Below are 72,089 nucleotides of genomic sequence, written 5' to 3' on the forward strand. Positions count from 1 at the left end.
TCTCTCTCTCCACAGCTTTATCTTAGTAGCAAATGACAAGTATTTTTTTTTTGTGGCCTCATTTTCCATCTCTCTGTTCCTTTTGCTGCAGATAGGACATGCTCACTCAGCTGGTATTAATTCAATCCCTAGATCATTTTGTTCTCTCTATTTTCATTCAGGCTACCATCTAGATGGTAGCTCCTATTGTGTCTCCCATCAGAAACAAAGAGAGCATTAATCTGTCCACTATTTCACTGACTCACTGACTAGAAGGTATTATGTTCACCAAATCCAAAGCAGAGATGTGACTGCACATGGCTCAAAGACAAGGTATGCTGAGGGCCATTCACTTGTCAAGATAAGCACACTTCAGGTGTAACTTCCTTGGTCTCTTTACTTGAGTTGCTGGTATGAGTAATGGCAAGGAGAAGTTTGTTTCCTAATACAGATAAGTTTCAAACCAAAAACTTAATTTTCTGAAAGCCATGCCTTACCGGTTTATGTCCTCTTGAGATGCAACTCTCTAAGGGTGCAAAGTCAAAAAAGGGGAACCACATCCAATGTTCTGGAAGGCTATGCCTAATGGATAGGCAGAGAGTAAGCAGAACCTCAATAACATCAATGATAATGTGAGGCGTGAGACACAGAACAGAAGAAAGCACATGCAAAAGCTCCATTTCAGTTCCTATCTGAGCAGAAATCACTGCTTTGTTTGTTACTTATTTTTCAGGTGGGTTTGCAAGGGGTTTGTTTCCTGTCAAACACAGCCTCTGCATTTTGAAGAGACCCCTTAAATCAGATCTGTGATAAAGTAGGATATTATGCTGAACTGTCCAAATGCAGTTTTTTAAAAATCAGGTCAGAGAAATCCTGTCTATGAAGAGGGTCAAACAGCAAAAAGGAGAGGGAAAAAATAAAAGAGAGAGAGAGAGAGAGAGAGAGAGAATGAATGTCTTTCCTGTTCCCATTCAGCCTGAATAAGAAGGGGAAAAGGGAAGACAGAACTAGAACAAAACTATTTCAGGCTCCTTTATGACAGACAATCTTTGTTATTTACATATAAAACCAGACTGGACAAAGCACTAAAAATACATTGAATCTCATTGGGAACAATCCTATATCAGCAGGGAAATGTAGCAGTTGACATAAGTGGCCTTTTTCTATCATTAGCCTCTATGATTCCATACCCATTTCATCCACAGCATGTATGTTTCTTGCAAGTCTTTCTGTAATAATAGTACCAGAAATACAATCCACTGCAGCGCTCGTCCTCTTCACTACTGAGGAATGGTCTCTTTTTAATGCTCGTCATATTGGTATGGACATTGATGACAGACACCCTGATGCTCCTCTCTATTCCAAGTTTTATATCAGCATAATTCAATTGGAAAAAAAAAAAAAAAAAAAAAAAAAAAAAGTACAAGCAGAAAATCTCATGCAGGTTTTGGGGTGATTTCTACAGACAAGAATAGATGACACGTCATGCTACAAAACTCCTGAGGAAGACAAGCACTGTTATCTGCCATTGACATACTCACAACTTACTTATCAGACATTAAAAAACTGCCATGACTTTTCCACTTTCTTCTAGTTCTCCAGGTCTGGAATTATCTGTCCTGATTATACTAAAGGTATCCTGTCAGTGTTGCAGCAAAAAATATTTTTACAGGACAAATTCCCCTTGCCCTGATGATAATAGGGATCTTAATTACCAAAAGTGTAAGTCCTAAGAACAGTCTCAGTTAACACCAGATTATTCCCTAATGTGTTCTCATGGAAGGCAGAAGGCCATACAGGGTGTCCACACATGTTTTACACCCTTCCAGCACTTACATAGCTTATGCTGTTTTCTGTTTGAGGTTACCACTTAGGTGAAGACTCCAGCTTGTTCAAGTATGTGAATACTCTAACTGAAGCCAAAGTACTCAGGAAATTTGTTCAATCATTTTTTTTGTTGTTTCAAGTGCTTCCCACTGAGTTTATATGAAGATCACCTGTGATGAGGCTTTCTGGTTTCTCTGTATTATTGAAGAGCTGACCTGGCGTGGCGTGCAGGTCTATCCAGGCAAGTATTGTCTAGGTAGACGTTCCTCTCCGCACTTTTAGCTTCTCTTGGCAGGCCAGTGGATTTGTTTCTTTCTCTCTGGGTTTGGTGTGGACAGTGCTAAGGGGAAGGGGAACCTCTGTCTGGCAGACATTTCTTATTACAGATTCTCTGAAGCGCATTGTGCCATCTGAAGGTCAATCCAAATAAAAATGACTGTCTCAGAAACATTTTTAATTCCGAGCCAGCATAAGTACAACTCAAAGCAGAGAGGTGTTCTATGCACAGATTGACCAAGAGTTCACTTAGCCCCTTCCCTCAGCTGGAAAAAGATGACAGAGTTACAGTCGATTGCCTTTAACACATTAATCATGAACTCACTTTGGTTGTTTCTGACCCAGTTGTATCGGTTTAATGACAGAATAAAGACTACTCCTCATGAAAGCATACACTTCCTACTCAAGCTGTCTAGTCTGTGATGTTGAGCATTCAATTTGACGGATGATTATTGCAGTGCTACGTGCACGGACGGGTGTATCAAATGCCTGCCACTTCCTCCACTTAGGTTTCAGATTCTGGGCACCCATCATGCCACAGCTCCACAGCAGGAGTAGCAGCCAAGGCAGCTAGTGAAAAAATCCTGAAATGCCGTGTTTTACAAGCTGAAATACAGAGTGATAACTTCAGGAAGTTTGTTCATGCTTTGGAGGGAGGAAGCAAGTGCATGTTCATGCTTTTTGGATTGAGGGAGGAAGCAAGTGCATGTGTACAGAGCAAGTGGATTGTTTAAGCCAACAGTCCAGAAATGCAAAGCAGGGATACAAGGTCTCTTGGAAGAAGCTGAAGTAGGCTGTACTCCTTCATAATCAACATGAACAATGTGGGTGTTCAGAATATCGCCAAGTCCTAGATTTTGACACAAGATTTTAGGCCAGCACAAAAAAAACATCTGTTCAAATTCATCTTCACCAGCAATTCTGTAGTGTAGCAACTTGCCAGTTGCATAATAAAATGAAACTGGGCATGTTGCCTTATGTTTGGCACTTTGGTTTATTTACATTTTGCGTAGGTGCCCAAACATAATCGGGCAATGATTGATGAGAAATTCACACTATTATTGCACGTTCTTAATTTATTAGGGGTTCTTGGACAACTGAGACATTGTCACACAAAAACTGAGAAAGACAGAAGGCTTTTTTAAGCCTTCTTCTCTAAGCTAATGAGATTTGTGCATTCCCGCTGTATGTGTATTTTTAATTATGTAGAAACAGGAGTACCTGGCAATACTTTTTGATCCTGTTCACCAATTCGCAAGAAAAAAAAAAAAAAAAAAGAAAAAAAAAAAGGAAGAAGGAAGAAGGGAAGAGATGTCAAATATACAACTTTCAGCCAAATTTATAAAAACAGACAGAGATCAAGCTAATTAAAATCTGCATTAGAGAAAAGAAAGGGCAAGAGGGAGAGAAAGAATGAAAAACAAAATGTCTAGCTGTCTAGCTATGGAAAAGACTTCAACTACAGTTCGTATCTTTGTAAAATCAAGTGGATCTAACTCAAAAACTACAATAAATTATGGTTTCCTTTATTCCAAGTGCTTGGGGAGTTACTTGGGATTTTGGTTTCTTTATGCAATGACATTTTCCAGAAAAATACTCCTTACACATACTACTCAGCTATGTATAAAGGGGCATTAAAAATGGGAGTCTGGAATATTTAAAGGGAAAATTAATGAGCGAGAAAGGGATTCTGCTGCACCAGTTGAACTTCACCATCTCCCTTTCTTTGGTATCTAGAGAAAGTCCCATTATAAAAACAAGAAAGCATGACACAGTAAACCACTTTTTTCTTTTCCTATTGAATGTCCTCAGACATACAAATGAGTTCTTGCCAGATAGCAAGTGAGATTGTATCAGTTCCAAACAACTGACTAAATAAAGTAATGAAAAAACAAGCAAATAAAAAAAATGTAGGCACCTTGAGAGTTCTCTCAGCTTCAAAACTGTGGAGATTGTTTTGCAGAAGCAAGCTTTGCTCTTGGGTTACAAATGTTTATGCCAAACTTCAGCTCAAAATGCTTTTGTCTTTGTGTGAGTATGTGTAAAATTATTAATCTTTGAAAACTGGGATTTGTAATAATGGAATTATTGACATTTTCTTGGCTATAACTTTGCAGATGTGATGCTAAGGACAAGAAACATTCCCACTGTTTGATGAAAGGGGTTTCCAGGAAACACTAACAGTGATCATTCTTTAAGCAGAAAATGTTTTCCATCATCTGGCTCTAGATGACTATAAATACAGAACTCAATCTCATTTTTATACAGTATTTCTACAGTGTAAGAGATGTAATGATATATTGCACAGGTTGCAATGGAATGCATATACACAGTGAGGAGATTATAAACAAAGTTCATATGCACCACAATTATGTGCGTTTTAAGCAGTGGTGTGAAGGAGAGGTCCACAACTGCACTTGTTGCCTTGGTTAATGCAGAAGGCTCCGATTCTTGTGCTGTAGCTAAATTGTTTTAGAGACAAACATCAATATGCAGGCAAAGGATGGAATCAGTATTTGTTTGCTAGCATAAAAGAATGGTTACTAAAAGCAGACAAAAGAAATGCTACTATTTCTTTCTTTCCTCAACAATGTCAGTAAGTGTTGTTCTCACCACACCACCACCACCCCATCCCCCTTCCTCTCATCTCCAAGTCTGGAATATATCAAACGAAACATTGACCTTTCCCTTGTAGAACAGGGGTGGTAAGGAGCCCTGACAGGGTACTGCCCTGTTTGTGCTCACAGCCAGACTCTGCTCTCCTGTTCCTCTGAGACAGCAATGAGCTGTGAGCCCACCAGGAAGGGTTCAGAAGAGGTAACCAGTAAAACCTTCATTGTTAGGGGAAACAAATACCTTAGAAATGTCTTTACTCTGCAGGAAAGTGTGATTCAACAGGCACTGAGCTAGCACTGGTGTAGGTCAGACAGCCCAGCACCCTCTTCAATGGGGATAACAGCTCAGGCAAGGCACCAGACTCTCACCAACAGGATTGCACTTTAGCAGCTATGCAGCTTCCCACACGGAGGCAGCAGGACTGCCAGCACCTCTGCAATGAGCTCCAAGCAGTGAGTGCCTCTGGCATGCTCGTGGTCTCTGTGCAGCAAGGGTATTCTGCACACTCCAGAAACATGGGTCAACAACATCCTCTAATATGAGGATCACAGAATATCCCAAGTTGGAAGGGACCCACAAAGATCACTGAGTCTAACTCCAGGCTCCACACAGGACCACCCACAAAACAGACCCTATGTCTGAGAGCCTAGTTCAAGTGCTTCTTGAACTCCAGCACCTTGGTGCTTTGACCACGTCCCTGGGGAGCCTGTCCCAGTGCCCGAGCACCCTCTGGGTGCAGACCCTTTCCCTAACCCCCAGCCTGACCCTCCCCTGTCCCAGCTCCATGCCGTTCCCTCAGGTCCTGTCACTGTCCCCAGAGAGCAGAGCTCAGCGCCTGCCCCTCCACTCCCCTCCTGAGGGAGCTGCAGGCCGCCATGAGGCCTCCCCTCAGCCTGCTCTGCTCGGGGCTGAACACACCAAGGGAGGTCAGCCGCTCCTCATATGTCTTGACCTCCAGACCCTTCACCATATTCGTAGCCTTCCTTTGGACATTCTAATAGTTTTATATCCTTCCTTGTATTATGATGCCCCAAACTGCACACAGTACTCGAGGTGAGGCTGCACCGGCATAGAGCAGAGCAGGACAATCACTTCCCTTGACCAGCTAGCAATGCCATGCCTGATGCACCCCAGGACACAGCTGGTCTTTTTGGCTGCCCATGCACCCTGTTAACACATATTCAACTTGCCATCAACCAGAGTCCTTGGATCCTTTTCCATGAGGTTGCCCTCCAGCCTCTCATCCCCCAGTCTGTACTTATAGCCAGATCCGTCTTCCCTTCCCGTTTAGGTCTGACCATTTCATAACAACTTGGGAAGCAAATGGTCAGAATAAACCAGATAAACCCCCGAGTTGCTGGACAGACAAAGAAGGCACCAATTAAACAGACTCAATTTGAAAGTTTGTTTTTCCACTTTCTTTGTATTCAAGAAATAACTTTGGCCTGAATCAGAATGCACTTGCCCATTACCATCTCTGAGTACCCAGGAAAGTGCTTTCCTCCATCCTTGTCCCATCTTGCTGCAGGATTACAGTCATTCAGTCATGTGGAAGCCATTGCCTGCCTGGGTGCAGCATGAGACAAGGCAACACCAGGAAAAGAGTGAAAAATAAAAACTGAGAAAGTTAATAATATATAATAATAATACCTATATTTGTATTACCAAATCTGTAATGAGAGTAAACCTTCATAGCAATAGCCCAGCACTGGAAAATTATGCACCTTTGAAAAACAGATTTCACCCTCTGGCTATTCCCCACTGATGATCTGCATTGCAGATTTGCAGCAATTTTTACATAAACAGAGACTTTCACAGCATCATAGCAGTGTCTGTCTGTAAGCAAATGACCACACTGGGAAGCAGGAGTTGTGAGGCTATCTAATGATTATATCAGCATAGATGTGTCATTGCTGTTTTCACAAGGCATCATAGAGCTTTGCACAAAGTCATGTGAGAGTGAGTGAGAAATCAGCTGAATCTAATAAGAAAATGGGATAATTAATATGAACTCTGTGAGGAACTGTTTGTAAAGCAATACTCAGGGTTCTCTGTTCAGCAGCTCATTATTCAACCAAGCCCTAGTAAAGCTTCCCTGTCTCCATGGAGCACAACGCAAATAAAAAACAGCTTCATTTTCCTCATCCTGTCCCTGGAGTACACTATTTAAGGTGATCATACTTTTCCTTTTTTTCACAGAACTTTTCCTCAATGTGCTTATGGGCACCTAAGCTGTTATTAAACGTGCTAGCTGAAGAAGTGGAGGCAAGCTAGCCAGAGCCGCTTGGAGAGGGCAGCCACACTGCCCTCTGGCTTCTCCTGAGTCTGCTCAAAGAATGAGGAAGCACACGGATAACAGATTTCTTGTGAGACATGGAAAGTGTAGGTGAAGCAAGTTCTACAAAGAATTTCAAGCTCACACGGGGAGGTTTTCTTGGAAAGAAGCTTTTTCTTTGAGTGATAATCAGATAATCCCAGCATTGGCAGGAGATGTAGAATCTCACCCACCCCTTGACACCGCATTGTTTGCAAAGGGAAATTTCAGTGAGGAGAGAGGAGGGAGGAAGAAGAAGCATCAAGCTGGCTGCTGCTGCTCCAACTTGACATGATGCACTGCTGCTGCCACAAGTCAGCCAGTATTGATTCTGCCCCACTGTCTACCCCAGAGCATGGTAAATGTTCTTCCTTTCCCTACTGCCAAGGACTTGTTTGCTAATGGACTGCTGACAGATGGATGAGAACATTTGTTTTATTTTTCTCCTTTTCTTCTCTGCATTTTTAAAAAAATCCCCATGTGAAGAAACAAATGCCATCCGTTCATCCATTCCTCTGTGATCTAATGAAATGTGGGCATCTCCCTGTTGATTCAAATAGCCCTTTTCAAAGTGAAAAATTAATAATAATGATAATAATAGTAATAATAAAAACAGCTATGATCTGTTTTGTGAAATGGAACAACATGACATTAGGCTTTCTTGTATTTGGTGCATTTGGTGCAAGAAATCCAGTCATGTAATGATCTTGGGCACATCAGAGCTGTGCTCCATGTCTGCTGATAACCAACAGCAAACAAGAGACTACTGCATCAGTAAGGCAAGGACATGTAATCATTGTGTCCAAGGCTTTAGCATAATGTCTAGGTAGGAAACCAAGGCCAATACATGAGCAAAGACATAATTTAGCTGCAGGGTTACACAGTGATCTTCCATCTTTATTTCTCTCCTTTTTTTTTTTTTTTTTTTTTTTGTGTTCATAATCACATTGTCTTTTCTTCTTCTACAGGTCATTCAGAGACGTTCTGAATGCAATGCATGTGCCCATGCAGGGTGCTGAATGTTCAGAGGCTTGTACCCATCTTCAGTGTGGTGGAACTGCTATGCACAGGCAGAACATCTGCCTAGGATCCAGACTTTCCAGCCATATCTTCTTTCTCTGCCCAGAAACTCTGTCCAGACATGATCTGAAAAATACATGTCCATTTGGCCTGGATTTGTAGATATTCAGCAGTCCAGAAGGAGTGATATTTCCAGTCAGAAAATGAGACAAGATCAACAAAACCCAGACACATGACAGCTGTATCTCTTCCAACACAGATGGACTGGATGCGTACTCCCTTGGAAGACACTTTCATCTCTATACCTCAGTTCCAACAACTTTTATTATAAACTAGAGCCCATTGTGTCAATTCGCACTTGTTTCAGCAAATTTCAGCTCAGCCTTGCTTCTAGGCTTCCATTCGTGAGCCCTGACAGTCATCCAAGGAAATTAATCTGTGTTGCCTGACTGCAGGGTCTAAAAAAATTAAAGAAACCCCAAAAGCTAAGTAGTGGTCCACATGCAAATGTGATGCCTAAAAAACATGTAAGGGATGTCCATGTAAGGAAAGAGAATTAGTGACCAACCTTAAATCCATTGCTGATGATGACTCAAAAATGAAGGAACAGGAACACAGATCAAGTAGATAGTGGTTCCTAAAATGTTCTCTGGAACAGCAAACCACACTGAGGAATCCAAGCACTGCAAATGAGGCAATAAGCTGCAGTTTGACTAAGCTGTCCTGATTTGCAGCAGAAGAGATGCTTTCCAGGAGCATGTAGCTGTCACTCTACTCCATCAGAAAGGCAGTCATAATGATAAGGCAGCAACCTCGCTCCCTACATACCCCAAATAACAGTTCAAAACAAAAATGGAGTAGCTGGATGGTTTTTTTTTTTTCATTTTTTTTTTCCTCTCAGTAGCCACATAAGATATATTAGTAGGATTTTGTTTGTTTGTTTTTCATTCGTGTCTCAGTGACATGCAAAATTAAGGATATAATTCCAGTCAGGCAAATGGCAGTTGCCAGTGCCAGGAGGAGAGAAGTTCTTACAAGCTAGTGATTTCATAGATCCTTACAGTTGCGTTTTGTTTATGGGCTTGTTGTTGTATGGTACATAGAAGATACTGGTAATAATCCCCCCAAATTATGTTTTTATGATTTGGAGTACTCCATGTGTTATTTATGTCAGAATCAATAGAACAGTTTATATGACAAAAATAAATAAATAATAAAATGTTGCAACAGTTAATTCAAATACAGAAATTTGTATGCAAGTGGAACTGATCAATCCAATAAAAGTGATTGCCAAGATTCCTGAGTCTTACAGAAATACTTTCAATAAATACATTTTTAATAATAATAATAAAAAAAAGGAAATTAAATATATAACAGCTTAGGATTCAAATGGAAAGCAAACCTTTTCTGAACAAGTGAGGAAAAAAATCTACACTTCAATTAAAGCCTGCTTTTATAAATTTATTGAACCAGTATGGATATTTTCATAAAGAATAGCATTTATTTTTTAATTCCAGATTGTTCACTCAGATCCCTTTTATCTATGCAGTTGTTTGAGGGAGAAGTATCTAACTTCATGGTAGTTTCTTCCTAGACTTAGGCAAATAAGGCACGTCTTTAAGCTTGTACTGATGGATCTTCACAACAAGATCTTACTGCTTTCACTTGCAAATTAAAAAACCCCAGGCCCTAGCTAAGGTAGCATTTGTAGAAAGTAGTAGTCTCTCCAGCTAGAAACCCTTGCTCACCTTTTCTGACATTCTAGGAATATTTGTTCAGAGAAGGGACACATGGGAATAGTGTTTCCTTTCCCTCAGCACTCCTTTAACTCATCAATGTGCAGTCAAATTCAACCTAATGCAGGTGAGTCTGTAAGAAATCTTGTCTTGTGTCAGAACAGCTCTGAAATGCCAGTCTAAGAAGAAGACTATATATAAAAAAAATAATAATAAAAAATAAAAAATTTTAAAAAAGAGGCTATAGCAACAACTGTCTGCACTCAAGAGAGTCATCCATCACTGGAAAGCAAAGCACATAGTTAGCTGGTGCTCACTTGTGTCAGTATTAGTATAAAAGAAACCGAGCTTCCACAGAAGGACAGGACAAATTCCACAGAAGGAGAGGACAACTTCAGATTTGGGTGATAAAACTCTTTCTTCCTCCTGACTATGGCAGGGACAATTTGATACCAGGACTGCTCTGTTCTAGTCATTTTTAAATCACAGTTGGTTTCATTCTAACTTCAGAGGTTAGGTTATGGCATAACTGGGTACATGGTGGAACAGTAATTGTCACCTGCAATGTGCCATGGCCTTTCTGTGAAGCACAGAGGCACTTGCCTTACTGCAACTGTATCTGTAGCTGATCAGAGGCAATAACACTGATGTTCATTATGCACATGATATCTGTTGTCTTGCTGTACTCAAACTTGTGTTTTAATGGCCTGCTTACACATCATCTCTGGGTAGATGGGGAACACTTGCCAGAGGGTGCTCACATCATGAGATAAAATGGTCATTCTAATGCTCAGGCACAGTTTTTTTTTTTTTTTGGTTGTTTTTTTTTTTGTTGTTGTTGTTGTTTTTCTTATGCTATAGATAGATTCAAATGACTGTCTGCTGGCTTGCCAGATAGAAATAAATTTCATACATTAATAATTGCTCATAGAGAAAGAAGTCCTCACTTAAGTTTCTTAAACAAATATATTGGCTTCATAAATAGTTCCCAAGCTATGATCTGGCTGGAGGTATTCAGTATATATGGGATCAGTTTTTGAAATTATAATTTCAGAATATGGGCTCACCTTTTGCCTGAAATGTATAAACCTGTCTGTGAACCCAGATAAAGCATCCTCCAGTTCACTCACCTCAGCTCCATTGCTTGTTGGTGAGAAAGGCAAAATAGCCTGGTTACAGATCTGATTGTTGTGGAAACCATTTCATATAACCATAGAATCATTAAGGTTGAAAAAGACGTCCAAGGTCATCTAGTCCGGTAGTCCACCTACCACCAATATTACCTCCTAAACCATGTCACTAAGTGCCACAGCTACCCTTCCCTTAAACACCTCCAGGGACAATGACTCCACTGCTTCCCTGGGCAACCTGTTCCAATGCCTAACCATTCTTTCTGAGAAGAGGTTTTTCCTAATATCCAATCTGATTTCTCTCATCTACAGCAATTCCCACATCTCTAGAGAATTATGACTATTGACTGTGCAATAATTACACTGACATGAACAAAATCATGGATCTGAGACCTCCCCACCACAATCACAAACCCATGATGATGGAGACAAAACAAGAAATGTTGCTACTAGTCACCATCAGACAGACCTAGGCTTGCGTATTTGTGGTGTATATGAAATGAATGACCTTTGGTGTGACACATGCTTAGTCATTAATGCACAAAACCCAGTCATCTACTTCTCCTACATTACCAAACTGTTTTCGTATTCCAGAAAAATAAGTATTCCTATGAAGTCATTCTTCCCAGGCTGCTCTCTCTTTCTAGATTTTATTACTTTCAACCTGGTACCAAAACTTTGAACAGCAACATACGAAAAGCAATCATTAGAGACATATTTAATTAACCCCTAACATTTAGACTCACAGGTACAAAAGTAATCATTCCTGACGTCAAGGTTGCCAGTGACATATGGCAGCATAATGTAGGTCTGTGTAGAACAGAAAGAAATGAATGTCTGAAATGAGTAATCAAGCTCACAGTGAGAAATAGGTGCAGTAGTTTGGAAGATGAGATTAACCAGTTATCTTTTGACATAACAGTATCATTTTTGTGGGCTATTTCTCTATCAGGGAGAGCCAGAACAAATTCAACAGCCTGACGTTGACCATAACCAGAGAGGAATATGCCCTTGCTAAAAGTATTTATTTCCTCCTCTGAAGCTTAGTGATGTGCTCCATGAGATTCAGATCCAATAGAGCATCAAGGGGGTTGTATCTGACGTCAGTTTCACAAGAGCAGCTTGGAGAAACACTTTGATTTTATCTTCCAAAAGAAAAAGATGTTATTACAAGACCTCAAACTCCACTTCCACTCATGTGTGCAGTAACTCATGTCAAAGTGTTACCAATACACATTTGATTTTTTTTTTTTTTATAATTCTAACCATGTTTAAATTTCCCAGATTTTCTGATAGTAGGATGTTAGTTACATATTTTTCCATGGATTTTTTCCATCAGAAAATTGTGCCTCTAAAAAGCTCAAGGTTCTATTTTTGTGGAATTTTAAAGAGGAAAAAAGTACTAAAATCTTCATTTCAAGAAGATTAGTTTCCTCATTTTGACCTGCAGGTATATTGCAGATTACTGTTTTCATGCTGCTAATAAATTTAAACATTAAAAAAAATAAGTAAAATAAATAAAAAAAGCCGCAACTTTATTGAAACTGATACCTGGTATTTCTGACATAACCTAAAAAGGTTTTGTGCCAATGATTTAAAATTGTGAAGTTTTATTGTGCTTTGGAACAAGAAGACTCATTGGCACAGTACCATAACATTCCCTAAGGGAATCATCCACATTAACCACAAACACAGATAAAAATTTCTCAAGAGCAATCTCTATATGTTTTGCTGACCACAGAACACATGGAGGTAAAATGTCATGCATTAACCCATTTAATAAATGGTTTCAAATTATTGAAAATACCAAAATTAAAACTCTAGATTCAAAACCCTGGAGCTTGGGGAGCTGCAGATGGAGAGCTGAGACCCAGCAGCTACTTGGTGTTCCACAGACAGCGCTGACGTTACGATGCAATCATCTGATGTGACAGGGATCATATGCATTCCCAAAAGCAGCTCCTCGGGCTTACAGTCCTTGAGCAGTCATAAAAATAAAATGTCTCTTGAGACATTTCAAAGATAAGGTTGGAGAGAAAAGGGCCATGTGGTTTGCAACGCTCTTAGATAAATCCAAAGTAACCCTCTCCTCCCTTGACGCACCAAGATCATCCATAAGGCATCCAGTTCTCTTCATGGCAATGGACAGCCATGCTGCTCCATGGGAGAAAAATAGAAAGTATTTGAGGCCTTGCCACTTTTGCAGGAAAATGGATGTTTTCATGAAATATGCACCTTCACCCCTACGTCAGCAGCTTCTACCCCACAGGAGGATGGCCTCCTGTCAACATCCTGTTTCTGTTAGAAGGATCACAGACACTTTATGGAAGATTTACACAGCTTTGTCAGTTTGTGCCTTGAGGGCATCTGGTGTTTAGTCACACAATCCTGTGAAGGAGGCCTATTAGGCCCCCATTCTGCCAAGTTTGCTGCAATTAGTAGCGATGCTCCCGGGATCACGCTCTGAGATGGCGTTTTCTGTTCCTCTGCCTTCCCATTCCCACTTGGACATCCTCCTCCTGCCCTCAGCAGTACCAAGCGCCATGGCAGGGGCCATCAGGAGAAGGGAGCCCCGTGCTGCCCCACCAGAGCTGGTGGTGCTGGTGGGGCCGTGCCATGCGGGTGCCCCCGGCATCAGCCTAGCGGCGCTGCTGGTTGCAGGAGCAGGGTGCGGCAGGCAGGGCTGAGGCGTTTGATCTGAGATCAGAGGTGGGGAAGGAAGCGAGGCCTCACTTCAGTTCCCTTGCCAGGTGGGGTGGTTCATCCCTGCTCGCACCCGCAGCAATGAAAATCAGCATTTACATAACACTGGCGGTTCACCTTGGAAGCACTCTGACGGCATGAGCGAGGCCTGTCCTGGATGAGGTGGGGGGGACACTTTGTCTGCCAGAGGGGAGCTCCTGTCTTTTTTTCTGGGGGGATGGCAGCTCAACCCACTGTGAGGAGCTGAGGATAACACAGCACTGGGGGTAGCACCCACTTGCCTTGGTCATTGCTACAAGCAAAGAATCCCCTAGCCACTTAGGACTGGAAAAGCTGATTTAAAGTGGTCCCAAAGCAAACCTGTCATTTGCCCCCTCCCACATCGCACATAAAGAAAACCTTGAAATGTTGTTCCTTTTGCTTTTCTTTTCCGTTTTCTTTCTTTTTTTTTTTTTTTTTTCTTTTTTAAATTTTATTTTTCCATAATCCAAATATTAAGTCCTGGCTTCCTTACTTCTGCTATAGGGATCTTCAGAGGGCTGGGAAATGTGGGGAGCTGTGGCACTGCAAGCATCAAGTAGCAGAATCCTGAGCAATGGGAATATATTTCATGTGAAATGCTGCTTGTGTTAACATCTCTTCAGCACAAATGCCTGTAAAAACACTCAAGGGACGAACTCTCTTTGTGGAAATTTCAATATCACTGCCTCTTTCTCAGAAGGCAAGAAAGGATTCCTTTCCATAATGGGAAGGAAAAAGAGTGCAACATTCTGGATATTTCTGAAGGAGAAAAATAAACTTACACTATTTCAATAGAAGTCTTTAAAATATCAACATTATTTGGAATGTGGTCTGTATGATAAATTTGTATATACACATAGATTTATCTACATATATATAGAGAGATATGCCTCTATGCTGTGTGTAGATGTGTCTATATTGACAGATGGAGATATTCAGAGTATAAAAAGGAAGCACATAGTACAAGTGTTAGGGGACAGCGTGAAATATCATAGGACACTGGACTAGAAATCACAAAACCTGGAGTTAAAGCTTGGCTATTCCACTGAGTTTTGGTATCATCTTGCAGAAAGCGCTTTATTTTCCTGTGTCTCTTTTTCACCGCTCTTCTTCATCTGCTTACACTGTATCTCTGAGGACTCTCAATTGCCTTGTGTTTGTACAGAGCTTTTCACCATGGAGATCTCTAGGTGCTGCTACCATAATCCTCAGAGGTTCAATCCAGTTCTCTTTTAGAGGTCTGTCGGTAAATCTGGGAATGCAAAAGAGGTAAGTACATTCCCCATAGACCTAACAGCTTCCAGATTGCAAGTCTAACAGTTTCAGTTCCCTCTAATTTACAAATGACTGTACTTTGAAATGTCAAATTTCAGAAACATTCAAGCAAAAAAATATATGTCTAGGTAAGATTTAGAAACAAGCAGCAAGTGCTCGTGCCCTTATTGATCGCAGACTTTCCCATTCTGCACCTCCGAACTAAATCAGTAAAAACTTTTTTTAACAAGACCAAAATGAGAAGGTTCCTACGTCAAAACAGAACTATCAAGACAAGTGGGTTTTGCAGCACAGTCCCGGCCAGCAGGCTGATTTAATTGAGGCTGGTTTAAAGAACTGATAGTGGGTAGGATTTTTCATCATGACACAAGTCTTTTTGCTGGTATATCTCAGGAAGATGATTCAGTAGGATTCAGCACCAGCTATTAGCTAGCTAGTATGCTTACTTAATTATCATTAAAAAGGAGAGAGAAAGTAGGAGTGTAAATGTGCAGCAAGCTCTTGCTAAGTGAGCATCAGGAACCCACCAGAGTCACCCACCTCCTGTTCTGGGCAGGCAGGTAAGCTCCAGCCTAGTTTTTTGGTGGAAGTGGTAACTTCCACCAGCCTTGACTGGGTGTGGATGGAGACAGTGATCTCTGAGTTCTTCCAATGCCCATCCTCAGAAGAAAGCGTCAGAGAAGTAGTCCTTCACCAACTGAGCCAGTTACCTAAGCAAGAGCAAGCAAGCAGTAAGGGAAAGAGAGAAGAGAATGGTTCGCTTATATAAGTATTTAATCCCCAGTAACGATGTGCACATTGAAAGAATTTTCTATTAGATAGGATATAGAAGAAACGGGGGATTTTATTTTTTCTTTAATGTATTCTTTCTCAATGCAAGGAAAGCAAAGATAATGGAGCATTTACCCAACTGCATTCTGCCCAGCTATTTTCCATCTCTTAAAGGCTAAGATATTTGAAACCTAGTGGTCTGACTATGACTATGGATTTCATATTATAACTACTTTAAAAATCCCTTCAGGTATTTAAAATTTAAGCTGTCAAAGACAGTGAAGGTAGAGTGAAATTTGTTTGTTTTTATGTGTATGTGTTTTCGATAGGGGAATCAGATGTTCATTGTGATTCAGGCATGATGCTTATTAGAGCACACTGGAGTAAGAAAATGTACTATCTGCAGATAAGCAGTTCAGATCTAACAACAGACAATTCATTCTTTGTATTGATTGCTCCTCTGAACATTTTCTGTGAGGAATGCATTTTCTCCATAAAATAAAGAATAAAAAACTAACAATATGTATCTTCAAAACAGTGATTGTACATCACTGAGTGGGGAACGGCATAGATCAGTTTTTCCAAGATACACAGAGGGAGACAAATCATTGCTCCTACTGGAGAGCTCTGCTTGAAGTGTCATCTGCATTTGCTTTGTGGTTTGATTGAAATATCTTAATTTCTCTTGGAGTACCTCCTAAATTATTTTTATTCAGAGTAACTGTAATATCACCAAATGATATAGGCAAAAAAGGAGCTAGCATATGCCCGTATCTTTGTGTGTATATAGATGAATATGTATGTTCTGAATAGCAATATATAGTGCCTTAATGCAAGAGGGGATTAGAGGTTAAGATAACACACATCAGGGGGAAGAATACTACCTAATTTACTGATACAAAATGTATTCATTCTCTAAGGCCAGATACGGTGATGAAAAAAAAATACAAGGAAAAAAAAAAAAAAAAGAAAAAAAAAGAAAAAAAAAGCATACATACCCTGTATCTTACCCTACCTTATGGTAGCTTCTATGATGAAGACCAAAAAGAAACCATCCAAAATTCCACCCAAGTCTCAGACTAATTCAGAACAGTATGCACGCGCTTATCAGGTTAAATACATTTAAAGTGTTGGCAGTAGCCCTCTGCAGAGCTCAAACTGGCTCCCTCATCTGTCTAGCTTCTACCTCCAAGCCCACTTTCAGCCATGCTGCTGGAGCCCTTCTCTTGACGAGCTTCTCTGGAGCCCCCAGGCAGTTCCTGCACCTGCTCTGTGAGGCACTGCTCGGAGCAGCTCATCAGACAGCAGCCCTGACCAGCACAGTATTAAGTAGCTTGCTGCTTGAAATGAGTTTAAACACCCAAGGAGTACACTCAGGGAAGTGTCCATACCCCTGCCTTGTGAGCCAGACAGGGAGCAGAGGAGTATGGCATCAGGGTGTCACCCTGGACACCTGAGTAGCTTTCATTCCAGCTCATGAGGGTGCCCAGCCTGAGGCCAGGACGTCCTCTCCTTTGCCAAAGGCAGGAGGAGCTTCTTGGCAGCTGAGGAAAGAGGGAAAGAGCCAAATACCAGCATGGGAGAAAGAAAGCAAACCTGTGGTAGCTTCCAAGAAAGTTTTGGAAGGTGTCGACAAACTTTGGTGAAGAATTCAAACTTTTTGCCAGAAGCAGAACCTCCCCTGTTCATGGCTGGGTGCTCTTTCCAGGCTAGCTTCCTGGTCTGCAGGCCAGCACACACACAGTCATCCTCTCCTCTGCTGGAGCTCTTCTCAAAGGCAGCCATGAGAGCGAGGCCTTTGCAGACACTTTACGTGTGCCAGCTTTTTGTGATGGGTCTGTGTTGCACAGAAGGTTGGGCAGTAGGGGTTGGTCGCTTGGTCACTAAAGCGAGATAAGACATTTTCACTGTAACCATCCAAATCAAACACCGGACTCTGTTCAGATAATCTCCCTGTTACTGTCTCTCTTGATTAACAGCACAGAGGAGCTTGAACTGAAAGAAAACAAGACAGCATGAGAGAGAGAAGTCCTCCCTTTGCTTTTAATCTGCCTTTTTAATAACTTTGTTTCTCCACCATCAGCAGCACCATATTCCAGGCAGACACAGATCCCCTGGTCTATCCCCCACTGGCTAACTGCCCAAGTGCACTAAAGCCTGGGGCAGGGAGAAAGAGCTCCCACAGTCCTCTGAAAGAGAAGGGACTGCCCAGCACCAGAAGCCAGCACCTGCCTTGAGACTCGGGTGATCTCACCCAAAAAGAAAGCTAAGCAACATGCTGAGGAAAGAACCTACCTATGAAGAGTAGGGTATACAAAAATAAATAAATAATAAATAAACAATAAAATAACAAACTGTCTTTCAGATTAACTTTTCTAGCTTGTGACAGGGCTCCTAACAAGCACATCTCACAGAAAGACTCCAGGAGACCTGGGGAATGCATCTGTGATAAACGCTCTGTCTGAAGGTCAGAAAAGACCAATCTGCCACCAGGACAGGTTCTATTATAGAAATAAATGTGAAAAGAAATGGCAAAGTAGCTGGGAATAATTGGTTTTGAGGGGAAAAGTTTTGCTACAGCAAGGTTTTTCTTACACTTTTATACCTGAATGCAAAAGTTTTTAAGCAGTTTTTGAGAGGGTCCTCAACTCTTAATGTTGTTACCAGCCAAGCTCAGCTTAGTAGGATTTGGTGAATACAAGGTCAGGGGTGTCCCAACAGTGATATCCAATCCCTCAAACTGATGCTGACATACATAACACCTGAACATCCCCTGGCCAAATATGTGATGAATATGTGTGGAGCATGGAAGACCTTCTGACATCAAATTTTTACGAGTACTCTAAGGAAGTTTCACTTCCAATATTTTCTGTGTCCACAATAAGGAAAATTTAAAAAATCCTCCTTCTTACTCTTAACCTTCTCCCATTTTTTTGAGTTTGGGCAAATGGATAACTAGACAAGAGATGCAGGGCACAGTGGAGTACCTGCCAAGAGTGCTAGCAAGCATAGTTAGAGGGTGAGTCTCCCACAGATGAACAGCTGGTTTTAAGCCAGCTCTTTCAACATTAGTACCACACAGAGCAAAAAATACAGTATTAAAGTCCTTTCTCAGCGACATAACAGAAGTTATTTTCAGTGTTTTCAGCTCTGTCCCTGAGCTCCCCCTGCAACTTTTCCACTGACCCTCTAGCATGACCTTTGTAAACCACTTCACCATTCTGTTCATCTGCTTCTCTCCCCACAGTCTGTGTTTGGACTGCAAGCCCTGCCCGGTAGTGAGGGTGCACCTAGTAGCCCCTTATATTCTGGGGAGATTCTAGAGACCCCAAGGGACTGGTTTGGTGGACACGATTTAGTCTAACTTGTGTTCTGAGTGAACACAATCATAGAATCATTAAGGTTGGAAAAGACCTCCAAGATCTTCTGGTCCAACTATGCCCCTACCACCAATGTCACCCACTAAACCATGTACCTAAGCACCACGTCCAACCTTTCCTTGAACATCCCCAGGGACGGTGACTCCACCACTTCCCTGGGCAACCCATTCCAATGCCTGACTACTCTATCTGAGAAGAAATTTCTCCTAATTTCCAACCTGAAATTAAAAGCACTCATATGTTTTAGGCTTTTATAAGCTTAAAATGGCCAAAGTTGAGTTTCTACAAAACTGAGCAACTAGTTGCCTGTGCAAGTAGATGAACCAAGGCAACTACAGGCCTTACATCCATCCCTGGTAAGGTGATGGAGCATCTAATCCTGGAAGCCATTTCCAGGCACATGAAGGAAAAGGAAATCAATAGGAGCAGTCAGCATGGATTTACTAAGGGAATGCCTGACCAACCTGAAAGACGTCCATAATTAAGTAACTGGCTTGGTAGACTGGGGAGCAGTGGATAATATCTACCTTAACTTCAATTAGACTTCTGATACCATGTCCCACAATATTATCATAGAGAGTGTATGGGTTGGATGAGTAGACACTCAGGGGAACTGAGAACTGTCTTTTTCAGATAGGTCCATGGGGTGGTGATCAAAGTCTAGTTAGAGGTCAGTAACCTGCAGTATTCCCAAGCTGTCAGTAATGAGTCTGATCCTGTTCAACATCTTTATTAATGATTTGAATGGTGGAGGAGACTACTCTCACCAAGCTGGTTGGTGACACAAAACTGGGAGGTGTGACCGACCTCCACCACAGAGAGGTGCTGCTGTCCAGAGAGACCTCGACAGGCTGGAGAAATGTGCTGTCAGAAACCTCCTGAAATTCAGCAAGGGGAACTGTAAAGTCCTGTGCCTGGGGAGGAACAAGCCCAGGCACCAACACCTGCTTGGGGCCACCCAGCTGGAAAACAGCTAGGCAGAAGAGGACCTAGTGGACATCAAATTGAACATAAGCCGTCAACCTGCCCAGTGGCAAATAAAACTAATGGTATCCTGAGCTGTGTCAAAAGAAGTGTTGCCAGCAGGTCAAGGGAGGTGATTTAAGCTGTGGGCCAGGAGCTTCTGAAGTCTCCTTCTCTTTATTTTGAAGGCTACAGTATCTGGTGTGTTCAAACAACGCACAACGTTTTTACCACCAGCTTCCAGATGGGGGTGCTGACGTGACACATCGTTTGCTGTAAACTGTGCAACCGACAAAAATGTTGCCATGTTATGTCATGTCTTGAGTTGCTCAGCTCTTTCCTTTGTGGTTTGGTATTATAGCTAAGCTGATCTATTGACTAACTGGTGCTGAGAAGATAAGTTCTGCCTAGAAAACTGGAGACAGGTTGTATGATTCAGCCATGTTTAGCCATAAGATCCTTGTGAATGACCCAGCTCTGACTAATCATCTTCTTTTCTTGAATACCAAGGCACACCTCAGTCTTCAGTGTGTTTTGTGGCTAAGTCTCTCCCTGACCTCAGAGAAAGTAGAGGAGGAGGAATAAATATTGGAAGGGAGGAAGGCAATACATCAGGGCTCTTCCTAAATGCTACCGACTTGTGACACCAAAAAACAGATGTGCCTGGTATTGAAATGGGGAAATTTGGCATTATCCTATTCCTCTCTTACAGAAGCACCACTATGATTAACATAAACTTTTCATTATCAGGCAGAGAAACATCCTGAATCTATACCTCAATGAGGCGAATGGGTCACTTCACATGTCTTGGAGTTATGGTCCCAGGCTCTCTGCAGATCCATCTGTCTTGCTTACCTTCATTTCCTGTTTATAAGGTTTTCTTTCCCAGTCACAGCACTGGAACCCTGTCTGTGTTGTTAAAAGACAACAGAGATGCCAGAGATAAGCTAGTAGCTGAGGAGAAAGACACAGCTACAGTAAATTGGCATGTATAAGCTATTACCAAAGTTGCTTCCAGTAATTTGCAGCCATTATCACAGCACCTTAGTTCAGTCTGGGAAGTACCATTACTAATGCTAGTCCTTGGAAAAAGATAACAAAAGAGATGAGCAATTCGCCAGCTCATATCTCCTTCATCCCAAATCCACCTGTTTAAATTCATCAGAGCACTGGCAAGCAGCTTTGTGCATTCAAGCCTTTCTACTGAAGTTCAGAAGAAATTGATATAAGACTTAAAATATAGGACTGGTATTTTAACTCTGCAGTCATTATTTTGACTGATGTTTTCTGTTTGTGTCCCCTGTTGAGGAAGACTCCTCTTAAGCTTCTGCATCATCTGTAGAAAAGAGATTATGCTGTTATTTACTGAAAGAGGTTATAAAGATGCATATAGGAAGAATTTATACTGAGCCTCTGAATATCCTCCATTTAGGGACACTGGTGCTGGAAGAGATCATTGTTCCTCACCCACAAACCAGCTGCTTATCACCACTTCCAGCCAAAGGCTCCAACCTCCCTTGGTCTGCTAGCATGTGAGCCCTCTCCAGCCTTCCTTGTTCATAAAAACCTGGTGTGGTGGTGTCATACTGGTAGATAGGTCAGCTCTACCACGCCACTTTCTCACTCCCCCTCTGCAAGAGAACAGAGGGAGAAAATATGATGAAAAAATATTTCATCATATTTCATCAGGTTTGAGATAAAGAAAGGGAGATCATTCACAAATTGCTGTCATGGGCAAAACAGACTCAACATAGGGAAATTAAAATAATTCATTGCCTATCACTAGCAGACTAGAGCCATGAGAAACTGAAAGCAAATCAAAACACCTTCCCCCTATGCACCCTCTTCCAACTCCTCCCTCCAAGCATCACAGAGGAACAGGGAATGGGGTCTGCGGTCAGTCCATAGCATTTTGTCTCTGCTGCTCCCTCAGGGTCCCTCCCTGCCCTTGCTCCCCGTGGGATCCCTCCCACGGGATGCCGTCCTTCCCTAACTGAGCCTGGGGGGCTGCCCACAGGCAGCAGCTCTTCAAGCACTGCTCCCACACGGCTCCGTCCCACGGGGTCCATCCATCCATCCCCCAGGAGCAAACTGCTCCAGCACGGGTCCCCCATGGGTGGGCGGCAGCTCCCCCCACACCCCCTGCTCCTGCGTGGGCCCCTCTCCATGGGCTGCAGCTCCGGCCCGGGGCCTGCTCCTGCGGGGGCTCTCCATGGGCCGCAGCCTCCTCCAGGCCACAGCCACCTGCTCCACGGGGGCTCCTCCATGGGCTTCAAGCGCCTTGCCATGTAAACCCTATATACGTGACTGTTCTTAAACTATTTTGTTTTATAACTTCAGGTTGTTTTGACCGAAGCAGGCAAAAGAAACATCTCTCCTGGCAGAGGGGGTAGTGAAAAGCAGCTGGAGGAGACTCATGATGAGTCACTTCTGAATGCAAACAGAGCTGTTGGCTTATCCTGTATCAGGTTTGAATCTATCACCATTCAGAGGAGTCATCAGTTTCAAGAGGCATCTAAACTGTGGTGAATGAGATTGAAAAAATGGTTTGTCACAATCCCAGCAACAACTAGTGGGCTAGGGCTCACATCTGAGCTGCACTTCTAGAGTATTATGGGCCTTACACCCAGAAAACTGTAACCATGATCTTAAGCCAAATACTGATATCTAGTAAATTCTTTCCAACTGCTGTCTTCCAGACCCACTTCTGCTATCAACAATAAACAATATAGAACTACAACCTAGCAATAAATGAACAAAGCAGAACACCATTCTCCTCTCCCGTCACAGAACCACGAGACTCCCAAGGCAAGATGGCACCTCTGGAGTCATCAAGTTCAAGCCCTTGCTCAAAGCAGGATAAACTACAGAAAGTTGTTCCAGTACATGTCCAGTCAAGTTTTAAACATCTGCAAGGATGAAGATTCCACAGCCTGCTTGCATAAGCTGTTCCAGGGCTCAATCACAAAATTACTTTTTTTCAGTAAAAAAAAAAAAAAAAAAAAAAGTATTTTTTCTTATATTTAAATGATTTTTTTTGTATTTCAATTTGTGCTCATTACCCGTTGTCCTTTCACTAGGAACCAGTGAAAGTAGCCTGGCTCCTTTCTCTTTGCACCCTCCTTTCAAGTATTTATAGACATTGATAAGATCCCCTTGGGCCTTGTCTTCTTGGCCTTTCCTCATAGGAGAAATGTTACAGTCCCATCATCACTCTAGTGGCCCTTCCCTGGAGTCTCTCCAGTATGTCCATGTCTTTCTGGTACTGGTGAGCCCAATACAGTATCTAGTACTCTGGATGTGTCTCACCAGTGCTGAGTAGAGGAGAAAGATCACCTCCCTTTACCTTCTCGTGATGCTCTCTGACTAATGTAGCCCAGGAGGTTGTTGGCTTTCTTTATCACAATGACACATTGTTGGCTTATGTCCAACTTGGTATTCATAGAGACTTCCAAGTGCTTTTCTGTAAATCTGTATTCTAGCCAGTTGGCCCCAGCATGTACTGGTGCATGAGGTTATTTCTTCCAAGGAACAAGGTTTGGCTTTTCCCTTTATTAAACTCCATGAGGGTCCTGTCATCACATTTCTCTCTCCTTGGAGATCTTCAAAAGCCACCTGCATATGGTCCTGGGCAACCTGCTGTGGGCACCCTTGCATGAGTGGGTAGGGGATTGGGCGAGATAACCTCCAGAGGTCCCTTCCAAAATCAACCATTCTGTGATTCTGTGATTCTCCAACCTATTGACACTGAATGACAGCACACAAATATCTGGTGTGTCAACCACTCCTCCCAGCTTTGTGTCACTGGCAAATAATCTGAAGATTCCCTCTGTTCCCAACATTCAGGTCATTAATGAAAATGTTAAACAGTACCGGTGCCAGTATCAACTCCTGGGGTACCCCATTAGTTACTTTCATCCAGTTGGACTTTGTGATGTTGATCGTACTCCCTCAAGCTGTTCAATTGAGCCAGTTTTCAGTCTACCACACTGATCATTTATCTATTCTGTACTTCATCAGTTTGTCAATGAGGAGGATATTATGGGGAACAGTGTGATAAGCATTACCAAAGCCAAGACAAACAACATCCATAGCTCTAATCTCATCCATCATGACAGTCATCTCATTATAGGTGGCTATCTGGTTAGTTAAAAGTGAGTTCTTAGTAAACCTATGATGGGTATTCCTAGTCATCTGCTTGTCCTTCACATGTCTGGAAATTATTTCCAAGAGTATTTGTTCCATCACTTTCCCAGGGAAAGTTGTGGTAAGGCTGACCAGCCTATAGTTCCTGGATCCTCCTTCATACCCTTCTTATAGATAAGAGTGACGTTTGCTTTCTTCCTGGTCTCAAGAACCTGATCCTATAGCCATGATCTTTCAATAAGAATTGAGAGAGGCCTTACAATAACATGGGACAGATTCTTCAGCTTTCTTTGCCCTGTTAGCGATGGAATACTGGGTACACAGACCTGTACAGTCTTTTGTCGGATCAGATAAAGGTGAGTTTAATGCTGATGTAGAGTGTGCCATTGCCCCTTCTGCTTTCTCAATCTTTCTCACAGTCTCCTCCCTGTTAATCTGCCTGATTGAGAGCAAATCTGTACTCCTCATCTTGAGCACCTACTGATACTTATGTCAGAATCTGAAAATAGGATTGCAGCCATTTTTCATATACTTTAACCAGGGCAACCTAGATAGCTTTGATACAGATGATGTTGCAGTCATCAAAGTGCAAAGCACGATGTCTGCCAAACCTACCTAAGTAGTTCTCTTAGATAGTAGTTCTCTCAACTGTTTTATCAGGTGCAGAGCTGCATAATTGTTTACTAATTGTGATGGACCTTGCAGAATAAAGAGGCTAGTGATAGATGATGTAGAAAGAGATAGGCTTCAGTTGGGCATTTACAGTGTGTTAATGATGGAGAACAAAAAGGAAATACTACCTTTGCTTTTTGTCACATTGATAACTGAATCCCAGATAGATGGCCTGACTTGTTTAAGGCCCTGCCATAGGACTGTGGCAGAGCTAGAACTGTGTTCAAATTTCCTAAATGCCATTCAAATGTTATAGTCAAAGCACAGTGACAAATTGTCATCAATTTTCAAAAATATTAATGATTTCCAACACCAGATTCCTGGGAGTCCAGCATAAGGCATGTTGAAGATACCTGGTTTTCAGAACAAGAGTTCTCAGCTGGGGCATAGGAAAACTTAGCCATACAAAATTAATAGTTACATTTAAAATTCTTGGACAAAGTCCTCTTTTTTTTTTTTTTTTTTTTTTTTTTTTTTTCTTTTTCTATAGCTGCAGAACCTGTAATTCCACTGTATTAATATTGTTCTGTTGTTTTTATGTTTGTTTATGGTCTGGGGCTGACTTAAGAAAGATAAATGAGAAAAGCACTTGGCTTCACATGCCTAGAGTGCTCTTGCCATTAGTCTGTTATGCATACTTGAATACTAAAACAATTGACCACGTTTATCACTAAGTAGAACCTGAAGGCCATGATAAAAACAAGGAACTACAGTATTCCTGGCTGTAATTTTTAGTTGCCATGGTGATATATTTGGACAGTGACTATACTTGTTGGTCTCTCTTCCCTGCAGTGTGGCACACAGAGAGAACCACGCAATCTTTATTTGGGGGATCATTCAGCACATTTGGTGACTGCTTTGCTTGAGAAGAAACAGAGGGTTGGACCACACATGATGCTTCAGAAAGTATTTATAAGATGACTTCCTTGAGTTGTAGTCAGGGATCTGGGACTGATTCAGTTCCACTGCCTTCCCATGCCCAGTTCATGTGCCACATCAGCTGGACAAGCTGCATCCCTCCACGTCCCTGTCTGCAGGATGGTGATAATGCTGCTGCTCTCTCTTACCAGTGTTGCCTGTTTATTGAAGAGTGCACTGTCTCCTATTTTCTATTTACATGTGAACATTCATTCTTTTTTGGGTTCTAGCATCTATGTTGTAAGGGTGTATTAATATAAGGGCATAAGTATTATAGAGCTATACTAAAATAGCAATAAATGACATTTCTGCACAAGAATCTACAAAGAATTGAAGAAAAGTGAGCAGAGGGTACAAGAAATTCTTCATTTGCTTTGACCTATGGTAGCTGAGAGTGGACACATACTTTGGTGTCTTCTCTTGTATATACTCAGAGGAAGCACAACCAAAATGACAGTGGAGCTGGTATGGCTATGGGCTTAAGATAGGCCAGCAGGGATTCAGCTATTTATTTTCTAATGGTTGTTCTGTAGCTTGTGTTTGAGCTAAGACTCTCACAGGAGTCTTCAGTCTGTTGCCAGTGGGGCAGATTTCCAATTCTTTGCAGCCATCACACAAGAAAAGAAAAAAAAAAAAAAAGGTAGAAAAACAGAATCAGAAACCAGTTCTGGCTCCTTAGGATGCATTGATGGCAGCTGATCTGAGAGGTACGGCTAGGACTCTCTGCATGGGCTTCTTCTACAAAGGCTCACAGATGGCCTTACCCTGAGCTCACCCTCCAGCCATGGACAAGCATCCACCCATCAGCAGTTCTGTCTGAGAAAGCTCCAGCCCATCAGGTCTTGATGATGGCCACCTTCTCTCCTCAGCAGGCAGGATCACGTGTACTCCCTCCTCCAGTCCCTGTGCAGCATGGGGACAAGCTTTGGCCATGGGCAGATGTCCCCACATGGAAAGCGGTGGCAGCAGCCGCTTCTCTGCCAGTTGTACCTCTCCTTCAGACCAGCCAGCTGCAGGCCCCCTTCAGTCACACTGAGTTTGTTTAAACGATATTCCAGAGGTTTGTTGTTTGTAGTAAGGAGGGCAGCAAAAGCAGGGTGCTGGCTGTAACTTCAACATTTGTCCCAGCTGGCTGCAGAGCATGCAACTGCAGCTGAAAATACCCAGAGAAAGTGTTTTGCCCAGCAATGTCTGCCACCAGCGTAGCCATTTGTTCCTTGAAGGCCTCTGCAAGCTGCCTTGTGCTCCCCCAAAATGTCCCAATTAAAACCCATGGCCCTGCCTGCCATCTAACACGACTCACCTTGAGTGAAATCAGGGAGTGATTTAGTGATAGGTGATGCAGGCTGGGGCAGATCCTCCTGTCCTTATTCACTGTGAATTGCGCCGTAGGCGGTTATAGTACCAGGGAAATCAATGGGATAATGAATACTAATTAGCAGCAAGTCACAGTGGGATAATCTGGGAAAACATCTGTCCTTGCCCCAGGAGTAGGAGTTCCTCGAGTCCCTGCCATTGTCACGCAGTTTGGGGGCCCTCATGATCCTGGGGAAAGCAAGATTTTGAATATTTACAAGCAGCATAGGAATTGGCCCCAAAAATCACTTTCTCATCAGTTTCACTAAGCTCTAATTATAATGTAAATTGAAAAATTGGAAGGAATTCAGAGACGAGCAACAAATACGATTAAGGGGACTGGAGGATTGATTTATGAGGGAAGATTAAAAGACCTAAGAATTATGCAGTTTGACTAAACGATGACCATGGGCCTGATCTTGCAAACTTTTCCCAGACATGGCTTTCTACATTAAAGAGGAAGCATGATTTAAAAATATCTACCCTGTTCTCCAGTGAGAAATTTTGCAGATCAGTATTCCAAGCTAGGGTAGAGGGAAGTGTTAGTTTTCATCTTGCAGCAGTGAAAGCTAAAATTTCCAGTGTCAAAGATCAAGGGGTGCTTGCAATTTTTTGTTCGGGTTTATACAGGAAAAGGAAGCAGAATTTATTCACATCAGATAGAAACATGGGGGAACATGGAGATGTGAGATCTGTCAGTGACCAGCATAAGAGAAGTGATAGAAAAATGATGCTTTTCACTTGGAAGACTATTCAATGCCATTTTAAATTTGTAGATGTGAAACATAAATCATTACATACATACACAAGAAGTCAAAAGTCTGAAACTCATGAATCGCACCCTTGCATGGATAATACACAGCATTTGGATGCTTCTGAGGGTGCATTTAAACTAAGGAAAACATTATTGAGATACATAAATATCATAGCACCAACCATACAAAGTGACTGATGAAGGCAATGGGAAAACGGGAGATGTGGCACCACAATGGGAAAATGGAAGATTTTCCATTTTGGAAGATTTTCCAAATGGAAGATTTTCCATTTCCAAGCATGTAACTGTCCTCTCTCTCTGTGGCTTGGCTGCCTCCAAGCTATAGGGCTCTGCTGCAGCAAAGCCAGCCTCCAAGCATCATGCTCCTTGGAGGGATGGTCCTGCTCATGGTCCTATTCCCTTACTGGCATTGGTGCCTGGCTGGGCTTCCAGGTAAAGCAGATTTAAGAGAGTAAACTGGCAGAAAACCTTCACTCTGGTGGAACTGCATGTGTGCTAGTTTCCCTCCAGCTCATCGCTAGCTTGCCAAGCTTTGGTGCTGGCAGAGGAGGAATGATGGTGGGGCTGGAGAGTCAACCTGGGGAAGGCATGGGCTGGCAGCACGGGTCTACTAGAAGCAGCCGGCTAATAAGATTTCAGGGCAGGCAATGTGCTGTGCTCTCCATATGTGCTTCTTCATTGCTTGCTCAGATGTGGTGTGGACTAAACAGCTCTGGGAGGGTTCTTTTTGGATTTGTTTTCTGGGAAGCGAGGGGCAACACAGCACATTTGGGTGATGCAAAGAATTCTCTTTCATAGTCCCAGCACTGATGGAAGCAAATGTGAATGAAATCTGACCTCCCCTGTACAGTGAACAGCCATAGTACATGTGTGGAGGGATGCAGGGTGGACATGAATTCAGCACAGGAGCAGGAAAACAGTGAAAAAATAACAGAGGCTTTAATGGTCTGTATCTGCCAAACTAGGGCTAAATCAGCATCACTTAGTCCCTGCTGCTTCCCATTCATGTTGTGCATCTATAGTTCATGCTAAAACCTACTGTTCCAGACATGTTTCTTACAATTCTGGGGTCATTCTGCCTCAGATCTTGAATAGCTGAAGAAAAAAATAAGTGTTGAGGGAACAGTTAACATGCTGAAGTATCAAATAAAATCCAGGATGAGGGGAAACAGATCCATTAGATCATCACTAACACAAGAATATTCCTGCAGAAAATAAAAACTCACTTGCTTTCTTTCCACCAACCCAGGGTAAATAGAGCTGAGTAATGCTAGCAATGAAATAAATAATTTCATGGAAAAAAAAATTAATTATGAAAGATTAAACTCCTTGAGAATTTGTCATAATTGGCCATTAGTTTTTCCTAGAGAAAAAAAAAAAAAAAAAAAGTAATATTTTCTTTAGTGTCAGATTGAAATGTTTTACTTGCTGAAAAAAAAAATCCAACCTTCTTTTTGTTATACTCTAGAAACAGCAAAACTTTCTTATTTTTTTCCCCAAAACAAAATCAAACGAATATTGTTTAAAGTAAAAAGTGTCAGATGAATCAGAATCAAAAGCAATACTGAATCAAAGAGTAGTCAAATCAGAATCAACACCAATATTTGGATTGATCAAAATGTAGTATAATGGCTTATTCAGTAATAAAAAAAAAAAAGGCACTTTTTTTTTTTTTTTCCCTATCCGTCCATCTCTAAAATCCATCACTCATTAAGCTCCTGCCTTGGGGCACTAACCTCCCTGCTGTGCCAGAGCCTGGCTTGGACACAGGCTCAGTGCATGACATGGATGTCATGACAGCTCTGCAAAGTAGGATTCAAGTAAGTCAGGTCTCTGATCTAGGTCCAGTAACTGAAAAAACTCATAGTACGAGTACCCAAACCGAACCTGGCCCAGAAATATCTGTCTGTGTGAGCCTAAGTTGCAGTGGGAGGTGATGATAGAGCAGGATGCTGACATGAATGCAGCATTCTCGGAGGCATCAGTGTGCTGCCCTAAGCAGCCACACCACCGTGCCCACACAACACAGTGGAGAGAGACTGCATATGAGAGACGCAGACACCAGCAAAATAACAGAGCTGACCACCTTGATCACCTCCTGTACCAGCTCCGGGGGAGGCAGTTCCCAGCATTTCCAGGAATGACCTTGCTGGTTCAGCAGATTCAGGTTTAGACCAGCACACAGTGCAGAAACAAATGCCCTGCCTTTTTCAACGGGCCTGGAGCAAAAAAAAAAAAAAAAAAAAAAAAAAAAAAAACACCTCACTATCTTTCCAAAAAACTCACGGCTGCTTATCTGAAACAGTTCATGACAGCAAAAGAGCTGGATGGCTATGTCATGCAATGCTGCATTGTGATTTTTTTGGAAGGCAGGCATGATTTCACCGAGGCAAGCAAGGGAAGGGTGAGTCAGCAGAAGATTTCATAAGATCCCACGGCAGCTGGCTCCAACGTGGTGGCTACGAGGGAAGCACACGAGGTGAGCTGGCTGGGGGCAGCCATGGCCCCAACCTCATGTAAGGCACAGACAAGTCTGCAATGGCAACATGGAGAGAAACAACAGCTGAGGAAAACTGCTGAGGGAGAGAAGGCTCTTGGAAATGAATGAACACCTCAGGACAAAGACCCTAAAAGCCTCTGCAAGCCAGGAGATGTCCCCGATGGTCTCCCTGCTCTGTCCCATGGCTGCTCCCTCTTGCATCTCTCTGACTTCCACAAAACCTCCCCTCGAGGAGGAGGAGAAGGAAGAGAGGCAGAAAGGCTCTGGCAGGCCTGGGGGTTGCCGTATTCCTTCTCAGCCCCACTTTCACAAAAACCGGGGTGGAGGGGGGGCCCACCTATAACCCACAAAACAGGGGAGGCTGCCTACCCATGCCAGCGTTACTCCACTCACCACAGTGCCCGGGTTGGGGCCAGCTGCTCCATAGCTGCATGAGAGCAACTCCACAGCAGCCACATCCAAGCCCCAGTGTTGCTGCGATGGCCTCTCCGCAGCCACACGTAGGATTTCCAATCAGGAGCCTGGTGGAGCTGCAGGGAGTGGTGCTGCAGCATGTGAAATATCAGAAATGAAATGCAAAGGGCTCACGTGGTGGGGCCAGCAAGGAGTGGGTTAGCTCTTCAGCACCCAAACGAGGAGCAGGTCGATGTCCTTCCTCCCCATCAGGGTCATAAGGGCTTCCTCCCTTCCTCTGCAGCCACACTGTATGTGGCCTCTAAAGAGTAAGGAAAAAAGTCAGGGAGAAACCGACAGGGACTTTTGTTATAGGCACTGGAACAGCACCCTCAGTTGTATGTAAGGAGCTGATGAGTCAGCTGTGGAAGGAGGAACAGAGAGGCACAGCCTTTATACACTATTACCACTGGCATAAATATTGGACCAAAATGTGCTCTATCCCACACCCGAACCAAACCTGAGCAATTCTTAAGCACAACTCTAAATACTCAGTAAATGGGGGATGTGAAAGCACCCGCTGGGGCAGTGAAGGAAGTATTGAATAAGAGAGTAGGGACAATGAGCAAGGAAAAAAAAATAATGAAATAGAATTTGAGAAAACAATTTTTTGCAACTTTTTATCAACAATTATTTTTATTGCAATTGATGCTTTCAAATCTCTTTTGCCATGTGAACTCCTGTAGGCTCTGATGTTTCAGCCTGATATTGCTGTTATGCTTGATATTTGCTTTCATTATTCCTGCAAAGGTTCACACACTCCACTAAAGTGTAGGTCTCTCTCCCCCCCCCCCTTTTTTTTTTCTTTTTTCTTTTTCTTTATTTTTTTTGTTTTCAAATTCCTTGCAAGAAATTCACAATCGGCTTCCCTGAAAAACTCTGTAGTTCAAGAGTGCCATCTTGAGGTTTGCTATATTTAAGGACTAGCTTGTTGATTGAACTTCTAGTATTTGGGGAATTATTAGTGAGCTCAAGCACCTAATATTTAATGTATAGTTTTTAAAAGGCATGAACATACGTACAGAGATGCAGCTCATCTCTGCTCTGTATTGCTTGGAGTTAAGGGATCTAGCTAACAGAAATGCCAACCCTGTCAAGATTTTCAGAAGAAAGTAAAAATAGTGAGTGCTCTGTTTTGGGATACTCTACTCAAAATGGAGATACCTGGTGTTCAAACTGCATCCAATTCCATCCATCTGAATATTAGATATAAACTAACTTCCAAAATATTTTAAACCAGGCAACCAAAATGACTATTTTTGATTTATTTTTTTTTTTTATTATTTTTTTTTGACTGTAAGAAGATTTACTTGAATTCTTAATTTGACTTAAAAGTAAAGTTGGAGGCAGAATAAAACTCTGGTTTTCAAAAATACTTAATTTTTATTTTAGATACTCTCATGTTTTAAAATAATGAAGACACTTTCATGTTTTGGAGTACAAGTTTAGGGGGTATTGTGAAATCATCCTTCTACAGCATTGTCCAGGCACAAGTTATTTATCACTTCAGGAAAGTAAATGAGTAGATCATTAAGACAAATCACACTTAGGTTTTGAAGTTACACTGAATGGGGGATGTTGCTTTTCATTCTTCCTGCTGCAACTGCCAGGTGGCTTTTGGTTTGGGAAAAGGATGTGTGCCAACATGTTCACAATAAAGTGCATTAAAGGATGAGGTGCTGCAGGAAACCAGAGACCCTCAAAAATATGCATTGTTAGCACCACAATTAACCTGTGTTTCCTTGTGATAGTTCTCACTTTAAAGCCCAGGAAAAAAAAAAAAATCTCAAACCATTGCCTATGATATCTAACCCCCAGTTATGTCCACTTCCCAAACTGCACAAGTATGTATTTATGTATTTTTTTTTAATGATTAGTTTCAGTTCTATTAGATGGGAAGCCCTAAAATTATAAATTTTAATGAAGTCTAGATGAAGAGCAGTCTACCTCCACATACATAATGCGATCTAAAGGAAGAAGCTCAGTTTGTTTCCCAGTGCAGAGGCAGACTGCAGCAGAAGGTATTTTTATCCTAAGCATATTAGTACAGCAATGACAGAGCTCCCCCCAGAAAAACAAAATGAACCCTTACTGTCTTTAAAGTATAAGGGGCTGAGCCATATTCCTGTCTGGAAGGAGGAGTGGGTAGGAAACAAGTTTCCCTTTCACAGAAAAGTTTCACAAAACATGAATTTGATTTTTTTTTTCTCTCTCTCTCTCTCTTTTTTTATTTTTATTTTTATTTTTATTTTTATTTTTGTCTCTGAGGTCTCCAAAATACCTTGCCAATAAATTGTGTCTGTACGGCAGATCTTCTGAAGGGGGTGGAAGCAGCCCACCACAGCCTACGGACTGGACTTCACGCACAGACCTTCATCCTGCCTGCAGACCACAGCAGCACCAGGGTGGCTCAGCCCCAGAGAAGGTTATCACACGGTCAAGGAGGTTGGAGTAAATGAGGACTTCCTCCTCAATTAAAGGCCCTTTCAAAGGTCTACAGCATGCTACGCCTATTCACAGAGAATAGCACTTTTTATTCTGGAAGCATCCTGTGTTATTTCTTGAGAAGCAAGGTGCTACCATGCATGAACAAGGTGGCAGGGAGGTGTTGTTTTCTTATTTTTTTATTTTTATTTTATTTTGCCTGTGTAAGCGGTTGCCGAGGCTGAGCTGTGAGCTGGTTCACCTGGAAACTATTGCCTGGGTGCAAGCCAGGTGTCTATTTTGGGTCCCTCTGCAGGCAGGAGTGGCATGGAGTCAAGTCTATCCACTTGTCTCGGGCAGCCAAAACCTTGCCCTGTCCTCTGGAAGGGCAAAGAGCAGGAACAGCACAACAACTAAAAGGAAAAATGATCTGAAAATTTATTTTTCCCCTCATATACTTTCAAGCTTCAGTTCTGGTTATCAATTCCCACTGATGACTTGGAAGGCAATCAAAAGGTTGGAGAAGATTTATGCAAAAATTCACCCCACAGTCTGACCAACTGATGGAAGATGCTAAATGTGGGGGTTTCAAAGGTGATATATTCAACTCTTACGTTTACAATCACCAAAGGAAAATTTACATTCTGTACTTTGACATGTGTTAATATCTTTTTGAATGCGAAGCATTGTATTACTAAGTTGTATTTGAAGCTTTTTGCATTAGAACAGTGGAGTATGATAACATGCCTTACGTGGATGGTAAAAGAATGACATTGTATCCTATTGTGCCTTTACATTGTATTCTAAACAAAGATATTTTCCTGTGTGAGCATAAAATCTGAATATTTTGGAAAACTATATATTTTTAGGCTTAAAATTGTTAAATTTTAAGACTTCTTGGTAGACTTCTTCTACCAGGTCTCTTGCTCCTTTTGTCTTCTTTTGTACTTTTATAAGATATCTCCAGTACTTGACATTTATACTTAACGCCTTTTTGCAAACTTGATTTATTATTATAACTGAAAGATAATTGATGCTACCTCATAAAATAGACCCTATATTTAAATTTTAAGACCTTTTTTTTTTTTTCTGCCAATGTAAATAAAATATATTTAGTGAAGATACAAATGAATAACACTGAAATAAATATATTTATATTACAACTCTCTCCAAAACAACAAAAACTGAGGAATAAGGTCTTTCACAAAATACAAAATAACTGATGAGGACAACAAAAATAAATAAATAAATAAATAAATAAATAAATAAATAAATAAAAGTTACTGTGAGGAATGCAGTAGTGACCTTTGAGAGTTGCGTATTCAAGAGAAATCCAAAACCATGTGGCAAAGCTGCTGATCCAAAATTGAAAAAATTAGGGTTTTAAGGCATCTGTGAGGGACAGCAGCCCCATGATACCACAGGCACGAGTCCTTCTACTGATGAGCCCATGGGCCTTGCAGGATGTCCCCTTCCTCATGGAGGGGTCTTCACCAGCTTGGTGGCCCCCAGCTGGGGTGAGAGCTCTCCTCAGCTGTGAGATGGAGGCAGCATCTCAGCACCTGGTCCTTTGTGGCATCTGCTGAGACCCAAAGCAGCAAATGCATGGACCAGCCACTGGCCAAGGACTAACTTATGGCAGCGAGCAGGGTGGTTTTCACAGTTTGCATTAAAAAATGAGACAGAACCAACTATGTCAGGAGAAAGTCATTTCACTGGAAGGAGGAAATGAGCTCACGCATCTTCAGTTAAGCCATCACTGTAGTGATGGGATGTTCCCTGGATCCAGTTCTGAGGTAAGAAAAGCATTGGCATTTCCATGGGATATTTCTTCAAGGGACACACAAATAATTTTGTAATTCCTAAAAAATAATTCTAGGAGAATTTATATAGCAACTCTTGCTTGAGATCTAAGTGTTGGAGCTCATGCATTAAAAACAGAATTCAGAAGTTAGCAAGTAACAGAAAAGGAAGCTACTGTTCAAAAACAAGCTGTGTGTTGAGAAGTACACTCTCAATGTACCAATGCCATGGGTAAGCACTAACTGCATACTCTGAATTGCTGTGAGTAACTCTGTGTGAAGGTCATGCATACAGTTTTTTACATTAAGCAAAGAAACGTTAGAGTAGGAGCTAAAACAAGCTACTAAATAAAAGAGAACAATTGTTTTTGAATGGACTATGAATAATAAAAAAAAAAAAGCCATGTGGAACCTGTGTGTAATCTTCCTACCTTTAAGCACATTTTGTTCCAACTGCAAAGCAAGATGCCAAGGTCACCTGCCAACAAGAGGAAGGTCTAGAGCTAGAGCTGAATGAGAGGAGTCCTAGCCAACCTCATGAGCAAACGAGTGTACAAGTCATTACAAAAAGATCATGTGTGTGCATGTGTGCAAAAATTTTGCTGAGTGAAAGGCGGTGGTATATATAAATATTTATACACTACACGCAGCTGGCACATTGGTTGTTCTACAGTCAGTCCCCAAAGTATGTATACAAATGTGAACTTGCAAGTTTGTGCGGGACATGAATTCTTCATGGTATGAGAAGACAGGATGAGAGTTGTGTTCACCTGCACCAGTCACCCACCAAGCCAGCACTACCCACAAAATCAAGCCAGCAATATCAGTTCAACCCAGATTAAACTAAAAGGCCTAATTGTAAAGCTGCCAATGTAAACAGAAAGCCCCAAACAGTTTAATATTAAATGCCTGGTTCTGTGTGCAAAATCATCTGCCTTGAGGGGATCCAGGATTTCTATGTAAAAACAACAGTGCTAAAGCTATCTAACCACATCTCTCACAGCAAGGCTGATGCCTTCACAAGTGGGGCGCTTTGCACCAAAAAATATTGCAGCTGCTAACAGGGTTGATTTTCCCTGGACTGTGGGGCAGAAGGGGAAAACTATACAGAGAGCTGTGCAAACCATTTTCCTTGGCTTGTTCTTGATCTCACTGCACATCAAGTTGTTAAGGTTACCTGTTACAAAGTTGAAGATCCAGATGGGAGCAATGCTATAAAGACAATGTCTGTGGCTGATGGTATTCCTCAGGAAGAGCTATTTAGACTTGTTCAGAAATGCTTCTGACAGTGTTAAAATGATGGGAGATAGAAAAAGTTCACTAAACTCCTCTCCCATCATTGTTGCCATCAGTGGGGCTGATAGTAATTGTAGGAAATTAGTTCCAGAAAGCAGCTGCAAACATGGGCACAGCCTCAAGCTATCAGACTTAATTCTGAGCATTATTTTTCTCTGGAGAGGAATGCCCAGTCTCCCAGGAAACCAAGTTTGGATACATCCTCCTCTTGCCTTTCATATATCGTGTCAATACTTATTTATAATTGTACTTTCTTCATGTAGGGTCAGAATACACATTAACTCCTGTCTGCAGCTTTTTTTTTTTTTACAGTCACTGGAAACACAAGTTTCAATTTTCCCTGGTTTTGATTTATGATTAAGATATTTCTCCTCTGCAAGGCTCATGTATTGTCACTTTCTAACAGGAGAGCACTAGGGAACTTCCAACTTTGAAATTAATTACAGGAATAAAGCCTTCTTTGCATATTTTCTAATTATCCCTTTCTTTGTTAATGCCAAATAATGCCTTTAGCATCTTCCTGGAAAAAGTCTCATTGACCCTGCTTTGTGATTATGATGCTTTAATCTCCCATCTGTGCTGTGAAAGCCACGGGTTTTCCACTTAAAATGCAAAAACTTCCAGAATTAAAACCATTAGCAGAAATAATAAAAAGATTAAAAAGCTGCACAGGTACATGATGTGAGCCATATGCAAGGCAGCTTTATCCAGTCGCGGGTGAAGGAGCAAAGACCAGAGGTGACATGCCTTTCATTCTGATATGATCACAGCTGACAGCTTTAAATTTTGCAGATACTGAGAAAATTTGCAAGCAGCGTTCAGGGTCCATTGGCAAGAGAGCTTGACAGGAGACGGGTAACAACCTTGGACCAGAACCATCAGGACTGCAGGGTCAGTCGGAGGCACCCTTGGGTGCCAGCCCCGATGGGGTGCCAGGGATGAATGCAGCTCAGCTCTTGCACCCACCTCACCTACAGAGTTTCCCTAAGTCCTGCCCAGAGAATGTGATCCTGCATTTACATGTAATTCAGCCACCAACCAGCCATCAGATGCCTCGTGGGAGAGGCCAGCCAGAGCAGGGTCACTGTGCCAACATTACGAAACTCACAGAAAAGTGCGGGCTTGTGGTTTTTGCCGCAAGGACCGCATGTCAGACCCTGCACTTTTTTTTTTTTTTTTTTTTTCAGTTTTGGCTCCAAAGTATGCTGTTCTTAAAGTTTGTTCTCGTGATCCCTTGAGTCATGCTATGGTGCTATGAGCTGTTTGCAGAGGAGTTGGCAAATAGCTCCCGCTTGCACTCCCTGTGTGATTTAACCATTACAAGTCATTGAGGGGCATGACATTCACCTGGGTTAGTAACTGGGAGGCCAAGAAGCACTGGTGCAAGCCTGGAGGGTGATGAACTGTATTGTAAAAAGAATCAAAAAGGTACACTGGAAGTTGAACTAAAAACGCTTGAGCATGCAGTGGCTCTCTCAGCCCTCCCTTAAAATGGACAAATCGGCTTTCCATTGCTTCCTTGATATTTTTTCCCCTTGCAACACAAGCTAAGGATTCCTATGAAAAAGGAGAAGAAAAACAAAACAAAACAAAACAAAAAACTATTTTTTTTGGCAATTTCTTGAGGGTCTTGATGTCTCTTGGGATTTCTTCAAAGAAGATCAACAGAAACCAGTCAGAAAATGAGCACATTCCTTATAATGCCTAAAATGAACAACAGTGAGGCCCCAGTCCAGGCCTGATCCACTTCTTTAAAATTAGGTTGGCCTGCACTCTTCATTTATTTACTCCCTCAGCAGCCCAAGGGAATATACTTAGCGTGTGAAGTGAAGCACGTGCCCTTGCAAGAGAATATTTTGTGTCATTAAAGGGAAAAATGTAATATTGCAAATGAAGAAACAACTCATTAGAATTGCATTTCTCTCTCCACAAATGCCAGCCAAAAGGTGTTTTTTTTTTTTGTTTGTTTTGTTTTGTTTGTTTTTGTTGTTTGTTTTTCTTCAAATATATACCTATATTTTTGGCTTCTAAATATATGCTGCTACCAAAAAAGAGCCCACAAGTGACCTGTGAGAAAATCCATTGTCTTAGGGTGCATTTGCAGCTTGTTAAAGAGATATCTGAGGAACATACAAACAAAGGAGATGTGGGGGGGAGAAGGAGGTGGAGGATATCTGGGAACAATCCCAATTTATGAGCAGCTCAAAGAACAATGGGGCTGAGGACGCGATTCTCATCCCTGTCCTCGACAACTTCCCACCAAGAAATGCTCTTCCTTGCAGATGGTTCCACCACAAACAACAGCTCAGGATCAAAAACCACTCCCCCCCACCCTTGAAACAGCTTACTATTAAAGTTGGTTTTAACAAAATGAGCTCTGGATAAAATTTCAGTTCGTAAATTTACAGGAGATTTTTTTGGTTGGATTCTGTTCATATTTCCATGCTTTTCTATCCACATTTTGCTATAAGCAATAAGTTATGGTCAACTTCTTTTATCTCAGTAAAATTTTGTCTTCCTGGATTAGAAGAAAAAAAAAAAAAGTTGGATGTTTGTTGTAAAACACTGTCAGGAATTCCCCAAGCCAATCCTCCTTTGCTCCTGTCTTGGATCTTTGAGGCACACAGTATTGTTTTTGGAGTGGTGGTAGTTTGTGTGTTGCAGCTCTGAGGAAAGCATGGCTCTGTCTGAACTGCTGGAGGCAAAGATCGTCTAAGGAGGCAGCTGCATGGTTGCTCAGCAAGGAGTTGATGGTCAGTTTGACCTCCTAGGAACTGGGACTATCCAAGCCAACAGGAAACTGTGTTTTTTTACAGCACAGCTAAAAATTGCAAGATGTTCCTAAAGATCAGTAGCTGTTCTGTGAATTCACTCTACAGAATTGAACAAGTAGTCAGCAGCTGAAACAGCCTCTGAAAGTTTTCACTCAGTTGCTGGCTGCCTCCCCTCACCAGCTATCTTCCTGACTGAGGTTAAATAAGGACAAGCCTTTAAAACTCTAGTATTTTAAAACTAGTTACCTTATTTTTTGCTGATTTGGCATCTATTTCCATGGAAACAGAAGCAAGAACTAGAAGCCAGCAGCTGAAGTTGGCTACACCACTGCTCTTGGCTTGTTCTACTTCTATTTCCATGGAAACTGATGTAAGATCACTGCAAACAAGGCAAAGTTTGCTTCTTTTTTTTTTTAGATTAACTCTTCCTTGATTTCCTCCCTCCAGATGCCTTTGGTGCCAGAACTGCGGATACAAAGTCACTGGGAAAGCAAGCAAGAGCAGCCCACCTACCCTCGTGAATCTGTGCACGTGTGCAGGTGTGTGTGTGCATGCATGTGTGCAAGTGCGTGTGCTCCATTTTCTGACAGGGATCATCAAATTACTCACTGATTTACTTCAAGGACACTGAAAGTCACGATAAAATAAATAACATAAAGAGAGTTAACAGAGAGGAGGCAAGAGCAGCTGATTATGTCCCTTCATTGACAGGACACCCTTCTTTGTTGTTTCCTGCATTTGGGTGTCCGGGATGGAGGCGAGCACTGAGTCCTGGAGCAGCCTGGCCATGCCTCTCACAGAGGCATCTCATCTGAAAGGGGATCCACAAGGATCAGCTCTGCCACCTCTGCTGGTGCCTTGGGAACCCACCTAGCGTGAAGGCTGCGGTGTCATGCGGGCATTTCACAGGGAAAAAGGCAAGTGGGAAAGCAGAGATGGGAGCAGCAAAAGCAGCAGCTGAAGGAAGAAGTGCGTGATATTGGAGGGTTAAAATGCAGGATTGCTCCCTGTGGAGGGTAAAAACAGAAGTAAAAAAGAGGCCATGGAGCAAAGTATCTCAATGAGAAGAAATGGCACTTCCTTCCTAATTGCTTTCTAGGAGTTTTCTAGACTATTTCTGCTCCGATGCCATATATGGCCCCCTTCTTGGCTAGAAACCTATTGAAATTCAGATTTGAATATACCTTTTTCTCTTTTTCTTCTCCTAGTCTGCCAAGGTATAGGAGAACATGTCACAAGCCTTTAAAGGTGCCTGATAACACAGGCAATTTAATGTGCAGCCAAAGCATTAGGGACTACGTTACAAAGTTTGTACAGGCTGGGGTTGAGCATGGCTCATGGAGCATGAGCTATTCAGATCTGCTTTGAGCTAATGACTGAACCTGATCCGAGATTAAGTCACGGTTAGGGAATTGGTTCACTTACCCTGCTTCATTAACAGAGGTTTTGGTGCCGATCCCAGAAAATCTGGATCCAGACACGTAAACCCCAATGTAGTAAAGCACTGAATCACACACTTGAGTCCTCCATAAGCCCAAACAAATATAATGTATGTGTATGCTCAATTGCTCCACACTCTCAGAAGCCACAGATACCAATGCTTACATGACAAAAAGTCTTTCCAGCTTGTAACAGTCTGCCTGGGCTTTGGGGGAGTCTCTGTCATTCAATTGTTCTTACGAAATGCAAGGAGGAAGCTGGTGGGACAAAATGGCTAAAGAGAAGGGAGGTGGCCTAGGTCCCACATCCAGCTACCAGAATATCAACACACTGAATTTGTTGACAGAAGAGAATAGAAGCCAGACTTTTAAGAGAGAGATGAAAAATACAAGGAAAATCTATACTTTTTCATGTCTTGATTTGTTTCTCCTTTCAGTTACACCCCCAGATTAGCCAGATTTTATGAACCTGTTAATTTTTGCACTAGTGCACATCAGCACCTGGTCTGTACCACCTCAGATCCCAACAGAGCAGTAACTGTTGCCTAAATATCAAAAAGGGTTAATGCATGCAGGAAAAGTGTCTTAACTATCACAGCCTGCAAACGGCAATTGCGTGGTGACAAAAACATTGAAGACTAGTGGATTGTATCCTTTGGTACACAGTAAAAATAAAATTTACTGCCTAGAGTGCACATGTAATGTTTGTACTATATACATTGATATTCGTAAGATGAGTTCAATTCATAACTGAATTCCCTCTTCCTAACACTGGGTATTGGTCAAGACCACTCCCAAGGCTAGCCAAAGCAGTCTTCATGTATTTCTCATTCACATCTCCTTGCATTCAGAGAGCTGGAGTAATACAGCTGATGAAAAATACAGATAAATGTACTCCCACTCAAAAAAAAAAAAAAATAAAATAAAAAATCAGAGATTCCAATCTGGCAAACAGAAACCAAGTGGGGCCAAGCAATCAGTATCTACAAGGAAATAATGTGGTTTGACGAGGCTAGCAGCCTGCCACTGGATTAGGCATCTGCCATATTTTATTCTTTCATGGTTACTGTTGTAGTTCTTTCTTTTCCCAGTGAACTAGTTCAGAAGGAATCCTTTCATACCCATATTTTAAATGTCTTTCACTTTAGTCTTGGAAATTAAGCTGTTATGAAGCCATGGTTCATTAGCCAGCCCATTCCAGGCGTGTCTGCTTGCCATGCCACTTTTATATCAGATGACCCTGTTTTGTCCTGCATCTGCCTTACAGATGAATTTGATAGAAAATCTGAAGTTATGACACCAAAAAGTCTGCATTATTTTTAATCCTTTTAGCTTCTGGGACACAGACTCAAAAACATCTCTCCAAGAAAAATATTGTGGGTAGGTCTTTCTCTTCTGGAAAACTGCATGACATGAAAATGTTTCTCATTTTCTCTTGGAAGAGGATCCTTTTAATTTATGTATTTCGCCTGGGAGGGATCTTTTGTTTCACTGCTGCAGTGCTGCCAAAGGAAATCACGCCTCACGTGTGCCACCACTTTGGCTGCAGGCACGTGTGCTTGGGCTCCACGTAAGGCACCGCGTGGTTGAACGTGCTCCAGCCGCTGGGCTGGGGTGTGCAAGGCCACCACCAGCAGAGGACAAATGCTCCTTAACATGGAGTTTTGTTCCTTTTCCAGGCAGCTCCTCCTCGCCTCTTTCCTGCATGGGTAGTGCTGGGAGTGACCAGCACCACTCAGTCCTGGCCAAGGCATCTGGTCTGCAGCCAATTTTTTTTTCCACCGTCATTTTCCCTTAGGCTCAAGCTCCCTGAATCTCTTTTTCTGCTTGCAGACACCGATGCGCCCAAATCTGGGATCCTCTTCCACACTTTTCGCTGCTCGGCCTGATCTTCCCTAAATGCCACAGACAGCACAGTAGCTGATAGCATTTGGTGGCCTTTTGTGCTGACATTTCAGCCTCTCACAAACAAGAACTGCCCTTATCTGCCGGCCACAGAGCCTGAGGCTTTTCTTGTAGCTGACTTTTTCTTCCAGCTGCCTACCAGCGTGCAGAGGCAGGGTTTTCTGAACAGCAGGCTTCCTCTTCTGCAGCAGCAGAATGGAGCCAGGGAGAATCAAAGAAATCCTGTAGATACAGAGCAGCAGCTGCTTTCTTATATTATTAATAAAATAGATTATTGACAATTCTGATGAATTATATCTAGGCTTATCAAACCACAGGCACTATTTCCTGGTGAGGCAAAGAAAGGGTCAAATTTTTGTTTGCGTTTTATTATCTTCATTGATTCAAAATGTAGAAAAATCCATACGCTCATGACGTCAAATCTTCTCGTGGCGAATGGAAGTGAAAACGCACTCTACCCACTCAGCCGTGGTGTTCGGCACCACCCACACCTCGGTGGCCACTTTTTCTGCCTTCATTTACAGTGTGGGCAGTGGCTTTGGTTGGCTTGCTTGCTTCTCCTCCTCTCCCCCTCTCTTTTATCTTTCAGAAGAAAAAGGGAAAGAAACGGGGCTGGAAGAGCAAGAGCGTAGAACAGAAGTTGTCCGTTTCCAGTCCAACTGGAACAAAAATTTTGTGTTGCAGATCACTTCAAAACAGATGTTTCTTTCATAATCACGAAAATGCAGAAAAAGGAAATGATCACATCCTTCCAAATATTATGAGCTTTGTAGCATTCAAAAAAGATGTATTTTTTTTTCATTTTGAAAGAATTGAAAATGTGTCAAGCCGTCCTAGCTATTAATCCACACATCCAGCCTGAACTGGGATGGAAATGATAAGCAGCTCGATATCAAGTCCGTACTGGTTGCTCAGCAATAGCTTAACGATTATCCTGGATGTGATTAATGAAAACCTCTATTAAGAACAGCCCTGCTGCACCACACCCTCCGCTGACCTCCACCCCGTCCTGCGCTGCCGCTTGGTGCAGCCGCCAAGGTCTTGCCGGGGCCCTGAGAGCGGCACAACCTACTGAGGACCTCAGGAAGAGCAGGAGCCTCTCCCCTTCCAGCAGAAGTTTTATTTTTTTTTCCTGTGTTTCTCTCTTTCCCGTGTGGCAGAGCAATGCAGCAGTCCTGCATCCCGCCAGGCAGTGCTCTGTTGCTGAGCAACCCTGTGCTTGCTGAGAGGGCTCTTTTGCAGCGGCAAACCTGGTGAGGGAATGGTGAGGAAAACGAGGTGAGGTGGCACCCGAAACCCACCTCCTGGGTGTCCCCAGCAGCCAGGTCCCTACCAGCATATGGAGGTGAGGAGCCGTGAGGACCCCGATGGGGACATCAGCTGAGGAACGGCAGTGGGGCCGCATCTTCTGCTCCTCTGCGCCCATCCTGTTCTGAAGGAGTGAGCAGCCGTGACCCAGGATTCATCGGTCAGCCAATATAATTAGTTCACAAGGTTTCCTGCTCTGCAAAGCCATCTCCTGTTTCACTTGGTTGAAGGTGGATGAGGGATGGGGGTGGAAAGAGGTGGTGGTGGACAGCTGGGTTGCGTTGGTGGGTTGGGTGGAGATCAGCTGTGTGCATTTCACCCCATCATTACTTGGGGAAAACAGACCAGTTTTAGGCACATCAGCAAATATATGCCATTGGATAGGAGAGCCTATCTCAAACTGCTTCGTGGGGTCATGAGGCACAATGCTTGGCAAACCTAGCGTTGTTCCCGGCTCTGTACATTTTGGCCCGTGCTTTCCCACAGGCTGTTGGGTGCCTGGCCGTGATCCAGGCTCTCTGAAACTCAGCCCTACCCCTCCAAACAGATCAGCATCATGGTATGCAGTGACCAGGCTTTTTGGGGGCCCTGCAAGGAAAATCCAGCCTGCAACTTCTACCTGACAGAGGCAGAGGATCTACAAGACAGTTGTGCAACCTCAACACCTACAAGCCATATTATGAGGAGGGCAGGAAAAAAGCTCCTTCAAGAAGAGGTAACTTTCAATGACGTAGCTCTTCTCTCAACATACAGCAAGCTAAAGTTTCCCAGCCGCTGTTTTTAGGCTAGCTCTGAGGTATGTGCACTAATTTTTATGCTTTGTTTTCAAGGCTGTTTCCTATGCACATCAGCTGTACTAAGGGGCAGCTCAGGTTGGGCAAATCTTCTTGAAGAAACAAGGAATGACTTGTCTTGGGGCCAAGTGCAAATGCTAGTGGCAAGCTTCTGATGTGGCTATGATGAGCCAGCTCCCACTCCTTGAATAAAAAGTTGTTTTTTATAATACTTCAAGGTGATGCAGGTGTGATGCACCAGAGGAAAGTATAATTGTGCATTTTGTAGTACTAAATCAAGCAATAGTGCAAGAACACCATGGCCTTCAAGACACTGTGAACCGAAAAGAAGCTCTGCTGTCTAATGTTTTTTTAGGGTCAGAGTACTGGCATGTCTGGTGCTTGCTGTGGGAAAGGGCATGTGCTGAAGTCCTCCCCTTTTCTGTGGCTCACTGTGGGGCAGGGCAGGCCGGGGCTCCTGCACTGAGCTGGCAGCCAGAAGCCAGTTTGCTGCTCATAAATCTCAGTGGAAAATTGAAGACTGAAGGCAGGCAACTAGAATATTAAGAAACTGAAGGGTATATTTTTTATATGTTACGTAGTGAAGATAAAAACAGATTGCTGGTGTTTAATTTTGGTAACATCCAGGGAATAGTGGGGTAGGAGCAGTGTTAAGCTGGCCAGTGATGCAGAGCTGCTGGCAGGGAGCAGTGGAAAGGGATGATTCCTGCAGTGGGATCAGGGGCAATGTCCCAGCAACAGGAAAGGCCAGGGAAGAGGATAAACTGCTGGATGTGGGTGTTTGGCTCTGGTGTGGCTCCTCTCACCAGTGGATTTCAAAGAGCTTTGCACCAGAGTACAAGGCCAGACATGGATGTGGCGCAATGCAGAGCTGCGTGCTGGATGCGCTTGCTCGTGTCCCAGAACAGCACGGCCCCTTTCGTCTGCAGCGTTGGCAGGGTGCCCTGCATCCCCTGCCCTCTCAGCAGGGCTCATCATCCCTGCCTGGCTGCTCTGTGCCCTGCGGACAAACCCTGAATGTCAGCATCTCCCTTTTGCTCAAAGGGATGCACAGGGAGATGAAGTAACTTCCTTCAGGCTGCAGGGCCAAAGGGAGACCCCAGATCTCCCAGGTGCCTCAATTAATGACTGTGCTTCAAAGAGCTGCCCTCCCTCCCTGCCTCGTGCTGACAGGGTCACCCTCCTCCACAGCCCATCCAAAAAGTGGGAGCAACATGGCCACAGGGGTGTTAGGTGAGCTGGGTGTTGCAGACAGCACCAGGCTACCCTACTGTCCACAGCAGGAGACTCAGCTGTGTGATGGGTTTTAAACACCTCTGTCAAGAGGTGACTCCACCAGGCAGCACTTTTGGTGATTTTTCTGAGGGAAAACCGAACCTAGCAAGCATCCGAGGAGCCCTGAGATGTGGCTCTGGGAATAACACACCGCGAGGGGCTGGGCTTCTGGCTGAGCGTGCGTTCCTGCCACACTGCTGTTCCTCCCAAATGAGCTTTTACCAAGCGTCCCGCACATGCCCTCTGCTCCAGCGGCAGGATATCCTTCATTTGTCTGCACAAAGCGCAGATGAGCACCTCTTGGCGTTGTTTTCCCAGCCGGCTGACGGGAGGGTCAGCAGGGGCCAAAGCAGCTGCGGCAAGTAAAGGAAAGGTAGCCATGGCAACCCAAGTTATCTGCATCCTCCATGCGTTTCCTTCTCCCCACCCTACATCGTATCTTTCCCACCCAAACCTCAAGCCAATAGAGCCAGTGACCAGCTGGCAGGATGGGGGCTGCGGCCGGGGCTCCAGCATCCAGCGCATCTGGCTGCGTTTCGGGGCTCACCGCGGCAGGGCCAGGAGTGTAGAGAGGGGTGGCTTGCAACAGTCAGAGCTCTCCGCGACTGTAGATGGGGCGCTGGATATGTCACCTTTGCTCCAGAGTTGCAGATTCGTGGCTGCTGCTGCTGCTGGTTTTGGCCCTGAGCTGTAGCCCTGCTGCAGCAGTGACGGCGTCTCCGTCTGCGCCCCACGTCAAGCCCAGCTACAGTTTTGGCCGGACTTTCCTGGGACTCGACAAGTGCAACGCCTGCATTGGGACATCCATTTGCAAGAAATTCTTTAAAGAAGAAATAAGGTCAGAAACTCGGCACAGTGATTTTTAGCGCATTCTGCATGGTACCCTGAAAGTTGCCTGTTAGAGTTTCCCAGTGCTTTAAGGAAAGACGATGCAAAGAGTAACTTATCATTGGGCTGCCATTACAGCGCCGGGTATTTTAATTTATGTCTATGCGCTGCTGCTCTGACTCTGTTTGCTTTTAAAGCTGCACAGACCCGACAAGAACTGTAACTTGAAGGCAGGAGTAAAAGGCACAACTTTCTGCACAGAGAGTATCTCTGGAGGAGTTCAAGGCAGTGGTGGGGGAAGGGAAGAGGGAAGGAAGAAATCAGTTTGTTTTGATGTCACTGGACGGATTTGATTGTGAGCAGCTGAGTAAAGGCGAGGGGTTTTAACTTTGCATGTTCCAATGGGCTGTGTTAGCTACAAACATATGGGCGTGCTATGTAGTCCTGTACCAGGCACAACAGCACCCATGTGCAGAAATTCACGTGCGTATTAACCAAGACCAAAAGCGACGTGCACCTGCCTGAGGCATGGGGGCTCCTGCACATCGGGTACCTGTGTGCTAGAGCACAGGCAGGGCTAAAATGTTCTTATGCTTTGGGGAGTTTTCTGTGAGAATTTGAAGGCAGCAGCAGAAGTTGCATTTGCCTCAAAGTCAATGGGACGTGGGCTGCCCATTTCCATGTTCACCTTTTCCATGTTCACAAAGGTGGATGGCGCTTTGTGCTTCCCTCTCTTGGTCCTCAGCAGGACATGCTTCATTAACCCCCCACCACTTCCAGGAGCTGTGGCATGCCCTTGAACAGCAAGCACCGGGATGTGGGGTTCATTCCCAGAGCCTGCCCACCAGCTGGCCCAAAAGCAGAGCGTGGCAGAAGTTGTCACTGAAATATCAGATTTTCAAAACGCTGTGAAAACGAGCTGACCAAAACTATTTGAGGTCTTGTGCCAATGTTGGCAGCTAGTCTTGGCTGAGAGTATTGGGAAGGAAGTTTGAAAAAAGTGGATTGCTTCAATTTGTTAATATGATCTTTCTTTCTTTATTTTTGTTTAAGACTTAATTTATTTAATGTTAATGATTAAAAAAATGTAAAACTCTCCAAATACAAGCAAGGTTATTTTGGCTGAAACAAAACACTTGCTTTTCTCTTTTCTGAGTGAAACCAAGTTTGATTTTCTCCAGCATTCAGATCTGGGCCAATCTATAGCCTGTAGCTGGCGGGTTGGTCCTCCACGCAGATCTCATGGAGCACCTTCATTAAAGCACAACCTGGCCCTGAGCTGTGCGGCTCCACACGAAGCTGGATTACTGCTGCTGCATGGCTCAGTGACGAATCCTGAAAGCATCCAGCACGTGTGCCAGGCCAGTGCTGGGCTGCCTGGAAATGATGCCAGGCACAGGGAGGCTGTGGCCCCCTCAGGGCTCCCCTCGTGCCCAGAGCAACACTCGGTGTGGCATTTTGCACATCCCAGCACCAGTGGTGGCTCTGTGCTGGTGCCTGCCTGGCGTCATCTCCCCTGAGCACGGCTGTGTGAGCCAAGTCACAAGGCACATTTATGCTTAACTTAAAAAAAAGGGGGGAAAGAAAGAAAGCCCCAGCCCGTATCCATCCCTTTCCTGTACGTGCCTGGCTCTGTGTGCCTGCTTCGCAGATTAGGTGCTGGGAGGGGACACGGTGCAAAGCAAACCAAAGTAAGGCACAGCAGATACTCTGTAGTCCTGCCTCAAAACCAGGCAAAAAAAAAAAAAAAAAAAAAGAGAGAGAGAGAGAAAGGGTTTATTTTCATATCAGATGCTCTGATCATAAGGAAGCTCTGATTTCATATTGGGCAAAATGCCCTCAGCAAGAGCCACAGCAGGGCTAGCACCAGCGGTTGCATTGGATGAGGTCGGTGCAACAGCCTGGGATAATGAATAAATGTCCTGCAGCATTTGCACAGGGCTTGCTGGGAACATTTTGAGGAGAGGGGTTTTCCCCCTTGGGGACAGCTGAGCTGCCCAGAATCTGCAAGATGCTACCCCCTACAGAGGAGCAGGGGAAGGCATCAGGACAAGGTTGCACACACTGATATTTGAAGGGGAGATATAGAGGGAAGTAAATCCAATTAACCCCCTCAAAGTTTCTCTGCATGGAGTTCCCAGCTGGAGGTCAAAAAGAAAAATCAGCTTCAACCCTCGGCTTCGTTAACGCCTTTTCATTTACTGGCAGCTAGCTGCTCCTGAAGGGCACCCCTTGCCTCTCCTGTTTCAGTTTTGAGCTATCATCATCTTTAATTTATGGCGAGATTAAATTAAGAAACGTTTTCTTATGCACTTGGGCAAGTGTATAATGAGGAGAGCCTGGAGGCAGCCCGTGCAGCCACTGGCCTGGCTGAGGGCCGGGGCTCAGCTGCTCTTGCATCTCGCAGAGGAACCTGCAAAGCAGTCAGATGCCTGTTTCCATCCCATACCCTACACTCCCCACACCTATGCCTTGGGGGTGCCCTGTGGAGACCCTGTGCCCATGCAGGTGGAGGTCACAGTGTGCATTTGGTGCTGGTGTTGCTGTTCTCCTCGCTCCAGCAGTTCCTCCTACCTGGACACGGGGTGACACCGGGCAGCCAGGTCTCTGCCTGGACCAGCCTGGCCAGGAAAGCTGGCATTTTCCACCAGAAAAGATTTTGCAGCTAAGGAAAGCACTACGTCACGGCATTAAACTTTTCCTTGGAACTCACCACTGAAAACTTCAAACAAAATATCCTTTACGAGCTTTGTTTCAGCGTTAGCATTTTGATTAATGAAAAAAATAATACACTGGCCTCTCCTGCATCGACACCGAGTAAAGCCACCACCTCAAAGTGAAAGGCCATTCTGGTATTTCCAAACATATTTATGTTCTGGAGTTTTTGTTCTGCAGGGTATTTTAAAGTGTTATTATTCCTTTTTTTTTGGGGGGGGGACACTTCTCTCATTGCAGCACAGGCTTCAAGAAATCTCAAAACGTCAGGAGTTCCCAGGGAACTGAAGCCCCGAGCCTTCTTCCTTCACTTTTGCTGTTCACATGGCCCAAATGGTGTTATTTGGGCATAGCAAGGGATATCTTAACTGGGGAACAAATGCAGGTATTTTCTCCAAAGTCCTTTTGGAGAATCACCTACTCTACTCCACCTACTCTTCTTGCCTGGGGCATGTGTGGTCCCTGGGGTGGGAAACGGCTCCCCAGCAGTGCCAAAGGGACCCCCCAAAATCACTTGGGCCATCTCTTGCTGAGGTTTTCGTGACGCTGTGTGGTGCTTGCGCGGTGGGTGTCGGCGAGGCTTGTTAACCCGCTCTCCGTGGGGCTCTCGTTTTGGTTTGGCAGGTTTGACACCTGGCTTTCTTCTCGTTTAAAGCTGCCCCCCAGCTACCTGCTCAGCTACTCGGGCAACTACACCGACGATGCCCAGAGCTGGCGGCTGGTCGACATCACCCGTCTGACCACCAAGTACCAGCACGACCAGGCGGACAAGCGCATCTGCACCTCCCTGCTGAAGACCAAGACCTGCAGCCTGGAGCGCGCCCTGCGCCGCACTCACCGCTTCCAGAAGTGGCTGCGGGCCAAGCGCCTCACCCCCGACCTGGTCCAGGTCAGTGCCCCACCACCGGCCCCAAAACCAGACCAGGGCAACCCACGGGCTCCTGCATGGCCCAAAGGGGACTCCCAAAGCGTCCTGTGCTGCAGGTGGGACAACGCTGGTACGGGCAAAGGGTTGGGGTTGTCTCCAAGGAGGGCAGGAGTGGGGATCCTGGAGGCTGAGGGTGAATGCCCTAATACCGTAATGCCTGCTGGTCCTCAGGCAGGGGAAAAAAAAATAATAATAAAAAAAATGAATCAATACGTGTGAAAACACCAGCAGCTCAGGTGGGGATGTTTCTGCCCCACCCTAAGTTCTTCCACCCTAATGTCTCAGTGCTGTCTGTACTCTATGTATGTCTTCTTTATAGCTAACAGCGCAGGTATTTTAGGGTGAAGGTTCTCACCTAATTACGTGGCTGGGGAAAGAGAGGTTTAAAATAGCAGCTGGGTGAGCCCCAAGGGCCAGCCCAGGGGGACGCACCCAGGGACGAGCTTCCTGGGACATCTCAGGGATTTTTAAGTGAAGAAAGGGCACAGCCGGCTGCAGCAAGGCCGAGATCAGTGCATGCCAGCCCCAGAACTGCACCGCTCCTGTTTTCATGGCTCTCTGGCTGTGTCAATGAGGCACTGTGTGCTCTGTAACATGGCTGCTGGGCTCACAGTGGCCTGAAACAAGAAGCAGCCGGCAGCAGTGACATTTCCACAGCACAGCACGAGTGCGAGCTCCTGCGGAAGCCCATGGTGATGCTCCAAGCCCAAGGCCCCCCGCGCCTCCCTGCCCACCCAGCACCTCCTCGCAGCTGAGAGCCACGGAGCACCTCAGCCTGCACACAGCAAACACGAGCTGGCAACCCAGCACGAGCCATCGGAGGGGGCTTCCTGCGGATAAAAGAAGTCACTGCAGATGCTTACTGGCAGCCACTGCTCTCCTGGTGTTTTTGGAGATGTTTAACTGCACGCTGCTGATGCCCAGCGTGATTCTGCCCCCGTTTCATGATGCTGTGGTCACCCAGGGGTGTCTGTGCTCCCCTCCCTGCAGTTTTGGCACTGAGGAAAACTAATGACTCGAGTAATTTTGTCTTTTGTAACAGGGAATTATAATAGCCCTCCACATCCTTGAATCGGGATGACAGCCCATGAAGCGCTGCTTTTACACTTTGCGCTGCCTACCCTGCCTGCCCCAGCTCCCATCCGAGCTGCCACACTGATTATTTCACCCGCCACAACGAAAATACTTGTCAGATGCAGCGAAGCCTTCACTGCTAAAATCTCGCTGGCCTGGGAGAGGAGCTGGGCTCAGCTCGGGCTGTGCACTGCTGCCCATGTTGTTGTAACGCACATGGCAGCACCACCACACGCTGCTTTGCCCATGTCTTGGGGCCAGATTTTGTCACTGTGAGCCATACAGGGCTTGTTTGCCCTCTTCGAGGTGAGCAGCAACAAAATGTAGGCTAACTTCAGCACCAATGGCCTGCAGGGCAAAGTTATAACCCAGGTTACAAAGCGCAGCCTGGAAAATGTGCGAGGACATCAGCAAGGGTGTCTGCAGCGGGGATGAGCTTCATGGCTTCACTGGACATCCTCAGCTTCTCTTTTTTTGGGGGGGTGAATGAAACCCCTGCCTTCAAACAGCCAGGAGCTGTGAGTGTTTCAATATGTACATCCAGCTCTCTCCTCCTGGGTCCAAATCCCAAATTTCTTCAATTGGTTTCACCAGGCAGCAGCACATGGGGCAGCAGGCAGCAGTGCTCCTGGGCTGTGCTGCCCTTCCTCAGGCTGGCTGAAAAGACAGCAAAGTGAAGAAAATTTGTCTCCCTGAGGTCATCTTTATGTCCCACTGGATTCTGTGCATGTCTGCATGAGATCTGCGTACGTACACATGGACAAGAGTTTAACACACATCACATATCGTGCAGTAGGGAAAAAATCATAGCTGAGTGCAGGTAGGCATTGTAGGAACTACTCATTATCAGATACAAGGATGTAGGAATTTAATCAAAGTAAATAAGAAGCTTTCCATATCAATCACAAACAAGATGTCAGGCTGCCTGTCAGGTCTTATTCTCCAGGGTGATAAGATGCTGGAAAGGACTTGAGATGTTCTGAGATAAATCAGTATCTTCAGTGTTTCAAGTATACAACCTTCACATTTTTCTTCCGCTGGCAGTTTTTGTCTGACAGTTTTACAACTGCGGCTGCCTTTCTGCTGTATGGATGCTGCCGTCATTCAGCCCCAGCCAGGTGTCGGTCACTGCTTTAGCCATGAAAACCCTAAAACAGTTCCATGGGAAAGGAGCAGTCACGATCGCTGTGTGCAGCACATGTCCGCATCTGTGTTCATAGGATAAGCTCTGACCCTGGAAAAAATCCTAATTATAGCTTCTATGCATTCTCGTGGTTTCTGTTCCTACTGTACACTTGTTAAGGGTCTCAGCTTTTGCATGACAAACTCCTGAAGCTAGTGAAGCTTTCTAACTTTGGCTGCAAATATTTGCATACACGCTGAGCTGCTAGAGACTTTCTCCACTGTTTCTCGTACTTAACACAATTCTGTTCTGCTCATTTTTTCTCACTTCTCCTCCAAAGGGAAAGTGACAGAGTCACCCATAATGTGTCTGCAAGTGCAGTGAGACAGAAATCCATAACCGTCCCTTCCCTCCCCCTATGGTTTCTGATAATTAGTGGAAAATGTATTTCCTTCATAAGGCCACACTGTATGTGTACGTACAGAACTGTATGAAGGCTTGTAGCTAGAACTGAGGAGCATTATTTTTGACAAGTGGGGGGAAAAAAGTGTTCTTTGGTCTTGGCAAATCAACACTCTAGTAGGGATTGGGCTTTTCAGGTAGTTTTGACCATTCAGGGCTTGCTCCATGCAACTGATGGCCAAGGAGAGAGAGACTGGGCCCCCCTGAAACCAGCAGGGAGGCAAAAGAGTGGGCACAGGAGGTTCTGTCCCTCCTTCTGCATCTGCACAGGAGAGTGGCACTCTCCTCTTTCTCTTGTTTCTTCTTATTATTTTTTTCTCATGGCTGGTTAATCAATGCTTTATGCCAAATGAACAGCTCATGCAGGAAGGGCTGTGTGAGACCTACCTCAGAGCTACCAAATGACTTGGGGAGATCCTGACTCAAATCTTTGCTCCCAGCGTGAAGAACGGCAGGCAGCAAATGTGAGCTCAAGTGCCCTGTCCTCTGACAAATGCCTCACAGACATCAGATGAGAAACTAAATCCAAAAGAACAAATTTGGCTACTTGAATCATTTGGCAGAAAGAGGTTTTGCACAAGTCCAACTCCCCTCCCCAGCAGAGGAAAGGCAGGGCAGCATTTCTGCATTGCTGTCGGGAATTCTCCTCCCCGTGTCACCTCTCCTTGGTTTTTAAAACTTTAAAACAAAGGTATTTTTCTACAACAAAGTTCTAAGTATAGATGCCATTTATCCCAGATGTAGACCGCTTGTTACAATTTTACAAATCAAGGCCACAAATTTGAAAGGTGAAATATGGTGATGGCTGAAGCCATTAGCCCAACAATTCTTTACTTGTTGCTGGCATTTGCAAGAAAACATGCTCAGGATATTCAAATTTGGCTTTGAGAGCTAATGCGCAAGTTTATCAGAGAGATAATGCACCCTGTGCTTGTGCCCATGTACAATGTTTATTTACAGTTTTAAGGCGTGTTTACTGACCTTAACAGGGAGCATTTCCAAGAAAGCTGCTTATAGGCTAGGCAAAGAGGGAAGCAATCTGAAGACATTATTTGAAGAGGGAAGTGACTCACTGGAGGAGCAATGGGAGAGGCCGCCGTGGGCCGGCAGGGCTGGCAGGGCTGGCGCTGCCTGGTGAGGCAGGGACAAGGGGCTGGTGGTGGCCAGGGCCATGCTGTGAAGACTGCGTGCCATTTTCAGAATTTGTCTCAAATTGGTATTTTTGGCTGATGCTGTCCCATTTCTTCCTGGGAGGGAGTTGCTGTGGAGTCCCCCATGTGCCCGTGCCCATTAGTGGTGCTGCAGAGCAGAGAGCTGCCCCCGTACCAGAACACCTTTTGATATCTCAGGCTGGAAAAATAAACACCCATGTTGTGCTTTGCTCCCTCTCCAGGGCCTGTCTAGCCCAATGCTGCGCTGCCCATCCCAGCGCCTCCTGGACCGGATAGTGCGGCGCTACGCCGAGGTGCCAGACGCCGGCAGCATCTACATGGACCACCTCACCGACCGGGACAAGCTGCGCCTCCTGTACACGCTGTCGGTGAATTCACACCCCATCCTGTTACAGGTAAGTACCGCCCCAGCTGGAAACATCACCCCTTGCAAGCATGAGCCATGCCCCAGTCCCTGCTGCCAGGACTGCCCTTTGCACACTCCCCGACCTTTATGAAGCGTGTTTCTTCTGAGGAGATGGGTGGCTGAAGACAGGCAGACTCCTGCAGTACTCCCTGCACCAGCCTGTGAAGTTGCTGAGAGACACGGATGCCCAGCCCCTGAAATAAATCAGAGCCCAGATGGGTTATTGCAGCAGCACGCTGTGAAAGCCAGGTTTTTACACATCCCTGATGTTTCAGTGTCATGTTTGCATTGCTAATGTATTACTTAAAATCGCAGCCTTTTTATAAAATCCAAAGCACAAGAGAGCACACACTAACACATAAGGACTGAGACACAGTGTTGGGACTGAACGTGGATTTGGGGAGCATGGATTTCCCAGTCTCAGTGTGCCACAGCTGTTATTAATGTTTGCGTACCTCTGGTAGCTGGCTCTACGACAGGGCGCAGCTCTGAGGTGTTTGGTACAATCCCGAATACAACTGAGCTCTGAGTTTGAAGGCAGAGAGCTTCTCTGGTCCCCTCCTGGCATGTGGCCTCCACTCTCACTGTGTGAGGACCTCCATGGGAGCATCCCCTCGGCCACCTCACATCCAGTCCTCACTGCTGTTGCTTGCAACCCTTTGAGATATGATGAAGCAGAGAGAAGGCAACGTCTTCCTCCTAATTGAGGCCACCGAGGGCCCACACTGTGCTCCCCTGCACAGTGAGGGGAATGGTGCTCATGCTCTGGGGAGTCTCGTGGGGGTCCCTTGGCCACCTTGCCCACAGCCCACCGGGGCACAAGGGTGCAGCTCTCAGTGCTGCAGAGGTGAGAAAAATGTGGTAAACCCTGTCCAGGTGTCCCCCGTGCAGCAAACATCCAGCACATCTGACTTCCAAAATGGCTGGGCATGGTCTTGCCAATCAGCAAAAACTGCTCTGGCCCCACCTCACCTTCAGGCTGCGATTTCAGCGATGCAGTGCTCATAAAGGAGCCATCCAAGGCCGCATAAAGAAACCTAAATTTAGCTCTTCTCTGCCTAAAAATTTCATGAATTTAAAATCTATTATTGTCTTGGGCTCTCCAGTTAGTCTCCCTCATGGAACAGATCTTGAAATATCAGATTCTTCTTGCTTAATCACCCAAAGAAAAGAAAAAGGGAGAAACGTAGGGCAGAGTAGTGCCTCCCTTGGCTGCTGGGGCTCGCTGTAGTAAGGGTCGGTGGTGGGCTGGCTCCAGAAGCCAAAGCACAACCCCAGCACGGCCGCTTGGGAAGTCCAAAGGATGCGCTCAAAGCCATCTGGGAGGGAGATGGGCTCATGGCAAAGACCGCGGTGAGCAGGGCCAGGTGTTGATGCCACCGTCCCCTCTCCTGGCAGATCTTCCCCGACGTGGAGGGGTGGCCCTTCCCGCGGTACCTGGGATCCTGCGGGCGGCTGGTGGTCAGCGCCAGCACCCAGCCCCTGCGAGACTTCTTCGGGGCGGCCCCCGAGGTGGCAGCCGACCTGGCCCTCCAGCTCCTCGCCGTCCTCCGCTCCATGGGCACCAACGACCTCAACTATTTCTTCTACTTCACCCACGTGGACGCTGGCACCTTCGGCGTGTTCAGCAACGGGCATCTGTTCATCCGGGATGCCAGCACGCTGGGCATCATCGACAAGGAGGAAGGTACTCAGCAGGCTCTGGGGCTGCGCGTCTGTCGTAGGAGAGCTCGGTGTGACAGGCAAAACAGATCTTTCACCTGCTGTGGTGTATTTATTTATTTATTTATTGAAAATCAAACGAATATCACTTGTTAAGTTTAAATCATAAAAAGATCAAGGAGCCATTTACTAATAGCAAAAGCATCAGCAGTGCCTGCCATCCTGGCTCCGAGTGGAGAAGACAGCAGGCATTTTGCTCGTGCCATCAGTAGAGCAGTGACCGAAGGATGCTCCGGGTGCCACGTGGGCACCTGCATGCCACACGGCCCCCTCTGTGATGGGCAGCAGCCTTCAGCGTGTACAGGGCTGAGCACTCTCCCGTACATGCTCCCTAAATCACCTCTTTTCTGTAAAACAGTTGTCACACAAATGTCAGTACTTGTGAATAGAAATTTAATAGGCTCGTTTGTTTAAAGTATTGGCTCAAATCAAACTCTTTTTAGGTGCATTTATCTCAGTAACTTATAATAGTGATAGTGATAGTGATAGTGATAGTGATAGTGATAGTGATAGTGATAGTGATAGTAATAAAATCACTCATGTCAGTTTTGCATAAAATCAAGGATTACTATTCACTTTCCACAGTTTATATTGCTCTACCACTGGAAGCAGAGCTATCCAAAGAACATTCCTCCACTAATTTAACACTTTCATTTTGAATGTTCAACTTTTCAGAAGACCTTTGCTAAGCTCAAACATTCAGCTGAGCACATCTCAAATATTCAGAAATAGTTGTCAGAGGATTTTCCACCAGACTTCTTTTTCTTGTCCCACCAGCTATTATGGTTGTCTTGGCTCCAGCTAGATGAGCTGTTTTTGCACTTTAATGATTTTGGGTAACATGTAAAAATTACAGGTTTGACTGTTTGTGGTAGTTTCTGTAGGAACTCCATGTTCTAGGTTGTTGCTCTGATTCTTATAATTTCCTCTGCACCAGTTTGACCCAACAATCCCTCTCTGCTTCCTCTCTAAGGCAATTCAGCAGAGCTCTGTCATTCAGAAAAATACATGTATTTCAGGGGAAAAGTAGCCCTTACACAGATACAGCACAGCATACATTGTGGTGAAAGATAGTAGTATCCTTTAGACAGCAACAAACCCTATATTAATACAGGGGCACAGACATATGTGATTATCCGAGATTTTATTCCCGTCTTTCTAACAACAATTTCATGGTCTTTAACAGGGAGCCAACTGATCGACGGCCAACAGGAGTACAAAGATATATTTAGCTGCTTGACTGTGGACTGCCAGTCTGCATTTGTGTCCTGTAACTCCATCAGAGAGAAGCAGAGCCTTGTCATGGTGTGTCAAGAGCTTCTGCCTAAGCTCCTGAAGGGGAAATTCTTGCAACCTGTACAGGAGAAAATAGACAGCTTCCTGCAGCACTGCGCGGATGGCCTTGCTGATGACCAGGGTGTCAATGAGGCATTGGCAAAGCTGGCAGAGCTCCTGAAGCCTCTGCGGTCTTGCGATTCACGCTTTGCCTACCGCTACCCAGACTGTAAATACAGCGACAAATACTGATGGCTTTGGAGAAAGGCTGCCCAAGAAGGATGGGACATGTTTCCTGGCTCCAGTGCAGGAAGCAAGGAGGAGCCAGGGCAGCTGGATGGAGCTGCACCAACTCCAGGACACCCTCATCGAGATGGAGGAGGAGGGAGCCGAGTGTACGCAGGATTTATTGTTCATCTCCCAGAGATGCATTTGTTACTTGGGATGTTAGATGTGATGTAAGGCTTATGGATTATAAACGTTATCATGAGTGACAAGGGCTACAGGATTAATAAATCTCCTTCACGTATTTTGGCCTTGGAAGAGTTTTCCATGCCATCCATTAAAGAGAAACCCTCTGAAGGCAGCATGCTCACAGCTAGCTAGATAGGGGAGCATTATTACCAAGAATGTCTTTCTGATCGAGATGATATATACATAATGTGAGATGGATGGAAATATTTAAGACTTTTCTTGTGGGGATTTTGAATGCTCCAATGCTATAGACAAACTGAGCCACCTGATCGGTTCCTTACCACCATCCATCACAGATCACTTCTACAGAATATTTAAACTTTATTACTTTTATGGAACACAGAACAGAAAGACACAATCAGCAGCATTAAAAAGCTGAAAGACCCAGCATTTCTCGAGACTTAATTTCTCTAATCCCCAGTTACTTTTAGTCTTTCCCAAATTGATGGGCAATAATTGGAGTCTAATAAAGATTCTTTAAAGGTTTTAGGATTAAAACAAGAAGAACAACAAACAAACAAACAAAAACAACTAACAACTCTTAGATGTGATTGTCCAGAAAATATTTTCACACTTTTCTCTCTAAAGAAAACTGGAGGGAACCATTTGAACAAAACCATTCAAATGGAAAACTACCTTAAGAGTAGAAACCACATGTCCAGAAGATGATATATTAGTCTACCCTAAGCGTGAGACCACCTGAATAGTAAACCAGAGAATCACCCAGAACCACAGAATTACTGAAGTGGGAAGGGACCCCTGGAGATAATCTAGTCCAACCCCCCTGCCAAGCAGAGTCACCTAGCGTACATGCACAGGATGGCATCCAGGCGGGTTTTGAATATCTCCAGAGACGGATACTCCACAATCTCTCTGGGCAACCTGTCCCAGTGCTCTGTCACCTTCAGAGTAAATAAGTGTTTTCTTATATTCAGTCAGAACCTCCTGTGCTTCAGCTTGTGCCCCTTGCCTCTTGTCCTGTTGCTGGGCACCACTGAAAAGAGTCTGGTCCCATGCTCTTGACACCCTCCCCTCAGATATTTATACACATTGATAAGATCCTCTCTCACTCTCCCCATCTCCAAGCTAACCAGGCCCAGCTCTCTCAGCCCCTCCTCTTATGAGAGATGCTCCAGCCCTCTAATCATCTCTCCTCTAATCATCTCTAATCATTCAGCACTCCTCTGAACTCACTCCAGTAGCTCCATGTCTCTTCGTCATGAGGTTCCTCTCAGCCCATCCCTCTAGCCTGTCGAGGTCCCCCTGTATGGCAGCACAGCTCTCTGGGGTATCAGCCACTCCTCCCAGCTTTGTATCATCAGCAAATGTGCTGAGGGTGTACTCTGTTCCACTGTCCAGGTCTTTGATATGTAAATTGAACAAGACTGGACATGGTACTGACTGCTAGCTACAGGCCTCCAACTAGACTCTGCACCACAAAGCACAACCCTCTGAGTTCTGCCATCCACCTCACAGTCCACTCAATCTATCCTGCATTTCCTGAGCTTGACCATGAGGATGTTATGGGAGACAGTGTAAAAAGTCTTGCTGAAGTCAAGGTAGACTGCTCCCCTTCATCTACCCAGCCAGTCATCCCATCAGAGAAGGCTGTCAGACTGGTTAAGCATGATTTCCCCTTGGTAAACCCATGCTTTCACAGAATCGCAGAATCACAGAATGGTTGAGGTGGGAAGGGAGTTCTGGAGGTCATCTGGTCCAACCCCCTTGCTCAAGCAGGACCGTCTAGAGCAGCTTGCCCATGACCACGTCCAGGTGGCTGGCAGTGCTCCATCACTCATGGAGTACAGAATTGCTTCCTAATGCTCAGACAGAGCCTCTTGTGTTCCAGTTTGTGTCCATTGCCTCTTGTCCTTACATTGATAACAACACAGCTTTTGTTGGTTCCCATCCCATGTGGTCCCTGTGGGGTGTCAGAGACACTTCCCCGTTGTCCAGGGGGCTGTGAGACCTCACTGGGGTTTGGGGCTTGTCTCCTGCGATTCAGGTGTGTAAGAGTCACCAAAAATTTGACTCAGCTGAGTCAGAAACTAGACTTTCTGGATCCCCCTGTAAGTATTTTCATCACGGAAATAGTCTTCACGTATCCATGGTTCAAAAAAGAAATCAGTAACAGGCCTAAAACCAGAAAAAGATGTGAGTGCATTTGCATTGCTAATCATTGTGCAGAGTTACCGGGAGCAGGAAAGCAAGACAAGATCTAGCGTTGGCTGTGGAGGGGCTCAGTGTGTGCAGAGCACCAGGCCTGGGGTTAAAGCAAGGTATTGCGGCACATCAGGCATCCAAAAACACATGTGGCTCTGCTGCTGGCAAGATCTGCCCCAGGACATTTATTTTGCTTTTCCTCCTGGCATAAAATATCAAATACACCTTTCACCTCTCAAGAAGCAGAAACATTGGAAATAATTTGTAAGTAAATTTAGCTTCAGGCCCAGATGGTCCGACAGCAAAAATGTTTAAATATACAGCCTGAGCCCTCTTTCATGATTTCAGTCTATTTCTACATCATGGCTCTCTTCCAGTACAAAAAACATGTCCTTCGCTGGATCCATAAGGCTGACTAACAATCTGTTTTCAACAGTTTTTCTGGAATCCGTCTGCATCTTCGATCTTTCAGTCTGTGGTTTTACCTAAAGCTGTGCCTTGGCACCGGGCCCCTTCCCTTCCAGTGAGTCCTCCCGGTCAGCTACCCCTCACCGGGGCAGGTAAAGCTCCTGCTTTACCACCACTCTCAATAATTAATAACACATTGCTTCCCCCTGGGTGGTTCATTGTCATCTTCCACTCAATGCTGGAGGGCAGTGTGGTTCATGGTAACCAAAAATGCCAAAAAAAATGCTCTAAGGGGAAGAATTTTTCTGCTCCACCCATGCCCCAGGAGAAATAATTTGCAAACCATGGGTGTGCGGAGAAGTCTTCACAGTTACCCCATGACTCCAGTCTGAGCTGGAACCAGGCAAAAGGACTGTCACATGTGCTTTGAAAGGGTGTCACATGTGCTTTGAGTAGGCCCCAACATCCTGTGACCCTAAAATGCTGGGTGTGAGAAATGGAGGAATCGTTGTCTTGCTCTGCGGCTGGATTCAGGTGGCAAAATGGCAGCAGGGGTTTTGAGGCAAGAGGCATCCATTTTTCACATGGCTTGATTCAAAGCTGCTCAAGCTTAGAGGAGTCTCCCCACTGGCTTCAATAGGCTTTGATATGATTTTTTTTTTTTTTTTAATTGCGATTAAAAATAACAGAATCATGGATTTAAAAATATTACAGCATTGGAAGCTGTGCTTACCACCCGTTTCTCTTCAGACATAGATTACAAAGGCCAGGCTCACATAAGACCGTGACTAATACACCAGCCATAAAATCAGTCCATGGCTCAGAAAGCAATCATTTTCCTAAACTAAAACTTATTTCCCCGTATTTCCCTGGCCTTTTATTTATTTATTTGCCAATTCTTCCCTTTAATATTTTCTTTTCTCTTGGCAGTTAGGCCCTGGAAGCAGTGCCCACTCTGTCTGCCAGCTTCAGTCAGGCCTTGAAAAGCTAGTAGGCCACGCTCCAAAAGGATGTGAAATTAATTTATAAATGGCAATTATTTTAAACCTAATCCTCCCCAAAAGAACTCTCAAGTAATTTTTTCCTCTCTGCATTTGAGTTATTTCTGACAGAGGCTTTGTGCAAGTCTCTTTGCATGCTGTTCCTGGTAACGACGTAGAGAGCGTCAGGCCTGCTGGTTTCCACAGCAGGAGAAGAAACGCAGCCATCCTTGGTCCTCCACCAGTCCCACAAGCAGCCCAAATATTTCCTTTATCTGTGGGTAGTTGGCAGCTGCCTTTATGTCCACGTGTTTGTTAGGCGTCTCTCTTGCTGTCCAATACCCTGCATATTTTTAAGCTTTTATGTCAAGACAGTCCTGGTTCATAAAACTGTATATTCTGCCGTGTTTCATGTAGTGGCATACTTTAGTACTCTCATTTCTCAGCGTGGCAGCCCATAGCAAGCAATCTTCCCACCGCAGCTCACCACTGCTCTAAGTATCATGTTCAGTCATTGCCTTCACACATTTCATCAGTGCTGCCACCCCACACACCCACCCCCCAAAAAAATCCATTTTGGAAGGAATGGCAGCCATGAATGGCATTAAATTGTCCTCCTCGGGCATTTCTGCTGAAGAGAGAGCACCTGGTAGCATGTGCTGAAAGATGCCCCTGGGTTGTGCACCTCATCATAGGCTGTGCAGAGCCTCTGAGGTGGCCTTGTGCTCCCAAATATCACATCTGTGCCTGCTGAGCTTTGTCCTTTCAGTCACCTCCTGGCACCTCCCCAGCCTGCTGCCTCGGCCAGGACACTGCACATCCAGAGGGCAAGGGACATGAGGAGTATGACTAGGGAAACCCAAGCAGGTATTGAGGTCAAGGTATCTGGTGTCCCACAGAGCACCCCTAAACCTTCTAGCAGGGGCACTTTCATTACAACTGGTCCTGGCATTTGGAGGCTCAGGGCTATGCCCCACCAGAAAGAAAGTATCCTGTAAAAGAGAGGAATGGTTTCCTAATCCATAGCTTTTGTGGGCAACAGTTTCTTAGCCCAGGTTACACCCTCTGTCCCTCTTGGCTTCCCACTTGGTGCCATCCAGAAAGCACCAGAGCATCTTGGAGAACTTGGTATCGGTGCTCAACAACTCCTATTTGCAGGAGCATTCAGACAAGCACATTTCATGCGAGGGCCTTTCCAGCGAGCTCAGCCAACAACAGTTATTTGCACGTGCTTTTTATTTTCCTTCTGGTTTTCTGAGACTTTAGGATGCACTTGGGTCCCATTTGCCAATTACTCTCTACAGCCAGGTGCTCTAGATACTTTATTGCTAATTCTTCCTAAGTGAAACCTTAGCTTTCCCCATTATAACATGAATCTGGAAAGAAGGGCCTTAACAAAAATATTGAATGTCATGAGACATTACAAAATCACATCAGCAAGCACCAAGGTATTCTGAATTGGTTTACCAAGACACATTAATTTGATTAATATGTGAGTCTAGCTGCTACTGTATCCTATGTTTCTTTAATTCAGTGCTAAAAGGAGCTTGGTAGTCATCCTGAAATTCAAAGCAAGCAAACAGACATGAAAGAAAAATGAAATGGAACCAGCTACTCATGGCAAGTCCATTGAAGGGGGATGGAGGTACCCAGTTTCTTCCTTATCAATTGGAGAAAATGGCCAAATCATCTGCTCTCCTCTGCATGGGGATTGCTTGTGCAAGATGGTGTTTGGCTAGTTTTTAGTGCCACTCCTCAAGGAAGAGTTGAAAAACTTGACTAGAGACCTGCTAGGAAGGGCAAGGTTTACCCAGATGTCCAGAAAAAGTGAAGATTATGTTATGTATATCAGGTGCAACAAGGTGTCAGCCCTTAGAGTTTTGGTCCACACATCTCACATGGAGACAAGACCTCCTAAAAAAGGAGAGGCTGGAGGTAGCTGTTTGGTGTCTGAATCCAGTGAAGAAAATAGTGGGGTTACCCATCTGTGCATAGACCACCAGAACGGAAAAGGCAACAGGAATAAGCCAGTTTTCTCATTACAGATAGAAACCCTGGGTTTCTGGGATAGATCTACTTGCAGCATTTTACATCCTTGCTCTTTGGAGCAATTAGAAGAAGTTATCCTTTCTCCACAGGTATCTAATTAGAGCTGAAGAATGCTGCTTGCCCTATAAAGCAGCCCCCAGTGCTGCTGGCACTCCTTGCTCCTGCCCTAAGGGCTACTGAAATCCCACCACTGAGTTTCTCACCTCTTCCTACCAGCAGGCTGAGACAGGGCCTGGTTATGTGACCCCCAGCCCTCTCCTATACTTAGGGATAGCCAGCAGTCAAATATTTCCTCATGAGGAAAATAGGTAATGAACGGCGGTGAGAGCCACAGCTGCACCTCCTTCACCCCCACCAGCTCCTCATGTAGCACCTCTCCAGGTCTGAGCCCCTCACTTCTTTAGGGATCGACTGGCTGGGATTAGTGGTTTTAATACCACGCTCTACATGTATTCTTTCCAACACACAAAACATAAATGGCAATGGTTAGTCTAAAGCAAACTTTTTAGGTATTTTAAACAACAAGAACACACCAGCCTCTTCCATGGGAATGTAAGAGAACAAGTGTGTCAGGTTTCACACTCCTATAGTACTACTCAGCGACAATGCATATAGCTACAACCCTTGCCTTACACAGTTCATTTGCTAAGTTACACGTAAAGATATCTTTTTAGACTAACACCCACAGAAGTGTCATGTAAAGTTCAATGTATTATGTGTTTTAAAAGGACCTTGTCAGTCATGCCACTTTTCTTTTTCCTTTCAAAATTCAAACATTCACCTGAATAAAGGCTTGTCAAACTCATTCCTCTAGTGATGTCTTAAAATAGTGTTTTTTTTTTTTTCTTGTTCTGAAAAAAATAATCAAGCCACTACGAATAATCAGAGACTTTCCACGGTGATGAGAAAACCCTTCCTCTCTTCATGTTCTTGGTATACGAAGAGCATGAGAGAGCTTCGCCTTTGGTTTTTCACTCTGCTCTGGCTAGTGCAGCTGTACACATTGACTCATTTTTCCCACCTCCTCAAGCTGGAGACAGAGAAAAGTGTCCTTAAATGTTTTCACTATTTCTTCTAGAAAAACAAAACAGGGATTTGTGTACAATGCAGGTACTGCTGAAGGACAGGAGGAAAAAGGCACTGGAAGAATGATGCTACTGGGTGAAAGTACTGGGATTAAACATTTGTCCAGCCAGAGCACTCGTAACCACTTCAGGAGTCACGTTAGAAGGGAACCTCTGTATCACCACTGGCCTTTCAAAGTGGAAATCCCTTTGGCAGATGGGCAAAGGATGGGAACAGTTATCTAGATTTTGGGAAACCAATTACGTATTTCTTCCCTTTTTCAGTCATGGGGACAAATGTTTGCAGGGGTTTCCCTCTGTGTCTACAAGGGTGGCTGAAAGAAAGCAACCACGTGAGGAGCACTTCTGAATCCTCTGAACAAAACGATGAGGGAATCTCACAGCTTGCTCTGTTGAAGTGCATTGAGAAGGGCTTTCAGAAGTTAAGGCTGTTCTGTTTTGTTTTGTTTTGTTTTGTTTTGTTTTGTTTACCAACAGTAGCATTGGAGTTTCTGAGTGTGTCATCTAATGGGAGAGACCATGCTACTCGAGGGGGAGCAGGGCAGGGCCTGTGAAGCTGGACAGAACTTCACGGTTGTGCTCCCTGAGAAAGGAGCCAAGCAAAGCGTGCTAAAAATACAGCTTTTGCATGACTAAAGGATTGTATTTACCGCAATATAAAGTTACAGGGAAGGGCAGGCTGAGGAGAGTAGCTTCTGAATGGAGCCCACAAACAAAAATCTGACCTTGAGCTTCCACCAAAAATATATATTTTTATATATATATATTTACCTTAAAAATACTCTAACTGGCAATTCAAGGAAGAAGTAAAAAAGGCCAAATGTAATAGAAACAATCAGAGCTTTTCTGAGTGGAACAGAGCCTTCAAAAGACTGTCATACCCAGGGACACATGTGTTCATGGGATTTTATGAGAAAGATTGTTCACAAATTTGACAGAAACCCAGAGGTCCTCTGTCACTGTCCACTAGTAACTAGAGAGGCAAAAATCAAAAATTACTGGAAAAAGTCCCTTTTTTCCCATCCCTGGATCTGCGAGCAATTCCACTCCTGCTCTGAGACAGCAACCAGCTTCTTCTGGGGCACGTGCCCTAGATGCAGCCCCCTAATCCACGTCCTGTGCTGGGCAGGGATAGAGGGACACCAGGCAGCAGGTCAGTGATCTGAGCCCGAGGATGGGTACACAGGTTGCAAGGAAATCTGTGAGCTGCTCGTGACTTAACTTTCTGAGCTGTCTGTGGAGCGCAGCAGGAATGCCTCGCCTGCTGTGCTGTCTGCCCAAGTTTTCCTTGAAGAGCCCTGCAACAGTGGGATCTGTTTAAAGCCACATTAGAAGCTCAGAGTAAATGTGTACCGGCAATAAATAAAAAAATAAATATACACATACCCCAGGTGGCTAAACAGCAGCACAACAGAGCGATTCAAAGCAAACAGACACCCTTCAAAAAGCAGAAATCAAATGCAGAAATTAGGCAAATTAGATGCAAGACTACAATAAGGCAGACCCAGAAAAAAAAATATAAAAAAAATCCAAGGAGCTACTTGCTAACAGCATGAGGGCTGATAATAAACCCTTTCTCAAACACACTAGAAGCAGAAAGTCTGCCAAAAGGCTTGCTGTGGCCAGCCAGCAATCCCAGCACAGGGAGGCTCAAGGAAGAGAAGGCTGTGGGAAAGTGTGCAATCAATTTTTTTTTTTTTGCAAAAATATTCACAAGCAGTGCCTCAAAGAGGAGGTAGGAATAGTAGCTTCAGCTCATCTGTTTAAAGTGAAATCAGGTAAAACCTACTGCTGCCTCCCTAGTTTTGGGGGTAAAAAGCCAATGTTTGGGGTGGCTGTGGTGTGGCAGATGTCACCAACCTCACCTCTAAGATTTTGATGCTGCTCTGCAGAGAAGTTAACAAATAATGGGTCTGGTGGGAATAAGGTGCAAGGGAGGAACCATGCTTAGACTCTGTGCCAAAGCAGGGACACAAGGGGTGGATATGACCCTGCTGAAGGGGGATGCTCATCACGTGGAGAAAACCAGGAGCAGAGCAGCAGTCTGGGTTTTCAGCATAGTACAGAGGAAAACAAGATCACCAGGTGGGCACGGGCATGGGATTTCCCTGGGGGAAATCCCTAGGATTTGTAAGCCTGAAGAGGGGCACCTGTGGAGGCGGGGAGCAGGAGGCTGAAGCTGTGGCTTAAACACTTCCCTGTGAGGAAATCCCAGCATCAGGGATTGTATGGAGGTGGGAGGATATAACAGCAGAAGGATTTCTCTTCATCTTTGTTCTCGTATTCCTCCCCAAACACAGATCTGTCCCAATATGTCAGCCCAAATGAGTTTTAAAGGTCACAGGAATGGCTGGGAAGGAGGGCTGGAGTGGGGGCTCCTGAGGTGAGAGTCCCATTCAGGGCTGAATACAGGCATCCGATGACCAGAGAAACATCCTCCTGGGTGGAAAAAAGTGTCCTTTGTTCGGTGATGTCCATAAAATTAAAGATGTGAATAATTTAACAGTATTTATGAATAAAGCTATTGCAACACAGCTACTAATGACTCACTGTCTTCTCATGGAAACACCCTAATTTTCCACTGATACCTCCTTTTGGAGAAAAGAAACGAAACAAAAGAAAAGAAAACCACCAAACTTGACGGAAAAAAGCTCATCCTGATCCAGAGACATCATCTTAATATCAGTGTTGTGAGTGGGAGGCAGCAAGAGCTGGGTAATAGCACATGGGAGCTTTGAGATCTCGGATCTATTAAAATGCTGGTTTGCCAGCACAGCCACTTTGCGTGTCTGGAAATTTTCATTCAGAACAAACCTTTGCCACAACCAAAAGCAAGCAGTGACACGAAAACGAATCTGGTATAATTTTAGAGGGCAGGGACTCTCAAGAGACCTGTTATTTCAACATCTGAAACATCTTTAGGAGGCTTCACTTGGATTAAACCAAGTTTCTCTCCTCTGATAGACTCAGACTGGTCCAAGGGTCTCCATCAGCTGTCTGTTTGCTTTTTGGAGTTTAACCTCAGGCTCACAGCACGTGTTTTCCTCTCATGTGAAACCTGGTGGCTCCCCGCCCTCCTTGGTGCTTTCTTCCCTCACTCTTTTAACCTGTCACCACACGTCTGTCCTTTCTGACCACGTTTCTCAGGTATCTTCTGCTCAGCGGTGGTTTTATGACACTGGCTTGAGACGCTCTCCAGTGCAGGGGGAGCGTGGTGCAAAAGGGGCAGCCTCATGTGGGGGCCGATGTGCAGGATACAGCACATCCTGCAGGGAGGGCACAGGGAGACTGCAGACGTGTGCAGAAAGAGCACACAGCTCCAGATGAAGAAGGGAAGGTGAAGAGCACAGATTTTCAGGTCAATAACATGGGGGGAAAGGATGGAGGTGGATAGAGAAAGATGTGACCAGTGTGTAGTGAGAAGGGGACTCCACTCCTCAGAGCATTTCAGCACAGCAAGAGCCAAACCATTAAAAATAAATACAGAACTGCACAGTAATTCAAGTTAAACCAACATTTAAAACAGAGTCTCGATGAAGGAACCACAAAGGTGCTCAGAGGGCTGGAGCACCTCTCCTGTGAAGGAAGGCTCAGAGAGCTGGGGATGTTCAGCCTGGAGAAGAGGAGACTCCAGGGAGACCTCATTGCAGCTTTTCGATACTTAAGGAGTCTTATAAAAAAGGATGGAGAAAGACTCTTTACTTGTGTAGGTAATGATAGGACAAGGGGGAATGGTCTTAAACTAAAAGAGGGTAGATTTAGATTAGCGGTTAGGAGGAAATTCATTACTCAGAGGTGGTGAGGTGCCGGCCCAGGCTGCCCAGAGAAGCTGTGGGTGCCCCATCCCTGGAGGTGCTCAAGGCCAGGCTGGATGGGGCTTTGGGCAGCCTGGGCTGGGGGGAGGTGTCGCTGCCCATGGCAGGGGGGTGGAACCGGGTGGGCTTTAAGGTCCCTTCTGACCCAAACCAGTCAGTGATTCTGTGATTCTGTGAAACTAATGTAGAAGAGAGTTGGAGGGACACGAAGCCCTCATGGCTTTAAAACTTCACAGCACCGAATGCTTTGTCAGGCAGTCTGTCTAAGTGAGTCACCTTGCAAACAGATGCATAAATGCCTCAAACTCTTTATCTTCTAGCCTAGTGGCTATGCCATTGTCAGTGACAGGCACAGGTCTATGGACAGTACTGAGATAACCTCTTCATCATATCCTCTGGCCTGGCATTCTCCTGATGCCAACCTGCTCCTCAAACCCAAATTCTAGCTCCCTTTTGAGCATTAAATGCACTAAGAGAAGGCTAAGCCTATGTTTAAAGCCTATGTTAAGGATGCTTGCCAGTGACAGAAAGGTAAAAGCACGGAGGTAAAAGTGAAGACAAAGTGATGTGTATATTGGAGAGGAGAGATGAGCACAACCACTAAAAAGCACAGAAGGCATAGAAGATGTTTGGGAAGATTTGCCAGAAGAGAGAAGGAAATAGACTTTCTTCTATGACAGACCAATAGCTTACAAAAGCAACTGCACTAGGAAGGAGGTGCAAAAAAAAAAAAAAAAAAAAAAAAAAAAAAAAAAAAAGAGAGAGAGCAGTGAGCAGCTCTCCTGCTTTATGTAGGATTTTCTTCTGTGCTTTCAAATTTTTGACAGCAGACACACCACCCAGCTTCCAGAAAAGGGGAAGAAATGTACTTCCCTCCTCCCCAGACATAGAACCCCCTCTTTCTGAACTCATATATCCACCACTGCCCTGTATCCACCACCCATGCAGCTCACGAGTTCCCTAGGGCTTTGCTCCAAAGGCAGAAGTGCCAAACACGAGCAATAACTGGCAAGGAGGAAAGGAAAGAGCAAAGCAGAACTCTCCACCCCTCCATCCAGGTGCCAAAATCTGCCAGCACAAACCTTCTTATCCCTTCCCAAGATCCTTTCTCAGCAGAACACAGTTATTTTTTTTTTTAATTTTTATTTTTATTTTTATTTTGCTCCTAACGCAGTCTCCACACCAATACACAGCATGCATCATCCAGCATCATGCCCAAAACACCTCCTGGCTGCAGGCAGAGGGGAAGGAAGCCGGGGTGATGCTGGCAGGCCCTCGGGCTCTCACCTGCAGCTTCCCGGCGGGGACCAGAGGACTGGCAGGCTGCAGCCAGCTCCTGGAGAGCACAGGGCAATCAAGTACCTATTCAAACCCAGCAGCACTCCATTCATGGGCTGTCTTGTGTTCTCCAATTTGTAATTGTGTAAATAAGCCATCGATAGCATTATCTGTGTCATTCTTCATAGCCCAGCAATAATTGCTGAAGACTCCATCAATCTCTGTAAACAGCATTTTACACTGATTTTGAAAATTAGGAACTGAAGTTGCACTTATGATAATTGCTAGCTCATTTTGTTCTATACTGGGAAGCTCATCCCACCTTTGCCTTTTACTTTGTAGCTGTTCCCAAAGCAGTTTTTAAAAGTTACTGTGAACTACCAAATGCATGTGTTGTTTATCCATTAACCAGGACGGAGGGAGGTTCACTGAGCATTCATTCAAATAATTTTTTTTTGCCTGCCCAGACTTTTTTCCCTGATGGACTTTGTTCCTTTCCTTCTTGGTTTCCTACCTATTTTTTTAAAAATATTCTACTATTACCTCTAAGTACATTTCACAACAGCAGTGATTATTTTTTCCTGTTCTTTTTGCTTTCTTTTTTCCACAGGAGATGTCTTCTGCTGTGTCTCTGGCATAGCCCTGCAGAAGTCCTGCCTGAGGCACACAGGTAAAAGCTGAAGGATGCTGAAATAGGATTTAGATGTCAGAGTGCAACTTAGCTTATAACCACACTGTACTAGCATCACACAGTGCACACAGACAAAACAATTTCTCACATCCTTGCTCAGGAATACCAAAATCTCTTGTTGCACTTCAGCACCGTGATGGATAATGATGACTGTCCACATAGATAACCCATGTGGAGATGAGGTCTTTTTCTCTCTCCCAAGGGGTCCACAGCCCAAAGTCTGTTGTAGGCTGGTTCCTGGGGAAAGTACAGGATCTTACTACAAAGCGTGATAGCATCATGCCATGTGAGTGCTTGGGAGGGCACCCCCATAGGGCACCACCGTGCTAAACCCCCGTGGGCATTTCTCAGTAACGTTATACTCTGTCAACCTGTCACTGAAACCATTTTTATGTATTTTAAATCTGCCAGCTGGGTATCAGGTATCTGTACCCTTCTCTGGTGGCTGTGTGTCAACATCCCCAGGCTGATCTGCCCAGGAACTTCTGCCTCCTCGAGCACAACCGATCACTTTACCACCTAAAAACCACCCTCCCGTGTGCTCTCACGACACTTTCAGTGTTACACCATCCAGGGAAGCATTATCAGATAAAAGCCTGGGCTGAGTATGAAGCAGCAACAGCCCTAAACCCCCTCCAGCTCAGCCTGCAGCTCGGGCTGATCTGGTCCCAGGGGATGTGAGTGTGCGGTGGACCTTGGTGGGCCCTTCAAGTTGGCATTAGACTTCTCAGTGAAGTGCAGTAGGTTTTTTGTTTGTTTGTTTGCTTGTTTGTTTTCCACATCCCAAGTGATGCACTTCCTGGTCTGGTTTGGGTCCGGTCATTTCTGAAGCCACTCAAAAGTTGCCTGCAGACAGGTGACCAAAGCCACCCACCTCCTCCACCATCCTCCAGGGAACTGCTGCAAAGGTCAGCCAGTCTGTGGGGTTGCCCATTGGCATTTTAGAGAAAATAAACCCCAAAAACCTAAAATTTCCATGTCTTTAAATCGAACAGATTAAAATTCCCTTTCAAATACTTTGTTCAACCTCTAACCAACCTGTCAATTAACTGATGCCCCAGCTTTGCTCTCCTCTGCCTGCTCTGACCTGGCTTTTCTTTTCACCAGCTTCAGTCCCAAACTCTGTGTCGTTTCCTATAACCTGGGCCTGACAACACCCTCCACGAGAAAAATGGTTGGACGGGTGTGACTTTTGGGAAGGATCAGGTCAAAAACCTGATCATGCTGCCCTCCACTAGAGAGGAACCACTGTCCTTCAGGAGCTCAGAGAAGGACCGGGGGGAGGCAGCAGGCTCTAAAACCAGACCCATCTCCATCCTACCTCCACCTTCCCCACACTTGCTCTGTCTGCACATACCCAACACCCTACTGTACCCTAGAAGGGGCAGCAGCAGTTGTGTTTTAAGGCCTTAATGAGGCTCCCGGCATCAGCAGACCAGCAGCCACCTGCAAACCGCTGCCATTGCTGCCATACCGTGATGCTGGAAGCCGAGCCCTTCCTGCTCTCGTCACGAAGAGGTGCCTTTTCCCTGCTTTATGGCTTCCCAAAGTAAACAGAGATGCATGCACCTCACCCGTACCTGTTCTTTTTGG

General features: G+C 44.6%; 1 protein-coding gene across 1 annotated transcript; it reads left to right on the forward strand.

Annotated features, from left to right (window-relative positions):
- The first annotated feature begins 46,459 nt into the window (after window positions 1–46,459).
- Window positions 46,460–58,047, forward strand: DIPK2B (divergent protein kinase domain 2B). The gene is made up of 5 exons (XM_032207402.1): window positions 46,460–46,686; window positions 50,016–50,280; window positions 54,372–54,545; window positions 55,955–56,243; window positions 57,465–58,047. The coding sequence occupies exons 1-5, from the start codon at window positions 46,460–46,462 to the stop codon at window positions 57,803–57,805; spliced, it is 1,296 nt and encodes a 431-aa protein (XP_032063293.1). The 3' UTR covers window positions 57,806–58,047.
- The last annotated feature ends 14,042 nt before the right edge of the window (window positions 58,048–72,089 follow it).

Source organism: Aythya fuligula, chromosome 1 (assembly GCF_009819795.1).
Source record: "Aythya fuligula isolate bAytFul2 chromosome 1, bAytFul2.pri, whole genome shotgun sequence".
NCBI classification, from domain to species: Eukaryota; Metazoa; Chordata; class Aves; order Anseriformes; family Anatidae; genus Aythya; species Aythya fuligula.

Excerpts from the sequence above, each read along its gene's own strand:
- DIPK2B (XM_032207402.1), top strand. The coding sequence starts at position 46,460 with ATGGGGCGCTGGATATGTCACCTTTGCTCCAGAGTTGCAGATTCGTGG. Across the intron at positions 54,546-55,954 it reads CACACCCCATCCTGTTACAG|ATCTTCCCCGACGTGGAGGG; the intron begins GTAAGTACCGCC and ends CTCTCCTGGCAG. Across the intron at positions 56,244-57,464 it reads CATCATCGACAAGGAGGAAG|GGAGCCAACTGATCGACGGC; the intron begins GTACTCAGCAGG and ends GGTCTTTAACAG.